Here is a 52,380-nt window from a genome sequence, read left to right on the forward strand (position 1 = left end):
AGATGGCTCAGCGGTGAAGAGTGCTTGCTGCTCAATGATAGGACCAGGGTTCAGATCCCAGCGCCCCTGTAGAGAAGCCGGGCAAGTGCATCTAACGTGGAGTTCTGAGGGACTGTGCATTCTTCTGACTGTGTGCCTTCAGGGGCATATACACATAGATGAGTGAATCAAGCCCTTCTTTAAAAACAACACACACACATACACACACACATTTTTTTCCCCTTTCCTTTCTTTTCTTTTTTGAGACGTGGGCCCCTATGCACCTCGGGTTGGCCTGGAACTCACAATCTCCTTGCCTCAGCCTCCCGTGCTCGGATTTTAGGAGTGTGCCACGCATCCTGTCTCAGAATCTGCATTTCTAACTACTTCGAAGGTGTCCTACGCATCCTGGACCACACTGCTAAGACACACTGCTGCAGTGTCAGCTGCCTCCCACAGACCCTCAGGTAACGGGAGGTCGGGGCTGAGGCTGGAGTTTGGCTTCTGCATGGGCGGGGAAGTTAATCTCTGCACATCCTCGGACACCTGGGACAGAGCCTCGGGGCTCGCCGCCCTCCCGTACGTCCTGCGCTGCTGCTCTGGGGCTCTGGGCGCCGCAGGCCTGCAGCCGTCCAGCCGGCACGCGGCACACCGTGCCCCGCTCCTCGCCTGGGGTGGCGCTGCCCTGCGACCCGGTCTGGCCGCGGACCCTGCACCGAGTAGACCCGAGTCTGGAGGGAGCCGCTGCGCGTCCCGAGACAGGAGCCAAGGCTCTGCACCTGCCGGAGCGGGGCGGGGCGCCAGCTGGGACGCGACCCGCCCTGCACCCGCCCTCCCGGACGCCCTGTCGGGAAACCCGCGGGCAGCTCGGTGGCGGCGGCGGCGGCGGCGGGCCACTGTGCCTCGGCGGATAGGTAAGTTGCCTCGGGGCGCGCGACCCCACGGTGCCCTCGGACCTCGCAGCAGCCCCGGGCTCCTCAGGGACTTGCTCCACTTGCGCTCACACCGAGTCCCGGGTACCCGCCCTCCCCCGGCTCCCAACCCTCCCCCGGCTCCCACCCCCTCCCCCCGCAGTAAATTGAAAGGGTCAGGTCAGACTCATTATGTAGCGCCTCCCTCGGTGGGACACCCTCCACCTTTGCGTTTCAGAAACCAGCGGGAACTCCGAAATCCCTCTTCCCCACGCTCGCCCTGGCGCCTACCCCACGCCTCCCCAGATTGGACCACCTCCTGTGCTCAAGCGCGGGAAGTCCGTCAAAGAGGGTCCTTCCTGCCAAATCACCCCTTGAACGGAAGGGACAAATCAGGAGAAGCCTCGTTGGTTGGGGGGCCCCTCAGAGCCAGTGCCTGATTTATCTCCCCTTGGATGCTCCGCTCTTTTGAGGGTGGCCAACAGAGTTCTTGTGGTAGTGTGTAGGGAGTGTGTGACAGTGACTGTCACCGACTTCCTCATTCTCCCCCACTTGTCCCATGACCCGTGATGACAGAAAGGAGAATCCTCTTGCTACTTGCCTAGTGGCCAGTCATCCCACACTCCAGACCACTGCACAGAGCGCTCTCCTGCTTGTGTGGGTCTGGCTGGTTGACAGCATGCCTTAGCAACGCTCAAAAGGGATCCCCTATCTTAAGCAGTAATCCCCACAGAGGTGCCGGGGAAGGCTTTAAGCTTGCACTCTGAGCTTGTCCTAGTCCTACAAAGGCTGAGAGCTTAATGACTCTAGACACACCAAAGAGCCTCCGGGGGCTATGTTCATTAAACACAGAGGTGTGCGCATTACCTAGGCCCTACACTCCTCCAGACGGGAGACCGGTTTCCCTGCTCCATCATCAGAGGAAAGCTAAGAAGGATGATGAAGGCAAGGTTGTGATGACTAGGTCAAGGTTTTGAAATATACTTCATTCAAGTTATCCAAGAGTACCCCGCACCATCATAGGCGTTTCCCGGCCACGCCATGTGCTTTAGGAACCTAGAAATGACAGGAGAGAGGGGTGGGCGGGGACCCCACGAGCAAGCCGGGACTGTCTGTCAAAAGGAAGTATAGAGCAAGTGAAACTGTGGAGAAGGTTGGCTGCCGAGTAACCACTGCCCACAGCACAGAGAAGAGTCCAGAAAAGGGGGTGGGGGAGGGCCTGGGGGTTAGGTGCTCTCTGAGGTTAGAATCTTCTTAGTCCACCTTTGACTGGGACAACCCCCTCCTCGCCATCCCCTACCCCGCCCCCCCCCACGATATGGTCATAGCCTGGATCAGGCTTGGGAGGGGCAGCTCAGTCCTCAGCTGAGATCTGTTCATAGGACGGGGCGGGGCTGGGTATAATGAAGGGCTGCAGGTGGCTGACTCAGCGCTGCCGTGCCTCTCACTGCCTGAGCTGTGGAGCAAAGGAGGAGATGCTTTTCTGGACAGACGTGAGCCTGGGTTCGAGGACAAACTGGGCTCTTTCCCAGCTGTGTGTGTCTCACAACTTCAGTTTCCTTCTGGGTAAAACAGAAGTTAGGAGTTGGGCGTTGTGGCTGAGTTGGCAGGGTGTCTGAGTCACCCGCGTAAGGCTCTGGGTCCCGTCCCCAGCACTGCATAGTCTGGGTCTGCCTGGTAGCACATGGTTGTGACCCCAACACTTAGGGGGGGGTTGCAAGCAGGTCATTCTTGGCTACACAGTGAGTTTGAGGCCAGTTTGGACTACATGAGACTGCCTCAAAGCAAAAACCAAACATGACAGAAAGTATAACTTGTGTTGGGGGGTTCTTGTCTGCTTTTTACTTTATTTTTTATTTTTGAGACAGGGTCTCTCTACACAGCCTTGGCTGGCCTGGAACTCACTGTGTAGACCAGGCTGGCCTCTGCCTCCCAAGTGCTGGGATGAAAGGAGCAAGCCGCCACTACGATCCCAGCTACTCAGGAGGATGAGACAGAGTTGTGCGAGCCTGGGCGAGCCTGGATGACATAGTACAGTGACCATAGGCTGCATCCTAGTAGCCAATACTCCTTTTTTCTGAAAAAGCAAAAGGAAGATGATGACAGTGTTGTCCTAAATGCCCCCCTCCGGTCTGTCAGACACTCTCCAGCGTGTCCAGTTCTGGAACACGCACACACACACACACACTCACCCCCCACCCTCCTCCACCGTTGGAAGTTTCGTGCCAGAAGGACCCGGTGAATGGCTGTGCCAGAGCTTAGACAGACTTGGCTCATCATATAGCCTCAGCCTTTCTTCTGGAAAAGCCCAAAATGTCCATTCTCCATGACGGGAGTGAGGGTTTGAATAACAAGAGGTCAAGTGCAGGGCAGTGCCTGTCTCTGCGATCTCAATGCTGTAATTGTGCTGGAGAAAAGGCTTGCCTGGTAAACAAGGATGGGCTCAGCCCGGGGAGGAAAGGGCTTTGAGAAAGGTTCTGTGGGCCCCTGAGAGCCCCATGGCGTCAGGCTGTTCTCCCGTACCCTGCCCAGCCTGGTCCTGAGTCCCAGGGAGAGATGTGCAGGGAAAAACTCCATACTCTGCACCTAATGGCAAACAAAGGACAGATAAGGAAGGAGGGGAACACACACACACACACACACACACACACACACACACACACACGTACACAAACACACACAAGCACACAAACACATAAACACAAGCACACACCACACACAGGCACCACACACTCACACACAGGCACACCACACATATATTTATACATAATCACACATACACACAAACCCCTCCCCCACCTCACACAGAGACACACCACACACACATATCCACATAAGCACACCACACGTGTATACATGCACACCTCCTCACACACAAACACACATACCACACACACACATACACACACACACCAGTGCAGAGGAGTGTATATCTTGAAGGTGGGAGGCTGGCCAGTCAGTCAGACAAGCACTCTGGATGCAGAAGCCTGGGAAACAGGCTGTAAGGGTGGAGGGAGACAGGAAGCAGGATCTAGGTGTCTGGGCTCGTCCTCCACACATCTAGTGGGAAAGTCCCACATGGAGAAAGCATGTGGAGTGAGTGGCTTTTGGAATGAGGTTGCGCACCCAGCTCCCAGGACAGTGACACACACCTTAGTATAGGAAACCTTCCTTTCCTTTTGTGTTTTAGAGACAAGGTTCCCTGTGGCCTTGGGTGGCCCCAAATTCCCTGTGGAACCTTGAACTCTTTTTTTTTTAATATCCATTTATTTTATCTTACATGTGAGAGTGTTTTTCTTGCCCGCCTTCTCGTGTGTGTGTGTGTGTGTGTGTGTGTGTGTGTGTGTGTGTGTGTGTGTGCATGCTTGGTGCCCACGGAGACCAGAAAAGGGATGGACCCCATGGGGCTGGAGTCACAGGAGCTCAGAGCCGCCTCGTTCCCTGCTCTCAGGCCCGGAGCCGTCTCTCCAGCCCCTGAACTTCTATCCTATCTACACTCTTGAAGAACTGAGGATACAGTGTGGGCCCCACGTCCTGCTACAAAGACCTCTTTTTATTTTATTTAATTTTATTACGTGTATGTGTGTGTGCCAGAGAGGAGCCGGATTCCCCTGAGGCTGGAGCTAAAGGGAGTGTGAACTGTCAGATGTGGGTGCTGGGAGCAGAACTTAGTTCCTCCTGAGAGAACAGTAGGCACTCTTTGGCCTCAGAAGGCTTGGGGGCGGGGGGGGGGGGGGGGGAGGGGCGGGGAAAGAGTCACAAGTAATGATTTACGCTGTCTATAGTGTTTTGCTTTGTTGAGACCTTCAGGGAAAGACAGCATCGGGTCAGGCCGGAAGCTAAGTGCACACAGGAAGCTGACTACTGTCTCACTCTGCCACAGTTAAATAGCCTGAGGCCAAAGGAACTTGACCAGAGCTTTGCTGATCACGAAACAGAGATGCCCAAAGCAAGAGTCTGGCAGGCACCATATCTCACCCTCCAGGGGCTGGGTGGGGCTGCAACAGTTTTGATGATAGTTGAGTGGAGAGGAAGGGCATGTGGGACACACACACAGAAAGAGAGAGGGAGAGAGAGAGAGAGAGAGAGAGAGAGAGAGAGAGAGAGAGAGAGAGAGAGAGAGAGAGAGAAGGCAGGGTGAGCTTGGTAACCTTGTTACTGAGAAGGGATTGAATGTAGCAGATCTTGGAGCAGAGGACCAGGAGCTGGGGGGGGGTGCTGGACTCCAATTGCTGTTGGGAGCAGTGGGGGGAAACTGCTCACCTTAGCTGGCTGCCTACTGAGTGCTGTGGCCATGGAAGTTTCAAGGTATCCTGAGTAGGACTCCTGCAGCCAAGGGCAGGCTGCCAGCCAGGAGAGAAGAGAGTGTGAAAGCTCAGCGTCCCCATCCGATGGAGCTAGCCCAGCCATTGTGTCTTCTCTACCCCGCCCCCACCTCCCACCCCTGCCCCCCAGGTTAAGTGAGTGAGGTCCTCCCCTCCATCCCTGGAGTCCTGTAGCAGGGACCCCCACACACACAGTGCTGCCTGTGGGCCATCTTGATCTGCAGTGACTGGGGTAAGATGACAAAGCTGTAACAGACACCGACCCTATTACCCCGTGGTGAGAAAACCCTGTTAGGTTTCCAGTAGAAAAGGTTTTTGTGGGGGGTGGTTTTTCGAGACAGGGTTTCTCTGTGTAGCCTTGGCTGTCCTGGACTCACTTTGTAGACCAGGCTGGCCTCGAACTCACAGAAACAGCAATCCACCTGCCTCTGCCTCCCGAGTGCTGGGATTAAAGGTGTGCACCGCCACGCATGTAGACCTAAAGTGAACACGTGTGCTGGGGCCTAGGGCATTTTGCCGGACTGGCTACAGAAATATCCACTGTGTCACCCTCCTGGGGGAATAAGCCAAATAGCTGTAAAGACAGTCTTCAGGAAGAGCCCCAGTGTCCATGCAGGTATACCTCAGGGGACAGGGAGTGGAAGTCCCCACCGTCCTGTGATCACAGAGACATCCAAGGGAGGGGGGAGGGGAGCTTTGTGACTACCGGAGAGGCGAAGGCTGCTGGGCTCAATGACAAGGAAGTGTCCCGGGGAAGAGGGGACAGACATTTGGCCAGGCAGTCCTGCAGTTCCTTTCTGCCTACAGCCTGTTCCCCGTCCACCACAATGTCCACCTCGGTACACTTGGTCAGAGGGGCTCCGCCCACGGCTTTTGAAGAGACCTCATAACTGAGCCAATTGACTTGAGCAAATATCCTGTGGTGGCGATGGCGTGGCAGCTCCCTTCCTGGACGGCCACGTCTCTACTCTCTCCCTGAGGTACACAGAAAGGAACTTTTACAAAGAGGCCACCCAGCCAGCAAGGGTGTGTTTTGAGTGGCTGACCCTGTCTTTCACAGGAGCCAAGACCTCATTTGGTACTTTGCAGTTTCAGCATCTTTAAGTTTGATCCCTGAGTCGGGGTAGAAGAGGATGGTGGGAGGGGATGGGGGGCTAGGAGTAGGGGTGGTGGTGCTCAGAAGAGCCCAGTCCCTCTAGTACGTCCCTGGGGGAGGTAAGAGTATCAGGGACATAACAATGGCGTGGGAATTGAAGACAGGACTCGCTCCTGGGAGCCACTACCTGTGTGTCAGTCACCAGTGAGGCCGCCCAGCCAGAGCTATCCTCGCCTATAAAACGGGCTGCTGGATACCCAGAGAGGAGTCCATGGAGCAGGCCAAGTGTGGCAGCAGAGTGCTACTTAACCCACACACATGCAGGAAGTGTTCCCTCCTCATGAGAGGGAGGCTTGGCCCCGTACTGTACACCGGCTGCCCTTTAGACCTTGCAGTGGAAACGGCGTGGTGCTTGGGATCCGGGGAGTCAGATCCCTGGCAGGGAATGGAGACGCAAGGCAGGCTGTGATGAGAGTCAAGGGCAAGTAAAGACAGGAGGCCTGAGTTGGAGGTGTGACTCACTGGTTTAAAAAAAAAAAAAAGCCCTTGCCTAGCATTTAACGAAGCCCTGGGTTAGATCCCCGGAACCGAGGGAGAGAAAGAAGGAGGGAAGAAACCAAACAGACAGGGAGATAAGGGGAGCCGGTTAATTTTGGTTTAGTTTTATGAATTTTGTCTAATCAGTTTCTCATATTACTTTACTGGAAGTGATATGAGACCAGAAGCTTCCAGGAAGAGGCCAGCGGCAGGGATCGGCTTGGTCACTGCCTTTGAAACCTGTAACTAGAGAGAAAGGCATTTTCCTAGACCCGAGAATGTGACCGTTTAAACATTGGTTACCCTTCACTTAGAAATGCACACTTTGAAGAACACATTTTTTACTTTTTTTTTGGGGGGGGGAGAGTTTTTGAGACAGGGTTTCTCTGTGTAGCCTTGACTGTCCTGGACTCACTTTGTCGTCCAGGCTGGCCTCGAACTCATAGCGATCCACCTGCCTCTGCCTCCCGAGTGCTGGGATTAAAGGTGTGCGCCACCACGCCCGGCTCCATTTTTTACTTTTTATTTTATGCCATTGCATTTCATTTTGGAGACAGGTCCTCACGTAGCCCAGGCTGGCTACAAACTCTGCATAGTCACATGACCTTGCACTTTTGTGCCTCCTGCCTCCACTCCTGAGAGCTCAGAATCTGGGGGACACTGTTCCCAACTTATGCAGAGCGGGGAGTGGAGCAGAAGGGCCTCGGGCGTGAATGGCGAGCACTTGGCCCACTGACCTCCATGCCCAGCCCACATGCTAATGTTAAACCAAGGAGTGTTTGTCATCTTCAGTAAGGTAAAAATAATATTAAAATCTGATTATTCAAAATTTGCAAACTAACAGCAAAAATAAGGTTTCCCAAAGATCCCCGTTAAATCTGTAACCTTTATGCGCTGGAAGCTATTGAGGCTAAGAGCTACCCGGAGCCTTTGCTATATCCTGTACCCAGAAATAATAACTGAGAGGAAAATTTAATAAAATAGTGCAATGTAGTTTGGGGTTTTGTTGTTTGTTTTGTTTTTGTAGTGCTGAAGATGTCCCCAGAATGTCCCCACATGGTTGTAGTTTGGTTCTCTAATGCTCTCCTTAGGCAGGGCCTCACTATACAGTCCTGGCCTGGATCTCACCGTGTAGACCAGCATGGTCTTCAACTCTTAGAGAGCCACTGGCCTTTGTCTCCTGGGTGCTGGGATTAAAGACATGCACCACCACAGATGTCTCTTTGCATTCTGGCCTTTTTTTTTTTTAATTAATTTTTATCTTATGTGTATGACTGTTTTGCCTGCATGCATGGCTGTTGCCCTTGAAGACCGGAAGAGGGTGTTGCGTCCCCTGAGCTGGACGTCTGAGCCACCATTGAGTGCTGGGAACAGAGCCTGTGTCCTCCACCGTCTCTCCTGCCTTCCGACCCCCACACTCTGGCCATTGAAAGACTCCTCCCGTGGTGGGTTCCACACCCTGTGGTGGGTTCCACACCCTGTGGCATCACCCATGGCAGGCTCCACACCCTGAGGCTTCTCCCGTGGCAGATTCCACACTCTGCAGCTGTCTATAGCGGCAGGTTGGAATCAGGAGCGGGTAGACCCCGGGCTGTCTGGCTAGGGCAGTGGGGAAAGGTGCATCCTCCCTGCCCACGAGTGCCCCCTCCACTTATTCACTCTGGGAAGGCCTCCTGAGCGAGGATGTGGGGCATCCTGGCTCTGACAGTCTGAAGAGTTACAGGCCCAGGAGAAGAAAAGGAGCTGGGCATGGTTGCTCACTGTCAGTAGGGAGGGCTGGTGGCCAGGAAGGCCAGGCTGCACAGGCCTGATCAGTAGGGACACACGCAGGACCAAGGCTGGTGGGGCTCAAGCTCCTGGCCCTGGCTAACCACCATCCTGGGCATTGCTAGGTGCATGGGGCAGGCGCCCTTAGCCCCATGCCCTACAGTGCCCGTGAAACTGTGTTTCTTAAGGGATGTCTTCCTGTTGCCTGCGTGCTGAGCCAACACTGTGGAGAACAAGTCCCTTCCTGCCAACTGTAATCACAGGTGTCTCATTTCGTTTCAGGATGTGGTTAGAACCTTGAGGAACTGCGGGTTCCAGAGAGAAAGTTTTAAGACGGCCAGGCTGGATCCAGAGGGCTGATGCTCAAGAGGACTTCAGTTTTCCAGGGAAAACAAAATGAACGAAGGTGTCCACCTCACCAGCGGACCACGGGCAGAGCCTCGATGAGGGCGCAGGAGTGACGGGTTACTCCAGGAGGCCTTCCTGGAGGAGGTGAGTCCTGGCGCTGTCTGTTACCTCTTCCTGTCATGAACTTAGGTAGGAGTCTGGTGCAGAGTCAAAGCGCCAGACAGCACTCAGTGCTCACTCTCCCTGAACAGGTACTGCTGGAATCAGCACTTCCACTTAATTTTATTTAAAAAAAAAAACAAACGTTGTTTTTATCTCAGCACTCGGGAGGCAGAGGCAGGTGGATCTCTATGAGTTCGAGGCCAGCCTGGTCTACAAAGCAAGTCCAGAACAGCCAAGGCTACACAGAGACACCCTGTCTCGAAAAAAAATTTTTTAAGTATTTTTATTTTATGCATATTAATGTTTTGCCTGCATGTATGTCTGTGTATCCTCTTGGGTATCGGGTGCCTGTGAGGGCAGAAGAGGGCATCAGGTCTCCTGCAGCTGGAGTTACAACACTTGTGAGATGTCATGTGGGTGCTGGGAATTGAACCCGGGTCCTCAGAGCAGCCACTGCTGTTAACCACTGAGTTCTTTCCCCGGAACCTCCCAGTTCTTGTTCCCTAAGACGTTTTAAACCCCTTGGGGAAAGGAGCTGAGTCACACACCCCACTGGGGGCCTTTGTTTTGTTGGTGACACCTCTGCCATCTACACGGCGCCTCCCCCCCATCCCCCCTCAGCCCCCCCACCCCTGTCAGATCTCCAGCTCCCTCTCACCTGACCATACCTGTACTGAGTGGCTCCTTGCTCACCTCAGCAGGGCCCGGCTTCCTGGAAAATCCTTTGTTGTTCCTCATTTCTCAAGGGCAAGCAGCACAGAGCTCCTGGCCTCACCACCCTGGGCCGCTGTTCTCTGATTGGCCATCTCAGCTCTGCCCTTGGGTGCCCAGCCCCTCCCCCCCCCACTCCCCACCCCACACCACCCCCACCCCCCGCGTGATATTTCCACCTTCCTTCACTTGCCATTTTCCACACACTCCTCCTCCTATCCAAAGCCATCCCGCTGACACTCCCGGCTTGCTGCGTCATCTATGGAAGCTGACTTCCCTGACTAACCGTGCCCTCCTTCAAGGGATGCCCCCCAACCCCCTTATCACTGCAGAGTCCCCGGCACATGGCGGGTCTCCCACACATATTGGCAGAATCAGTAAGTCCTTAATATAAAGTAGGAATTTTAAAAAATATTTATTTTGATTTCGTATATGGGTGTTTTGGTTTTGGTTGTGCGTATGCGTGTGTACCGACTGTGGGCACACAAGAGGCCAGAAGAGGGTTCAGGATCCCCAGGAACTGGAGTAACAGATGTTTGTCAGCCGCCATGTTTGTCTTGGGCATTGAACCCAGGTCCTCTGCAAGAGCAGACAGTGCTCCCAACCACTGAGCGTCTCCCCAGCCTCAAAACAAGAATTAAAGCTTCTGTCTCCCCAGCCCAGACTGAGCCTGCTGGCCACTGAGTCTGTGCTGGCCATGTGCCCCCAACACCAGGCTCTGCACAGGCAGGGCACTGTGGGGTGGACCAACACGGCTAAATATCTCAAGCAGAGTCACCTCAGGTTGTTGTTGTTGTTGTTGTTTCAGTGTAGACTTAACATGTTTACTGTGGCTGGGTGGTAACTATCCTGCCACCAGCCCAGAGCCACTTTTAAGCAGAACATGTAAGGTGTTGCTTTGGCCAAGGAACAAGTGCCTGGGGGTAATTTCTGGGAGGCTCCACTGGGGCCTTGTTCTTGTGGACCGTGCAGTTTACCTTTGCTCATTCAAATGCTGGTTTCTCTATCCCACTATCACATTGCTGTGATGTTTATCTTAAGTATTTCCTTAAGTTTGTGTCAACATGTCACCGTTTCTGTCTGCATTGCCAATAAAAGCCGACTAGCCAATGCTGAGCAGTAACAGGGAACAGAGTGGAACTTCCTGGTCCAGTGAGGGGAGGAGAAAGAGCTGGAAGCACAGGAGGGATTGTACGTAGAGAAGACCGGGAAGCACCAGGAGAAATGAGCCAGACCTGGGAGATGATTTTAAAGCAAGTTTAATGTGGGAAATCTGAATGGGAGGAAACTATACTGGCACAGAGGTATAGGATGACGTAATTATTGTGCAGCATTGAGCTCTAGGCTAATTAAATAGATCCTGGTCTCTCTGTGTGGTTATTTGGGTATAAAGCTGGTTAAGGAGTAACTGCTGATTATACTCGAATTGTAAATCAATATTACATAGTAATAATTATTTCAACAAATGGGAACCAGGCTAAGTTTATAGCCTTAGAAGTCCTAGGTGAAAGATGGTTACTTAGGCAAAGAGCGGGAACCAAGGACAAATGCATTTCACAAGCACTGCTCTCTGCTGCCGCCCATGGGCTCAGCTCTCACAGAGCAGTGGCGGCTGTGGAAACGTGGCAGGTCGGAGAGCTGAAACTGGGAGGCAGCCTTCTAGACAGAGCCAGGCCTAAGCTGTACGTAAACAAGAAAATGCAGTAGCAGAGGGTGTGCGGCAGAGGGCACGTGGCAGAGGGCATGTGGCAGAGGGCACATGGCAGAGGGCATGTGGCAGAGGGCATGTGGCAGAGGGCGCATGGCAGAGGGCACGTGGCAGAGGGTGTGTGGCAGAGGGTGTGTGGCAGAGGGCACGTGGCAGAGGGAACGTGGCAGAGGGCACGTGGCAGAGGGCGCGTGGCAGAGGGTGTGTGGCAGAGGGCGCGTGGACCTTTTCTGGCTTTGTTTTGGCTGTTGTTGTCATAGAACTGGTTGCAGTCTGTCTAATGGTGGTCACAGTTTTCCGTGCTGTCTCTACAAAACTTCAGGGAGAGAGTGGGGAGAAAGCCAAGGCATGGGAATGCTAGGTTACAGGCAGAAGAAGGGAGGAAGGAACAGGACTTTTCTCGGTAGTGTCGATGGCTGCTAGAGCTCAGAGCTTTGTAGCTGCAGGTCCTTGTGAAGTCTTTTGGGAAGGACCCGCCAATACACTTTTTAAAAAAGATTTATTTATTTATTACATATACAGTGCTCTGCCTGCATGTACACCTGCAGGCCAGAAGAGGGCATCAGATCTCATTATAGAAGGTTGTGAGCTACCATGTGGTTGCTGGGAATTGAACTCAGGACTTTTGGAAGAGGAGTCAGTGCTCTTAACCCCTGAGCCATCTCTCCAGCCCCCCACCCCCACCAATACACTTTAACAACACCAGATTCCAAGGAATGACAGACAGGGGTCCACCACTGCAGCCTGAGATGGCACAACTGGCCCAAAACTTAAATTTTTCATGTCTCTTTGCTTGAAACGTTTTGGTTTTCCCTATAGTTGAAATAGAAAGGGTATTTTGTTGTTGTTGTTGTTGTTGTTTGACATTGCTAAAACATGAGAATTTTAAAGACGTTGACTGTATTTGAGATTAAAAAAAAATGTTCTGGGTGTGGTGGCACACACCTGTAATCCCAGCACTCTGGGAGGTAGAGGCCCTGGTCTACAATGTGAGCTCAGGACAGCCAAGGCTACACACAGAGACCCTGTCTCAAAAAAACAAAACAAACAAAACAAACATACAAAAAGGCATAACCACCCATTCCATATGGAAAAAAAGGACAAGACAACCCGGGTACTTAAACTCTAGAAAGAAAGGAATTTACGTAAAGTTTGGCTGTAAAGACACGACTACCTATTGCATATAGAGAAAGGGGCAGGACAAAAGTAGCCACAACAAATATAAAAATCCAAGCCCAAACCTCTAAACAGGTACAAGATGCCTATGGAATGTTTGAAGACTAAAAGTAAAAGGGAGTTTACATAAAGTTTATTTAAAAATGTAATGCCTTTTCTATTGCTCTGGGCAACTGGCTTATCTCTTTAAACGGGAGGCCTTCTCGCAGGAGGCAGGTAGCCGCTCAGACTAACAGGGCAGGTGCCAAGGAGTCTGGAGGAAGGCATTTTTATTTATCCAATCTTGTTTTAATTTCGATGAGGTAGTGATTGTGTGTTCTTTGGTAACGGTAATATTATGCATCTTCTTTGAGAAGGGTCAAAGTAAAACAGCCCTAAATACAAATTTTCCTTTTCCTGCTCATTCAAAAAGCAGAAAACCATCCTCACTTGATCTGTGCATCCTGCACATCTCATGCATTTATACTCTGAGCACTGAATAATGCTCTTGAGAAGTTATATATTTTCTGAACAGAAGAACCAGACACTGAGGACTCCGGATCAGACCTGACAGGACTCACCCTCCAGCGTGCTGAGACACTGTCTGTTCCAGCCCCACTGCGGCTCATCAGAGCCTGCTCCCAGGAGAGCTCTGCAAAAGCCGCTGATTTCAATTGGTCCAGCATTTCAGACTGTCCCAAAGAGGACTTCTGTTTAAGCCTAGGATTTCTCAACATTTAGAGACTGGACCACAGATGCTTTTTCTAGCTTTCTTAGCTATTTCTTCCACTTATATGTGGACTCCCAAAAAGGCATTCTTCATCCAAAATCAGCAAGAAGCAGTCATTAAAAAAAAAGGACAGCACCTGAAGGCTAGAATTTCAAAACCTACTTTATTTAGGGTTCTTAAACACTTCAACTTCACTTCTAATCCACCAGCCAGAGGAAGGGGAGAAAGAATGCTAATAGGAAAAAGAGTTTGTGGACCTGTGTGGATGTAGTTCATTGGGCCAGTTCCACCCTGCGTTGTCAGGACACCAGCAGTCCAGTCCAATAGCAAACACCAAACAGCAACACAAATCCATAGCGGTGACACGGTACAGCAGAAACAGCTAGGCTCTGCTGACTCAGCACAAGTCAGCGGAAGCAGCCAGAATCATCCGGAGAACCACAGGAAGTTCTCTGGAACATTTCTCTCTGTGAATCGAAGACCAGCATAGCAATGCAGAAAGCCTCATCCCACTGTCTTGGGTCTATTCACACTCCTTCCCATCACGTGCCCTCTCACGTGTCCGCCCCCAGAAAAACATCACGTGCCCTCTCACACGACATCTTCCAGAAAAACACCACGTGACACATCTGAGTCTTCAAAGAAACTAGAAACTTCCACCTTCGTTGTCCCATTTCCCTTAAGGGGCATTGAATAGGTTCTTGGTTGTTTTCTTGGGCTATGGATGTTTATTGCCATTGGGAGTTGGTTACAAATTGTTAATGGCCTTATTCAGAGAGAAAAAGACGTTGACTCAGGGATTTCTCCATTTTCTTTTTCTTTTCTCTTATTTAGGTATGGAGATAGGGGTTGAAAAGAAAGAAAGGGGAATATAGAAATATATAGAGACAATAGGACAAAAGTAGATTATTGAATCTTCTCAATTTAAGGTCTTAATAATTGTCACTCTCAAGTAAGGCTATTTTTAATTCATTGATATAGAATTTCGTATATTAGGGCAAAAATAATTTTATTTTTGAAACATTATTCAAACTTAAAAGTTATTTTTGGCACACATATATATTTCTACTCTGGTATGAGGTGTTGTACTCACACAACTCATTTATAATACAAGGTTTACTTCCAATACTTTTAAAACTGCTATTGCAGACTGTTTAGGATAATTAGGTGACACAAGTTAATGGACAGTCAGATTCATGGTCATGTCAAACACTATCTAATTTAGCACAAAAATATACATCCTACATTTAACAGATAGATAGGATTCAGAATGGCAGGTAGGTAGGTTGTTGGCAGGTAGCTAGATAGACAGAGTCTTCAAAAACCACAGAGACTGGGCTGGAGAGATGGCTCAGCGGTTAAGAGCACTGTCTGCTCTTCCAGAGGTCCTGAGTTCAATTCCCAGCAACCTCATGGTGGTTCACAACCATCTATAATGTGATCTGACTCCCTCTTCTGGCCTACAGGTGTACATGCAGGCAGAACACTGTATACACAATAAATAAATTAAAAAAAAACAAAAACAAAAAAGACCCCAGAGACCTACAGAATATAGCATTTAAGAATGGTTTTATTATTTTAAAGATTCTTTGGCAACAAAACAAGTTAACTCCTGGCAATACCCAGCCTACCTCAAAGAAGATGATGAGCATCAAAAACCTCCTTTTAGAGATGGCTTCAAATGTGGCAAACAAGCCACTGGGCAAAAATGCCCTCATTTCTTCCACAGACAGAATTCTGCCTGAAACGGGCAAGCTTGGATGCAGGTTGAGTCGACGGCCAAACTCTGCCGAGACAGAGTAAGCGAGTCCTCAACAGTTCCTGCCTCACAAATACGTCTGTCGGATGTACTGGGCCAGAAGGCTGAAGATGATGCTCCAGCATTATAGAGAGTTTAGGGTGGCTGTCCAGGCACCAAACTGTCTCCGTCATTGTTTTATTTTGGAAGCTGCTAACCTGCACTTCCTGTGTACCGAGGTAATTAATTTATTCCTTCTCAAGTCTCTGATGGGGTTGGAGACTAGATTATGCTTATATTATTATTGTTGCTGTTGTCGTCCGATAGTAAATACAGAGGAATCCACTTAGCCTGGCTAATTCATGCGCTTTTTTCTTTCTTCAGAAACTGGCTTTACTGTTCTTAGCCTCTTTGGAGCTTTACCACATGCTTGTATGCACAAATGTCATCTTTTTTGTTGTTGTTGTTGTTGGAGACAGGGTTTCTCTGTGTAGCGTTGGCTGTCCTGGACTCACTCTGTAGACCAGGCTGGCCTCGAACTCACAGAAACAGCAATCCACCTGCCTCTGCCTCCCGGGTGCTGAGATTAAAGGCATTTGCCACCACACCCGGCCCACAAACATCATCTTTAACATGGTCATGCTTTATAATTTTTTGGCAAATGGGAACACTGTATCTCTCTGCATCTTGCCCTTTTACCCACTGGCATGTGGTTCATTCCTTTCGCTGCTGCAGAGAGAGAGCTTCCCAGCTGCTGTTCCACGCGTCCCGCCCTTCAGCCGACTGCGGTTCGCTGCCCTGTAGACCAGCGCTAGTACAAGCCTGCAGGGTCACACAAACCAGTTTATCTAACACACAGCGTGGCCCAAGCCTGGTGGTGCATACCCATAATCCCAGGATGCAGGAGGCTGGCGATCAGGAGCTGAAGGCTAGCCTAGGCTAATTAGCAAAATCCTGTCTCAAAACCCAAAATAGACTAGGAACCAAAGTGCAGGTTTTCGTGGAGTTGCCGTCGGGCCCCGCCCTCTGAAGCACGGCGCTGAGCAGTGTGTGCCCACTAAACTTTGAGTGGCAAGCTGCTTCTCAAAGCCGTTTCCTCTGGGCAGGAAAGACCCAGACCTGGTTTTCTCAGTTCGCAGCAAAAGGAAATTGAGGCACCAGGATGCTGCGAGCGGGCGAAGGTGGTCCCACCGTTCGAGCCGCGCTCAGACCCGCATCCCTAGCGCCTGCCCATCTCTGCTGTGGCTCATTTCCCTCCTGTGCTCTGTTTTCTCAGGCTGAGGACCCAGGCGTGGCCACCCCGGCGCATCCAGCTGCTTCTACAGTGAGCTCCAGGACTTGGTGCTGACCCTGCTGGGGCGCCAGTTGGGAAGATGAGGCTCCTGCGCCGGCGCCACATGCCCCTGCGCCTAGCCATGCTGGGCAGCGCCTTCATGCTCTTCCTCTTCATCCGGCAGAAGGACGTAAGCAACCGCGAGGAGGCCGTGGAGAAACCGTGGCTGAAGTCCCTGGTGGGCCAGAAGGACCATGTCCTGGACCTCATGTTAGGTGCGGTGAACAACATCAGAGGTGCTGTGCCCAAGCTGCAGATCAGGGCTCCGGAACCGCAAGAGCCGCTGCTCTCCACAAACCACTCCTGCCTCCCAGGCTTCTACACCCCTGCTGAGCTGAAGCCGTTCTGGGAACGGCCACCTCAGGACCCCAACAGCCCCGGGGCAGATGGAAAAGCATTTCAGAAGAGAGAGTGGACCCCTCTAGAGACCCAGGAAAGGGAAGAGGGCTATAAGAAGCATTGTTTCAACGCCTTTGCCAGTGACCGCATCTCCCTGCAGAGGTCCCTGGGGCCTGACACGCGGCCTCCTGAGTAAGTAGCACCTAGAACTCTCAGCGGAGACCAGAGCTCTCCCAGAAGTGTGGCAGGAGGGCTGTGGTCGCTGGCCAGTTGTCAGGAAGAAAGCTGATGGGGATTTGAGATAAGACAGGGATTTCCTTTCTGCCTGCTTTTCTTCTGCTAGCCCATTGCTCTGATCCCAGGGGGCTGGAGTTCAGGAGCACCGTGGTCCAGCAGAGGCCCAGACGGACCCGTGAGACTAAGACGCAGTTTATGGAGGGAACAGGACACAGAAGAAGGAAGTCAGGGCTGCAGACCAGGATCTGGCATGGAACTCTGGGAGGGGCTGGGACAAAGCTGTGGTTTCTGCAGCCCTGCCCCCAAGATACTGAGCCTGCCATCTGGGCCTCTGATGGGAAAGAGCACAGTTCCTGACTGCTACCGTGGTAATAGGGAAGACCACCCACTGTGCTCATGTGTGTCCTGATGAAAGTTTCTTTGTTTTGTTATTTGTTTTGGTTTTTATTTGTTTCTTCCACACTTAGCTGTTGTCCTTTTCAACTAAATAGTTAGTTGAAGAGAAAAAAATACTCTGATCTAGAAGTCATGACCCTTTAGGGCTTCGAGCCTGGTGCCCCTCAGGCAGGAACTTCCGGGAGAAAAAGGCCGTTGCCACGGGGGCAGCCACTTCAGGGAGCTGAGGAAGCTCCCTGGCAGGCCCGGAGACCCATCTCCCTGTCAAGCAGGAAGGAATCAGGGTGTCACCGAGACTGGGTCTGACGTGGCAAATCTATAATGCCAGCAGTTCAGGGGCTGAGGCAGGAGGATTGCAGGCGTGACACCAGCCCGGTTTACAGTGGGAGACCCTGTCTCCACAAAACAAAAATGGTGTGCACTTGTGTGGTCCTTGAGATCCAGGGCCCCGCTCCTTACAGTGTCCAGATGACAGGATAGCCAGTCGTCACGCGATGGTTGCCAGAGAAGACGATGAGGGACCGGTCCCTAGAAATTGCCAGTGTTGGTGGAGTCAGATCACAGGGTTCCGGGAAGTGCTTAGAGGGGGAAGTGTGAATTAGAACTCTCAGGGAAGGCCTTCCCCTCACACTGTCCTCAAATGAACATTTGCCCTTAATGACTCAGCCCTCTGGGACCTCTGGACCAGATCACACCTGACACAGTGTCCAAGGTGCCGAGTGAGTCAGCCACGGGAACACCTAGAGATCGAAGTACAAAACTTGGGGGGAGGGGTGGGGGTATCTGAGCATTGCCTTAGGACACTGAGCTAGCTCAGGGTGTGGCTTTAGTAGGGGGCTTTAGTGGGGGCTTTAGCTCCAGGGTGGGGTGGGGTGGTGGTTAGGGAGCTTCAGCCAGATCTCTTTCCCCTCCTGGAGCTCCTCCCCTCCCCCCCAGGACTTAGAGAGCTGTGTCCATCCTTCCGTCCTTCCAGGTGCGTTGACCAGAAGTTCCGGCGTTGTCCACCACTGCCCAGCACCAGTGTGATTATTGTGTTCCACAACGAAGCCTGGTCCACTCTGCTGCGCACAGTGTACAGCGTCCTGCACACCAGCCCTGCCATCTTGCTGAAGGAAATCATCCTGGTGGATGATGCCAGTACGGATGGTGAGGCTGCTGGGTCTGAGGAGGGGTGGGGCTGGCGGGTCGGAGGAGGGGTGGGCCTCAGGGCACGCTGAGGAAGGCAGGCCCTCTCCAGGGATCTGGCCTGCTGTCACAAAAGGCAGGAGCAGGAAGAAGGCAGGTAGGGACAGAACGTACAGGCCACAGTCCCAGAGCCTGGAACCCATCCACAGTACACAGAGCAGCGTGGGCCTCCTGGTGTTCTGTCCCCTACTGCTGTCACACACAAATTCAGAAGGGAAGGGAGGGAGCCAGCAAGGTGGCTTGACAGGTAAATGTGCTGGCTGCCAAGCCTGGCTCCCTGAATCTGAACCCCGAGACCCACACTCTGCCAACTGTGTCTGAGGGCTGTGGTGTGAGTGTGTACGTAGATAGGCACGTGTGTGCGTGCACACACACACACACACACACACACACACATACACACTACATAAGGAAAGATAGGAAGAAGGAAAGGAAAGGCAGGGCAGGGCAGGCAGCAGCTGGGAGGGCCTTCCTCCAGATTCTCTGACAACTTGCCCTTGGAAATCCTTTCTACCCTAGTCATTAACAGGGCAGGTTGCTCACCATCTTTTACCCTCCATAGTATCCTGCACCTGGCTCTGACCTGGGCATGGGTCAGAGAAACAAAAACAAAAGCAAGCAAACAAACAAACAAGAACAGTGGTTCCCTGACAAGACTAATGAACGTTTTAGAGCACATGAGAGCAGGGCCGTAACACTCCTTTAGCAGATCTAAGTGACACAGACTTGAAAGTTCAACTCAAATTCCAGCTCTGGCTCTGCGCTGGGCCTCGCTCAGCTCCTTTCTCTGCGCTGGGCCTCGCTCACTTCAGTTTCCTTTTCTACAAATGGGCACGCTTGACTGCTTCCTATGGTAGATGCTGGGTGTGAAATAGGTAGGAGATACAGTTCAAGATTGGCATCTCTTGAGAGCTCCGTTTGTTTGAGTTTGTTTTACTCATTGTGAGGAGAGAGTGCATCATGGGAGTGTGCGGCCAGGAGATGCTCTCTGCCTGGGGGTGCTAGCTGGGCCGTGAGGGCTGTGTGTGAGGAAGGAACAGCCCATGGAGGCCATTCCTGCGAGGGAGACGGTGGCAAGCAGAGTGCTAGAGATGTGAGGGACCCAGGGTGTGGCTAGAGTTTAGGTTTGTCCTAGGAAGTCAGATAGAAAGGAGGCTGGCGTTCGGGTTTTGTTTGTTGAGGTGCTGTGATCAAACTGAGGACTTTGCGCTGAAAACAGGTTCTCTCCCCTGGCGTGGCTTCTTTTCCTCTTGCTGTGATAAAATACCCTGACAAGAGTCTGGATAGCTGGCTCGGCTGTTAAGAGCCCTGGCTGCTCTTCCCGAGGACACAGGTTTGACTCCCAGACAACCTTCTGGAACTCCAGTTCTAAGGGATCTGATGCCTCTTCTGAACTTCATTGTACATGGTTCACGGGCATACAAGCAGGCAGAACACCGAGATACATGGGGAAAAAACAAGTCTTTAAAAAAAAACTCCAACTATAGTAATTCAGGAAGAGACGGTTAGTTTGCTTTCAGTTCACCGTTACAGTTCTCTGTGGTGGGGAACTCACGGCAGCTGGTGCCAGGGGCAGCCAGGCACACACACTCAAGGAGCCGCTTTGCTCAGCTCCTGTCCTCCTCCTCCTCCACCTCCTCCTCCACCTCCTCCTCCTCTTCCTCCTCCTCTTCCTCCTCCTCCTCCTCCTCCAGTACAGGCCAAGGAAAATGTCACCCCTGGTGGGCGACTCTTCTTGCTTTGGTTAACTTGCTTGAGTAATTCCTCGTTGGCGTACACGCCGGCACCCCAGGCCGGCACCCCCAGCCAGCACCCCTGGCCGGCACCCCAGGCCGGCACCCCAGGCCGGCACCCCCGGCCGGCACCCCAGGCCTGCACCCCTGGCCGGCACCCCAGGCCGGCACCCCAGGCCTGCACCCCCGGCCGGCACCCCCGGCCGGCACCCCAGGCCTGCACCCCAGGCCGGCACCCCAGGCCGGCACCCCAGGCCTGCACCCCCGGCCGGCACCCCAGGCCTGCACCCCCGGCCGGCACCCCAGGCCTGCACCCCAGGCCTGCACCCCTGGCCGGCACCCCCGGCCGGCACCCCCGGCCGGCACCCCAGGCCTGCACCCCCGGCCGGCACTCCAGGCCTGCACCCCAGGCCAGCACGCCCAGAGACCCATCCCTGGTGGTTCTAGAACCATCCCATGTTCGGAAGTGACGTTGTTGCCAGGGTCGTGCTTCATGCCACTGCCAGAGCCTCGGGCTCTCCAACTCCCTCCCCCTTCTGCCCCCTCCCCGCCCTCCCCCCCCCCCCCCACTCCTGGGCTAGGAAGGATGATGCCAGAGGATGAGGAAGGGCGGTGAAAGAGGGGCCCAGGATGAGCACGTTGAGCCCTCCCGTCCGGGAGCTCTCTTTTTCCCAGGGAAGACAGGCTCTTGGCCACCCAAGCATTGGGGTTGCAGCCAGTCTGGTAGGCACCTCAGGCTTCCGGAAGGGGAGGGGCTTGCTACCAACAACGTTCATAATGGTGGGCTCCTGGAAAATCAAAACCAAACACTTTGTTTTTTCCCAGTGTCCACGCTCAGAGTTGGCCCACACCTTTAGTGCCAGCACTTGGCAGGCAGAGGCGGGCCTGGCCCCGCCCCCCTTAATCACAGCCAATCGTTTAGCCCCAGCTGAGCAAGCGCCCCATTGTGCTAGCAAGCAGAGGTCTCGCCTGGATGGCTCTGGCCTCCCGTCCATCACAGGAAGCCTTCAGCGCTTGACCCAGAACCACAGATTCTCAAAACACGGAAGGGCCCCAGTGTCATCCGTAAGGGAGCCTCAGACTTCCCTCTGGCTTCACAAGCCAGGCGCCCACCATCAGCGCTGCTCTCACACTGTCCTCTATGGTCCCACAACAGCTCATGATGCTCTCAGTGGCTTTTCTAGCCAAGGCTCCGGAGTTCCTTCCACACTCCTCCTAAAACACACAGTCAGGTCTGTCACCCCAACAGCCCACTCCTGACACCAGTCTTTGCCTTAGTTGGGATTTCTATTGCTGCGATAAAACACCCTGACCCAAAGCATCTTGATAAGGAGAGGGTTTATTTCAGACTATAGTTGCCTGTAGTGAAAGGAACCCAGAGGAGGGAACTGAAGTCCAGGCCACGGGGGACACCACTTACTGGTTTGCCTTGCGCAGCTTGCTCACCCTGCTGATAGAGGCCAGGACCGCCTGACCAGGGGTGGCACCACCCACAGTGGATCACTGATTAAGAAAATGTCCCGTAGGCTTCCATCTGCAGCCACTATTATGGAGGCATCTTCTCAATTGTGGATCCTTCTCAGACAACTCTAAGTTTGTGTCAAGTGGAGAAAAAAAAGGAAAATAAAGAAAGGAAGGGGCCAGGCGGTGGTGGCACACGCTTTTAATCCCAGCACTTGGGAGGCAGATGCAGGCGGATCCCTGTGAGTTTGAGGCCAGCGTGGTCTACAAAGAGAGTCCAGGGCAGCCAAGGCTCTGTTATACAGAGAAACCCTGTCTTGGAAAAAGAAAAGAAAAGAAAGGAAGGAAGGAAGAGAAAGACCAATCAGGACATTACTTTGTCATAGCAGTCAGCAGGCCTGTGTCTGTGTGTGTGTGTGTGCGTGTGCGTGCGTGCGTGCCTGCATGCGTGTGTGTGTGTGTGTGTGTGTGTGTGTGCGTGTGCGTGTGCGTGCGTGCGTGCCTGCATGCGTGTGTGTGTGTGTGTCTGTGTGTGTGTGTGTGTGTGTGTGTGTGTGTGTGTGTAATTTTTTTTTTCTTTTTGGTTTTTCGAGACAGGGGTTCTCTGTGTAGCCTTGGCTGTCCTTGACTTTGTAAACCAGGCTGGCCTCAAACTCACAGAGATCCACCTGCCTCTGCCTCCCGAGTGCTGGGATCACAGGCATGCACCACTGTGCCCGGCTATAATTTTTTTATTATACGTATTGTACGTATGTGCGCCAGTGTGGGGGTATGTGCGTGTGAGTGCAGGTGCCCTAGGAAGCCAGAGGATCCCCTGGACGTAGAATTAGAGATGGTTTGGGCAACATCAGACGTGGGCGTTGGGATCCAGACTTAGGACCTCAAGAAGTGCAGAACATGCTTGTACACACGGAGCCATCTCCAGACCCCAGACCTGGGCTCTCTCTGGTCCCCTCCTACGTTTGCCCTGGACTCATTCTTCTTCTTCTTCTTCTTCTTCTTCTTCTTCTTCTTCTTCTTCTTCTTCTTCTTTTTTCCTTCTGTATATGTGTCTCGCCTTTATCTCTGTCTGTGCACCATGTGTGCACCTAGCACCCTTGGAGGCCAGAGGATCCCCTAGAACTGGCGTTACAGGTGATTGTGAGTCTCCTTGTGGGTGCTGGGAATCAGAGCTCGGTCCTCTGCAGAGCATCCGGAGCTCTTAACCCCTGAGCATGCCTCCAGCCTTGCACACTCATCCTTTTGTTTGGTTGGTTGGTTGGTTGTTGGTTTTGGTTTTTCAAGACAGGGTTTCTCTGTGTAGCCTTGGCTGTCCTGGACTCGCTTTGTAGACCAGGCTGGCCTCACACACTCATTCTTAAGGCTGCTTCTATCATCTCTAAATTCCCACCGGGGAACTCTGGGTCCTGCTTTGAGAATGTGTGCTGTCCTCGCTGGCTGGAGAGATGCCTTTGCCCACAGTGACGTCCACTGCCACCGCATCTCTGCATGTAATCCTAGGGACGCTGTTCGTGCTATGAGAAGCATCCCTCCCTGGGGCCCCTCAGACTCCAGGAAGACTCTTCGTCCTGTGCACAGAACAGAAAAGCCGTGGGGGCAGCAACCCCTGCCTGTCCATCCACACAGGATACAGTTTCCCACACCTTTGACTGTTAGATCAGATTAGCTGGCTCTTGTTACACACACGAAAAAAGGGCGGTGTGTGTCTCTGAAGGACATTGTGCCTGCCCTCTGTCCTTCTGCCCAGGTGCCCCACAGCAGCCCTGTAACCAGGATTATATGGATACTTGATACTTGGGGAAGGAGCCGTTATGCCAGCCTCGGGGCTTTTTTATTCCCTGCCACAAATCAGAACCGGAGCCCAGACTTCACCCCTGACTGCTCGATCTTCTTGGAGCTCAATTTTTTTTTTAGTTGAAAACACAGACATTTGCCGGGCGTGGTGGCGCACGACTTTAATCCCAGCACTCGGGAGGCAGAGGCAGGCGGATCGCTGGGAGTTCGAAGCCATCCTGGTCTACAAAGTGAGTCCAGGACAGCCAAGGCTACACAGAGAAACCCTGTCTCGAAAAACCAAAAGAAAAAAGAAAAAAAAGAAAAAAAAGAAAAAAAGAAAAAAAAACACAGACATTTATTGTATTTTATATTTTTAGATTTTATGTGTGTATGAGTGTCTTGCCTGCGTGTATGTAAGTGTACATACCTTGTACATACCTGGTACCCATGAAGGCCAGAAAAGGACATTGGATCCCCTAGGACAGGAGTTAAGGATGGTTGTGAGCCACCATGTAGTGCTGGAAACCAAACCCAGGTCCTCTGCAAGAGCAGCAAGTTTTTTTTTTGTTTTTTGTTTTTTTTAAAAGATCTTGGCCTGGCGGTGGTGGCACACGCCTTTAATTCCAGCACTCGGGAGGCAGAGGCAGGTGAATCCCTGTGAGTTCAAGGCCAGCCTGGTCTACAAAGTGAGTCCAGGACAGTCAGGGCTACACAGAGAAACCCTGTCTCGAAAAACAAAACAAAACAAAATCTTATCTTTATTTATGTAAGTGTGAATTTGTTTGTGTGTGGATATGTGCATGAGACTGTAGTGCCCATAGAGGCAGAAAGAGGGTTGGAGGTCAGGCTGCAGGCAGTTGTTAGCCACCTGAAGTGGCTTCTGGGAACCAGAGTAGCCAGGGCTCTAACCACTGCGCCATCTCTCCAGCTCCCAGAAGATTTTACACAGTGGTGAGTCAGGGCAGATCTTCAGCAAAGACACCAGGGAAGGCCACTCAGGAGTCCCACAGAAAAAAACAGCAGCCAGTGCAAGGCCCCTCAGGCGTGGTATATGGTGAGAGAGCAGGCTGATACGGCAGAAAGGAAGTGGGCACGGCAGCCAAAACCAAGAACACAAAAGCTTAGGGAAGAGCAAGCGTGAATCACAGGACAGTGTAAAGAACGGCGAGTGAGTGTGCTGCTCTTGTGGGTGAGTGTGCTGCTCTTGTGGGTAAGTGTGCTGCTCTTGTGGGTAAGTGTGCTGCTCTTGTGAACTGAGCACAATGTAAGAGGTGACAGTGCCATTTCTTGTTTACGTGTGTGTGTGTGTGTGTGTGTGTGTGTGTGTGTGTGTGTGTGTGTGGTTATTCAAGATAGTTTTACTATGTAGCCCTGGCATAATGTAAGAGGGGCCAACATCATTTTTGTTTTACTTCTTTGATGTTGTTGTTGTTGTTGTTGTCTTTTCAAGACACCGTTTCTCTATGTTAGCTTGGCAGTCCCCTAGGCTCACTTTGTAGACCAGGCTGGCCTCGAACTCACAGAGATCTGCCTGCCTCTGCCTCCCCAGTGCTGAGATTAAAGGCGTGCACCACCATGCCCAGTGCCCTCTGTTTTACTTTTATCTATCTATCTATCTATCTATCTATCTATCTATCTATCTATTATGTGGTTTCTCAAGACAGAGTTTCACTGGCTGTCCTGGAACTCACTCTGTAGACCAGGCTCAACCTGAACTCAGAGATCTGACTGCCTCTGCCTCCAGAGTGCTGAGATTAAAGGCACACACCACCACACCTGGCTTTACTTTTATTTTTAATATATAAATTTAATATATTTGTCTTAAAGATATGAGCAGCTCCTTTTTGTGTACGTGATGCTGATAATCGAACCCAGGACCCTACTTCTCCATCTGCGCCACATGTTTCTCTCTCTTCTTAAAAATTATTTCATTTAGCCAGATGTGCTGGCGCAGGCTCTTACTCCTCACTCAGGAGGCTGAGGACGGCAGGTCTCAGTGACGAAGGGACAGCCAGGGCTATTTAGCTACTGAGTTCTAAGGCTAAGTAGAGAAACTGTCTCAAATAAATTTTTTTTCTGCACTGGTATGTGTGTGTGCATGCACACAGGCCTGTGTTTGAGTACAGGTACACATGGCATGGTGCCTGTATGGAGGTCAGAGGTCAACTTTCGGGTACTTTTGTCCTCCTCTGGCTCCTGCCTCTGCTTCCCATCTCTCTGCATTAGTTCTGGCAGTACAGATGCGTGCCGCCACACCTGCCCCCGCACCTGCTGCCACACCTGCCGCCACACCTGCCGCCACACCTGCCCCCGCACCTGCTGCCACACCTGCCGCCACACCTGGTGCTTTTCCACATGAGAGCTGAGGATTGAATTCCTGTCATCAGCACTGTGCTTTCCCTCTCTGAACCATCCCACTGGCCACATCTTTACCATTTTTAGTGAACAGCCCTGTGAGCATTCAAACCACAGCGTCGCCTGCCGCAGCACCTGCCTGCCACCTTTCTCCCTTCTGCCTGTGAGTTTGGCCTCTCTAGCACCTCATCAAACTGAAACCTTACGGCATTTGTCTTTGGGGCCTGGCTTCTTCCACATTCCACAGGATCTTCAAGATCTGTCTGTGGGGCAGACATCACAGTTGAGTTTTTTTCCAGGCTGAGTAATATTCCCCTGTGTAGGGAGATTTACACCATCCTGCTTGTGTAACTACACACCATCCTGCTTGTGTAACTACACCCCATCCTGCTTGTGTAACTACACCCCATCCTGCTTGTGTAACTACACACCATCCTGCTTGTGTAACTACACCCCATCCTGCTTGTGTAACTACACACCATCCTGTTGGTGTAACTACACACCATCCTGCTTGTGTAACTACACCCCATCCTGCTTGTGTAACTACACCCCATCCTGCTTGTGTAACTACACACCATCCTGCTTGTGTAACTACACACCATCCTGCTTGTGTAACTACACACCATCCTGCTTGTGTAACTACACACCATCCTGCTTGTGTAACTACACACCATCCTCTTGTGTAACTATGCACTTTCCTGCTTGTGCATTCATATGTTGGTGACATTTAGAAGGCTTCACCAGTGCCTTATGAATACCCCCGCTATGAACAGGTGTGCAAATATCTGTTTCAGTCCCTGTTTTGACTTCTTTTTTATCAGTACCCGGAAGAAAATGCTAGATTATATTTGATAATTCTGCAGTGGGTTGTTGTTGTTGCTTTTTTTAAGACAGGGTTTCTCTGTGTAGCCTGGCTGTCCTGGATTCTCTTTGTAAACCAGGCTGGCCTGAAACTCAGAGAGATCCTCCTGCCTCTGCCTCCCAAGTGCTGGAATTAAAGGCGTGGGCCACCACACCTGGTCTGGGGTGGGTTTTTTGTTTTGTTTTGTTTTTTGATTTATTTTTTCTTCAGTTTTTGGTTTTGGTTTTTCGTGACAATGTTTCTCTGTGTAGCCTTAGCTGTCCTGGACTTGCTTTGTATACCAAGCTGGCCTTGAACTAACAGATCTGCCTGCCTCTGCCTCCTGAGTGCTTGGATTACAGGTGTGCTGGGCCAGTGTCCGGTGTTTGCTTTTTTTTTTTAATTCCTTTTTGTTGTTGGTTGGATTTTTTCAAGTGCTGGCAACCGAACCTACAACTTTGCATTTTCTAGACAAATGTTCTACTACTGAGTTAAAACCTTCACTCTGTTTTTTGTTTGGGGATTTCTTTCTTTCTTTCTTTCTCTCTTTTTTTTTGTTTTGTTTTGTTTTGTTGTTGTTGTTTTTCAAGACAGGGTCTCTCTGTGTTAGCCTTAGCTGCCCTGGTCTCACTTTGTAGGCCAGGCTGGCCTCGAATTCACAGTGATCTGCCTGCCTCTGCCTCCCAAGTGCTTTTCTTGTTTATTTATGTTTTTTCAAGATAGGGTTTCTCTGTGTAACCCTGGCTGTCCTGGGCTCACTCTGTAGACAAAGCTGGCCTGGAACCTCAAGATCCCTGCCTGCCTCTGCCTTAGGAGGACTGGGATTACATATGTATGTTGCCATTCCCAGGTAAGGAAACTGCAGTTTAAGGTGGCTTCCCTATCTAGAACATTCTGAGAGACAATGTGGAGTAGAGGCTGGGAGAGCAGTTGCCTGTTAGCTGGGGTGACAGTAGGAATGGGCTAAGAACTCACACCCAGCACGGGAGGACAGGGGAAAGCCAAGGCAGAGCAGCTGAGGGGAAGCTGGTGCCAGGTCGCCGGGGGAGACTGGGTGGTTCTCTTAGGGCCGTGTTAGGTCAGCTGTCTGTCAGACATCCAAGCAAAGACTGCAAGGCTGGGAGAGAAGCCCCGGAGCTGTCACTTACAGAAAGCTCTGTGAACCGTGGGCTGCGTGGGGCAGGGGTGGGGGGATCTTTACCTCTGTGGAATCTCATCCTGAGGAGCGAGGTTGGGTGGTAGTGGCAGACGACAGAACCTAAGTCACAGACTGTCATCTGAGGGACATGAGACCATATGCTGGCCTGTCTATCTGTCTGTCTGTCTGTCTTCTTTGCTCAGCTATGTTTTTTTGGTTGGTTGGTTGGTTGGTTTTTTTGTTTTGTTTTGTTTTGTTTTTTTTGATTATTCGAGACAGGGTTTCTCTGTGTAGCCTTGGCTGTCCTGGACTCACTTTGTATGTAGACCAGGCTGTCCTCGAACTCACAGCCATCCGCCTGCCTCTGCCTCCCGAGTGCTGGGATTAAAGGCGTGTGCCACCACCACACCAGGCCCTCAGCTATGTTATATATTCTGTCCTGGGTCCTGATTCCAGTAAAGCCAGAAGGGGAGCAGACAGACATCGGACTGTTGTGGGGAGTTGTGTCCGGGGGGCCTGAGGCCCAGAACCAGCAGCCTCCCTCCCCGTGTGACTGGAAGGCGTGGGAGAGCTCTGGAACACAGGCCCAAAGCTGCTCAGTGTCTTACCACACAACCCACTTCCCGCGATGTTTGCCCGAGGGTTATCTCCAGCTCGGGCTTCCTGTGAGCAGAGCTAAGTGGGGGTGGCCGCTGAGCTGCAGAGAGGATGCTGGATTCCTCCTTCCTGTCAGCAGCACCAGGGTGGCCAGGCTGTGCCTCACAAGTCCCATGGTGGCAGGCTCTCCCTAGGAAGGCCAGTGTCCGGCCTCTGAACAGTGCCCTGCAAACACTTGCTCAGTCACAGCTGGGTTGAAGTCACCGTGCGAGGCTAAATTGGAACAGCTAGGTCTTGGCACCAGAGACAAGTGGCTCTGTTTCTAGCAAGACAAGCTCCCTTTCTCAGGTGACAGCCTGCAGTGTTTCATTTGCGAGGCCAGTGGGTCAGGACCGCTTGCCTACCAGAAGGGCTAAAGAGGGAAAAAAAAAAAAAACCCACAAAAGCTCAAATGTCACATTATGCTTTCTTTCCCTGGGGCTCTGCTCTCCCAGGCTGTAGCCAAAGAGCAGCCTGACCAAGTCCCTTCCTCCCCTCTCCCCTTCCACCTGCCGGCCCTGGGGTAGGTGTGGCCTGTTCCAGTGCTGAGATTCATAGAGAGATGCAGACAGGATGCCACCACGAAAGCACCTGCTGTAGTGACTTGACACATAGTAGGTGTTCAAGGTGTGTGTGTGTGTGTGTGTGTGTGTGTGTGTGTGTTTAGTGACAACTCCCTGAACTGTTTCAGGACCTGTGATTTACAAAGCACTCTATACAAAGCGAGGCCCAGTTGTGAGCCCACAACTGGAAGGGAGAGGACACTCACGTGTGCACAGCCATCTGACCCTGCTAACACTCCATGCAACCCCGATTTACACAGTTAAGAACGGGAGAGGGCAGGAGAGCCGGCTCAGGAGTTACGAGCACCCGCTGCTCTTTCAGATGACCCAAGATGGGCACAGTGGGCACCTCACACCTGCCTCTAACTTCAGCTCCAGGGGACCCAACATCCTCTGGGTTCTGCAACATCGCACTCACGCTCACAGACGTACACACATACGCATAATTTAAAAATAAAATCTTTCTTAAAAACAGAATAGTAGCCGGGCATGGTGGCTCATGCCTTTAATCCCAGCATCTGGGAGGCAGAGGCAGGCAGATTTCTGTGAATTTGAGGCCAGCCTGGTCTACAAAGTGAGTCCAGGACAGCCAAGGCTACACAGGGAAACCCTGTCTCAAAACCAAAAACACAGAACAAAACAACACGCCTTTAATCCCAGCACTCGAGAGGCAGAGGCAGGGGAATCTCTGTGAGTTCAAGGCCAGCCTGGTCTACAGAACAAGTTCCAGGACAAACTCATCAACAAAAATAGCAATTAAGGGGGCCGGAGCTCAGTGGTTAAGAGCACTGCCTGCCCTTCCAAGGACCCGGGTTCCATTCCCAGCACCCACATGGCAGCTCACAAGTGTCTGTAACTCCAAGATCTGACACCTTCACACCAATGCACATAAACTAAAATGAAAATAGTTTTTAAAAAATAGCAATTAAGACATAAAGATAGGTGATGCATCAAGACAGAGTCCTTCAAAATAAAACTACATTCAGTGTCCTGAGGATTTCAGATGGAATCCCTTGGTCCTCAGGGAACTCTACCCACTGTGGCCAGGAAAGCCTCCCCCGGGATCCCCACAAAGGGAAGAGCCGCCAGAAGGCAGAGGCTTGGCCTGTGCAGGGAGCACAAAGAGGGGCAGCATGCTCTCTCAGGAGGGACCTCAGCAGGGGGACCCCCCCTTCTGCAGGCGCCTGTTCCCTCAGCTGATCACTGGCCATCTGCTGTGTGGTCGCCACGTTCAACCTCAGTCCCAGGCAGCGAGTGGTGGTTCCTTAAGACAGTCACGCCTGCCATGCTGTCCGCTGTCCTTGGGTCCCTCGCATTATGCGAGCCCGTGGGCACTCGGTGCTAGGTTTTCTCTATATGTTTTGTTCTTTATGAATGACATATATTCCTCCTGGGCATGTCCAGTACTTGGGGGGAGAGGGAGGGAAGATGAGCAAGAGAGCAAGGCTAGCCTGGGCTACATTTGACCCTAGCTCTAAAACAGGAAATTATTCTCTGTGTCACAGTTCTGAGGAGGAAGCCATCTAGGCAGGTGCCCTCCCACTGAGCTAGACCCACAGCGCCCGCCCTTTCTTTCTTTCTTTCTTTCTTTCTTCTTTTCTTTCTTTTCTTTTTTTTTTTTTTTTTTTTTTTTTTTTTTTTTTGAGACAGGGTTTCTCTGTGTAGCCTTGGCTGTCCTGGACTCACTTTGTAGACCAGGCTAGCCTTGAACTCACAGAGATCCACCTGCCTCTGCCTCCGGAGTGCTGGGATTAAAGGTGTGCACCACCATACCCGGCCCCACAGCCTCCTTTTAATAATTTAAGTCTGCCTGGCTTGTCTTACTCTCCTTAAAGAGTTCCATACAGAGGAGAAAGTGAAAACACAGGCTAGCATGGGTCAGGTAGCTTAGTGGTAGGTCACTCGTCTGGTACTCATAAGGACCCGAGGTTCAGTCCCCATCACCACCGGGCAGGGAGCTGGCTACAGGCACAGGACCGCGCTGGCAGCCCTGGGGGGCAGGGCTGGCACTTGGTGCCCACAGGGGATCGGAGAGGAGCTGGTAACGGCGGCCTTGTGCCTTGCAGAGCACCTGAAGGCGAGGCTGGAGCGGTACATAGAGCAGCTGCAGATCGTGCGGGTGGTGCGGCAGCCGGAGCGGAAGGGGCTCATTACAGCCCGCCTGCTGGGGGCCAGCGTGGCGCAGGCCGAGGTGCTCACGTTCCTGGACGCACACTGTGAGTAACAGACGCCCGGCGGGTGCCAGGGCGCCTACCTGCTCTTCACCGCTGGCAGCTGAGGAAGGGCTGAAACCATCGTGTTGTAGGAGTAAAGAGGCGGCTTCTGCCCCTCCCCCACGCGGTACAGCCGCGAGGCTTGGTGACGATGCAGAACAGCTATGCACTCTATGATCACCATTTACCCTTCCCCTTGGGTGTTCCCTGGAGAGGGACCCCGTCCCCACCCCCCACCCCACTGGAAACAGCTTTTCTATAGGGCCACGTGGAGTTAAAAAGGCCTCCCCCTTGGCTGAAACCAAAAGCACTCCCCTGCATAAACTTTTCTGGAAGAACCATCAGTTCAGACGACCCTAGACTTGTAGCAGGACCCCGGCTCCTTCCAAATCTGCCACTAACGGAGCCTCAGTCTCCTTACTTGCTTAAAACACTAAAGTCAAATAGGGGCTCAGAAGACGCCTCTGAGAGGAAAAACGTTCGTTTTTTGCAGAGGACCAGGGTTTGATTCCCAGAACCCGCCTGGTGGCTCAGGACCACCCACAGCTCCTGCTCCGGGGACCCAGTGTCCTCTTCTGACCTCTGGAGGTACAAGGCACATGCGCGGCACACGGATACACAGGCGCATAATGCAAAATAAATAAGCTAAAACAGTAAGGTCCGTTATCAGCCCCAGCACTGTCTAGGCATGGTAGCCAGCGTCTGCTATCTCAGCATTTGGTGGCAGAGGCAGGAGGATCGCTGCAAGCTTGAGGCTGCTCAGGATAGTGACTTCTAGCCAGCAGAGACCATGTAACAAAGCCGGGAAGGAAAGACAGGAGAGGGAAAAAAAAAAGATCCCGAAAGGCTGGCTTGAGTGCCATGACGGTGATTCTACCGGGGCTTGACACACACTTGTTCTGAGGGAGAGCCCTGGTTGGAAGCCCACGCTCAGGTGCGGGCTGGAAATTGGTGCTGAGCAAGCAGGCTGCTCCCCAAAAGCCTGCTGCCCGCTTTCAAAGCCACCCCCACCTTCCAGGAGATGCTCTGTGCCCACTACAGCTGTGGAGCTCGCTCCCCCCACCCCCACCCGCCCACCCCATGCTCCTGGGTCTCCACTGAGGGTAGGGGGTCCAGCTGTGGCTAGGCCCTTGACCTTTACCTCCTGGCGTGCGTCTGCAGGTGAGTGCTTCCACGGCTGGCTGGAGCCCCTCCTGGCCCGAATAGCCGAGGATAAGACGGTGGTGGTGAGCCCAGACATCGTCACCATCGACCTCAACAGTTTCCAGTTCTTCAGACCTGTCCAGAGGGGCAAAGTCCACAGCCGCGGCAACTTTGACTGGAGCCTGACCTTCGGCTGGGAGACGCTCCCCGAACACGAGAAGCAACGGCGCAAGGATGAGACCTACCCCATCAAGTAAGGGCTGAATCCCGGTGCGCCCCCACCCTGGCCTCCGCCCACCCAGCTCCGTGCTTTGTCAAACCACACTGCCTATGAGGTGGGTGCTCTGGTTAGCCAGTTTTTACAATCGAGAGCACGGAAGGCCACGGCAGCAAGCACGTTCCCTCAGATCCTGCAGCGAGCACAGGCAGGCAAGGACCCATCCGTGTGTGTGACACACTTGAACCAGCTCGCCACTGGCTGGCTGGCACGCTTTCTGTCTTTACCTAGGAGGCCAGGACCTCTGCGTGCAGAGCAGGTGAGAGAAGCCGGGTGGAGGTCGGTCAGTGTTGAATAACCATTGTAACAGGCAGGCTCCTGGGTCGTTCACTGTTTCTGAAAAGACTCAGAGAAAGAAAACAGGTGCTGGGCCTGGTGGTACAGCCTTGTAATCTGCCTTAGTCAGGGTTGCTATCGCCGTGATGAAACACCATGTGACCAAAAGCAAATTGGGGAGGAAAGCGTTTATTTTGCTTAAACTTCTACAACGTAGTTCATTGCTGAAGGAAGCCAGGATGAGGACTCACCTGAGGCAGGAACCTGGAGGCAGGAGCTGATGCAGAGGCCGCGGAGGGCGCCGCTCAGTGCCTTGCTCCCCATGGCTTGCTCAGCCTGTCTTCTTGTAGAACCCAGGCCCACCGGCCCCGGGGATGGCCCCACCCACAGGGAGCCGGGTCCCCCGCCCCCGCATCAATCACTAAGTAAGAAAATGCCTCACAGGCTCACTACAGCCTGGTCTTCTGGAGACGTTTTTCTCAATTGAGGTTCCCTCCTCTCAGAAAACTTGACTTGTGTCAAAACAAAAGCCATTCCAGCACGTGACTTAGCCCCTCGGGAGGCTGAGAGAAGAGGATCACAAATTCAAGGCCTGTTGGGCCGCCGTGACAGAGTTCGGTCTCTTTTTTTTTTTTTTTTTTAACTTTTAATTTATGTGCATTGGTGTGAGGGTGTCAGATCTTGGAGTTACAGACCGTTGTGAGCTGTCGTGTGGGCGCTGGGAATTGAACCCGGGACCTTTGGAAGAGCAGACAGTGCTCTTAACCACTGAGCCAACTCTCCAGCCCAGAGACCGGGTCTCAACATGAAAGTGTTTAAGGTGCTGAGACGCACTCAGTGACCAGGGGTAGAGCCTTGCCCGGCATCAGGCTGGGGCAGGGCCGAGGGACAAAGAACAGCTCGGGTTGGAGCTCGTTACAGCTGCTGTGTACTCTTCACTGAAGGGCCACAGCGTAATGAAGAAGGGTTTTCACCCATGTTTTTCACCTACTCCCTTGTTCCCAGAAATAATGGCTCTTAGACATAAATAGATTTAGAAAAGCTTAGGCCGCCATAGCTAGGTGTGGCCCCTGACTTGCTCATGACTGCCATCCCGTTTATTCTAAGTTCTGCCATGTGGCTGGTTACCTCTGCTCAGGTTTCATATGTCTGTCCTCCTTAGTGTCCTCTCTCCTGTTTCCGGCCTCAGCTATCTGCCAATCAGATGTTTATTGGCAGGTGAAGAATTCATACAGCACACAAGAGATTATACCCACGTCTCCTCCTTTTAGTCCAATAAAAGGCTCTTCCTCTTAAATAATAAGCTGTATACAATAACAACAATTAAGGACCAGTCAGGTAAGGTTTACATTTACAATGTCCAGGCCATGTGCATTTTGCCACTTTGGAAAAAGTACGCTGTTACTCATCTAGTCTTGGTGTCTTCAGAGTTCAGTACCTAAAAAAAAAAATTTTTTTTTTGAGACAGGGTTTCTCAGTGTAGCCCTGGCAGCCCTGAACTCACTTTGTAGACCAGACTGGTCTTAACTCACAGAGATCTGCCTGCCTCTACCTCCCTGAGTGCTGGGATTAAAGGCATGTGCCTTTAAATATTTTTGTGTGTGTGTGTGTGTGTGTGGCTGGAGAGATAGCCGTGGGTGCTGGAAACCGAACTCCTATATTTATGGTTGTGAGCATAGCCTTTAACGGCTGAGCCATCTCTCCAGCCCTCAATTTTTTTTTATCCTAACTTGCATTACCAATCTAAAAACATCTTCTTAGACCTGAAAATATCTTAAGCTTAATTGTGAGTTTATAACTACCTAGTCTTCAACCCCATCAGAGACTTGAGAAGGGATAAACCTTACCTGAGTAGACAGGAAGTGCATAGCAAGCAGCTTCCAAAACTATGAAATTGACAGAGAAGGTCTGCTGCCTGGCCAGTCCCCCAGAATTCCTCTGTAGCACTGGAGCATCAGTTTTCCACCTTCTGGCCCAGTGTATCTGACAGACCTCTTTGTGAAGCAGGAATTATGAAGGACTTCTGTTGATGTTATTTTAAAAGTATGACCTAATAAATGTTTATTGTTAGGCTTATAAGTATTATGGTCGTATTATCTGACCTGATTTTTACAATCAATAAAGACACAGACACCTGAGGCATCTTAGAAACGCCTTAATTCACCGACTAAGCTGCCTCCCATTATCTCCCGGCCTCCATCCCACGCCATCAGCTTTAGTCATGTCTGTCTGGGCTGCCTCATCCGTAGCTCCGCAGACACTTGCTTACTCTCGGCTGGTTTCCTCCATGTCTCCTCTCCACCCCTAACCCACCGCTGCTCCCGTCTGCTTCCTCCCAAGATCCTCCTCTCCCAAAGCCCTTGAATGTTGGCCACACCCACCCCATTCTGCCCTGTCCAGGGTTGGGCTTTAATCAGCCAATCAGGAATAATTTCCCAGGCAAGGTTACAAACATCATTTTGATGTGCTTGTGAAAAGCAGACCTGGGGTGGGGGTGTGTGTGTGGGGGGGGGTAATTAGCAATCAAATACAAAGCATCGGACCAGGCCCCAACAGACTAGCCTACCTGTTTTTGCAAAGCTTGGCAGTCGACTTCCCCGAGTCCAAGTTTGTCCCTTTTGGACAGCACACCACCGGCAGTTGAAGCAAGGGCAGCTTCTCGCTCGGTGGCAGCCTGCCGCGTTGAAGCAAACTCCATAAGGAGATTCTCTGATGCTCATCATGTTCTTTGAAGTAAAAATGAGGTGATTCCAGGAGCTGACATGTCTCATTGTCAAATAATCCTTAAATAATAACATCTTTACATGCCATATTCTGTAGGTCTCTGAGGTTTTTGAAGACTGTCTATCTACAGCATATCTGAATAGGCAAAAACTGCTTGTTTCTAGCTAGGAAGCATATTTCTGAAATAAACTAGGCTAGTATCTGACATGTCCATGGCTTTGATTTACTAAATATTAACTTGCATTATTTCACTATCCTAAACAGTTTGTAACAGTAGCTTTTTAAAGAATTAGACCATTGCGTCCTTAAGAATCATCCAGGTACAATTATCTCAACAAGAGCTAATACACTGGACAGCCAAGGCTACACAGAGAAACCCTGTCTCGAAAAACAAAACAAAAAGAGTTAATACATAGTATGATGTAAACAAAATATAACCTTAACTCTGTATCAGTATCCAAAGATCTATACCAAGATAAGACTTTTTTTTTTTTGCTTATTAATGCTCTATAGTTTAAGAGTAGATTCAGTAAAAAAAAAAAAAAGAGTAGATTCAGTAATCTACACTTTATCCCTGTCATTCCTACATACCATCCCCATCTTCCTTCTAACCCTCATATCCCGTATAAGAAAGAAGAATATAGAAAAAAACAGGGAGGGGGTTGGGAGATGGCTCAGAGGTTAAGAGCACTGTCTGATCTTCCAGAGGTCCTGAGTTCAATTCCCAGGAACCACATGGTGGCTCACAACCATCTGTAATGTGATCTGGTGCCCTCTTCTGGCCTGCAGGTGTACATGCAGGCAGAGCACTGTATACATAATTAATAAATCTTGGTGTGTGTGTGTGTGGGGTCCTCTTATACCTCATTTTCTCCCTGCAACTTGTAACCAACCCCTAAACAATAACAAACATTCATAACCCACCAAACGACAAAAAAAAAACCACTCACCCTACAGTCTGGGAAATGGGGTGTTGATCTCTTAAAATTGTTTCCTGCTGATTTGGGATGTAGTTTTTCTTTTTGGGAGCCAAAGAAAATGGGGGAAAATGATCAAGTCTTAAGAAAACTACCTGTAAAATGCTGTCCAGTCTGTAACTGCTGTGAGAACTCAGGCTTAAATGAAGTCCTGCCTGGAACAGTGGGAAAGGCCAGGCCCAGGCAGGATCAGCAGCTTCCTCTGAAGCTGTCTTGGGAGCAGGATGTGATGACACACCTGCCACGCACCCTGGGATCGGATCGAGCAGGATGCTGGAATAGACATGTCAGCGTCTCAGCATCCTTCTGGATGAATCCTGTCAGGGGTGATCCAACTGCATCGGTGTCCGGTCCTTTTGTCCTGTAAACATATAAACTTTCACAGGCAGTATACACTTTTATATAAACACATGTATGGGAACATGCAGTGTGCACAAGTTAGCTGAAAACGATTCTCTGCTCTTTGTTCGAGCAGGTGAAAGGCATCTGTCTTTCTTTCTAAGCCAGTGTGGACTGTATATGAGAGGATGGCATGACAGGTCCTGAGGACTCTGTAGCCAACAAGATTTGTTGACTAATAATTAAAGTCCTGATGGGAGACATTTTCACGTCTCCGCCAAGCTCGGAGCTGCTCCTGTGTACAGAGGTCAGCGCACACTCAGCCTGATCTGAAGAGTCAGATCCTGCTTTCCGCGGTTCTGGAACTGTGTTTGTGGCTTCTCAATGGGGGCTTGATTTCCAGCAGGCTGGTGTGTGTGTGTGTGAGTGTGTGTGCATGCATGTGAGTGTGTGTATGTGAGTATGTGAGTGTGTGTGTATGAGTGTGTGTTCTTTCTCTTGATTTTCTACTTTCTCTCAGCAGCCAAGATCTTAAGGGGGGTGTCTCCCAAGGCCAAATCGGATTTCCAATGATTTAGATGGAATTCACAGCTTTTCTTCTCCTGTGGAAAGAAATGTAAAATCTCCTCCCTAATGCAGCACATCTCCTTTCTTCCGTTCTGAGGTTACCACATATATGTGCTGATCTAACTCACCTCCTTTCTGAACCCCATGTGTCTCAGCAGCTGGTCTTCTTGTCTCGCCAATGTTTTAAAAAGTTGAAGTGAACAAGACCCATTTAATCTACCCCTGGGGTATTCCTTAACCCCCTTCTGTCCTATGAGCAGTCTCTTTAAAGTGCTATTAGATTTCTCTATAATTTCCTGTCATGTAAGATTGTAAGACATATCTACAACATTTAATGCATAATGTCCCCCAAACGTTGTATTCTAATGGATACATGCGCTGAAGCATCATCAGCGTCACCCTGTGAAGGTATCTCCAAGATGGCCACTGTCTCCAGCAAGTATGTGACCTCAGAGTCCTCCTCTTCCTCAGAACCCTCCTCCTCCTCCTCAGAAGCCCAGGGGAATCCGGGATGTGAACCTATGGCCTGGTGCACATAGTTCAGTTCTTTGCTCTGCAAACTCAAACATGATCTACTGTGTGCCACTGCTCTGAGGTAAAGGAGACTCTGCATCCTTACCTCAGCGCTGTTGCATCTCTGTGCGATGCTAGTCTAATTCCTCAAGCTTTTGTGGGGTTTTCTCATCTGGAGCTATCTTTTTTGATGTTGTTGTAAGTTCCAGATTGGACTCCAGTAGCTGGAGAGATAGGTGTAGGTGCTGGGAACTGGACTCTTATATTTATGGTTGTGAGCCTAGCCTGTAAGGGATGAGCCATATCTCTAGCCCAAAATTAGATTTTTAAAAAATTCTGTATTCTGATTTTTAAAATCCTCTAATCTCTGTTTTATGCCCTTTAATCTGGTACTCCATTTTTCAGTACTTTTTTTGGTTGTTGTTAATGGTTTTTCGAGACAGAGTTTCTCTGTGGAGCCTTGACTATCCTGGACTCACTTTTGTAGACCAGGCTGGCCTTGAACTCACAGAGGTCCACCTGCCTCTGCCTCCCTAGTGCTGGGATTAAAGGCGTGTGCCACCACACCCAGCTTCCCCCCCCCCCCCCCACCTTACGTCTGCCTTAACCTGATCTCTCCTAAAGAGGATATACAAAACTAATCATTATTGGGGGGGAAATGTGTATGCTGACAATCGAAACAAAATCATATGGGATTTAGATGCATTACGTCACTGTGTTTTTCTCCATTTTTTTCCTCTGTGTGTAGTTTCAGTCTGTGTGTCAGGCTTCTAAGTCCTGGGGTGTGACTAGCCCCTGTGTTTGCCTGGCAGCTAACTCCGCCCCTCACTCAGTCCAGAAGGCTGGCTCACTGGCTCCACCTTCTGCCCGCCTTGCCCAGGCCTCTCTACCCACCTCCTTTCTGGCTTTCCATGCAGGCGTCATCTGGGAGCCCTGCCTACCCGCCCCAGCTCTGGGTAGAAGTCACTGGGCCATGGCGTGTGGCTACGTTCTCTCCAGCAAGAGCTTTTCTATTAGCAGAGGGTTTTTCCAGAAGAAAGAAAAAGAAAAGAAAGAAAGAAAGGGAAGAGAAAGAGGAAAAGAAAAAGGAAAAATGCAAGCCAGGCAGTGATGGTGTGTGTCTTTAATCCCAGCACTTGGTAGGCACAGGCAGCAGAGCAAGTCCAGTACAGCCAAGGGTACACAGAGAAACCCTATCTCAAAAAAACAAAAAATGTATTCTGTACTGCCTCTCTGCACTCTTCTGTTCCTTTCCTGCTCTTTGGCTAGAAAACTACCTCCCAGGCTGATTTCTTGGGCCTGTTTTGTGCAGTTCTGGGAAGCCCCGTGTCTAGAGGGCGCGCCTGAGGCTCTGGTCCCTTTTCCCCCTCAAGGAGACCAGGCCTCCTCCGCTGCCTGCTGCCTGGCTTTTCCCCACTTCCCACCCGGGGCCCTCTCAGGATGGGCGCTTGGGTAGCGTGCCTGCCACGTTGGATGCCGTTTGTGGAAGGAGGGTTTTCTGCAGCCTGTGTTTTTCACTCATGTCTTTGTTGCCATAAATAATGACTGTTAGACTTAAATGCATTTACAACAGCCTAGGCCACTATAGCCAGACGTGTTCGCTGACCTGCTCGGGACCGATTTCCTGCCTTTTCTACCCTAAGTTCTGCCACGTGGCTGGTTACCTCTGCTCAGGTTTCATGTGTCTGTCCTCCTCAGTGTCCCAGGGCAAATTCCTGTGCACATCACTCTATCCCAGCATTGTAATAGTCTTTAACTTTCCAGCCACCTACATGTAGTCCACTGATGGTCTTTGTATGGGGGGTGGGGTGGGGGGTGGTTTTATATTTTTTCAATTGTTTCAAACTGTGAATACCAAACTGGGCCTGGCAGTGCATATCTGTGGCCCCACCTTTGGAAGGGAAGACAACGTCAGAAGTTCAAGGCTATCCTCGGCTACCAGCTCAAAGCCGGCCTTCAGAGACCCTGTCTCAAAATAAACAAAACAAAACAACAAAAAAACCTAAAACAATTCAATTCTTTACTGTAGAGCAGTTGTTCTAAAAACTCCTCTAATGCTGCAGCCCTTTAATACAGCTCCTCACGTTGGGGTGACCGCTAAAATTATTTTGTTGCTGCTTCATAACTGTAATTATGCTACTGTTATGAATCATAATGTAAATATGTGATATGCAGGATGCCTGATACGTCTCACACACACACACACATACACACACACACACACACACACACACACACACAGGAAGGGGGGCGGGGTTGAGATCCACAGGTTAAGTCTGCCATAAAGTTCTTGAAAACAAGTAGCCAGGCTACATAGCTGAAAGCTGGCGTGCTGCTCAAAGCTGTGGAGACTTGCCTCCCTTGTTCCCGGCCTCCCCAAACCCCTACAGATTGACTTTTTTTTCTACAGATTTCCTCGTGTGTGTGTGTGTGTGTGTGTGTGTTGTGAATGCCCACATGTTTTGCAGTGTATGTGTGTGTGTGTATGTGTGGTCCACATGTTTTGCAGTGTATGGGCACATGTCTATGTCAGGACCAAGACCCGCCTGAGGTTCTACAACGACACAGATGTCTAATAAAGTTCACTAGCTCATCTCCCGGCCTGTCCCCGGCACCTAGCTCTTCACTTCCCCGCTTCGCTCCAGACTCTCTGCTCCGAAGCTCTGCCCTCCTGCTTCCTGCCCTCTGCCCTCCTATTTCCTGCCCCAGCTATTGGCTGTCAGATCTTTATTACAGCCAATCAGCAGTGAGACAACACCTGATCCCTGTCTTATATTTTTTTAATTTATTATGTATACAGTATTCTGCCTGCTTGTACACCTGCAGAGAAGGGCATCAGATCACATTATACATGGTTGTGAGCCACCTTGTGGTTGCTGGGAATTGAACTCAGGACCTCTGTCTCTCCAGCCCTCCTGATCACTGTCTTAAGTTGCCTTGAGGCAGGTGAGGAAGGACAAATACTTAGAAAATAGAAAACCCCTGTGATAGGCTATAGAAATGACAATACCAAACCCCTGCCAGCACGTAGGTCTCGGCTGGTACAGAATTAACAGTTGGAAACACAGAGAAACTCATTCATACAGTGTAAGGAAGATCACCCCGACACGTGTTGGGGTGTTTCTGCCGTGTGTTCAGAAGCCCAAGGGTGATGTTGGGAGTCATTTTTAATTGGTCTTCCCACCTTGTTCACTGAGGCGGTGTCTCCTGATTAAACCCAAAACTCAGCAGCATAGCTGGCGTTGCTACCTGCTCACTCTGGGGACCCAGCCGCTGGCTCTGAGGCCTGAGTAACGGGCAGGCTGCCGAGCCCTCCTGGAGCTTCCCTGCAGTTCCGGTATCTGAACACAGGTCCGCACACTTGCACGGCAAGCCCTTCAGCAGCTGGGCAGTCTCTGCAGCCCCCATGTTGCTGTTAACCTTCACCTCCAACTACAGGGTTGGGGGGGCTGACTTTGTGGGTGCCCTGTGGGTTTGAATTCTGTGTATCTTTGTCCTCCTGTCCTGATCATGGGTTTTAGGCCAGCCTGAGCTACAAATACAAGGTTCCAGGAAAGCCTGCACTATGGTTAGCCCCCCATCTTGAAAGGAAGAGGGGAAAGAAGGGGGGAGAGTCAGCACCCGCCTGCATGTCTGGGAGCCTCTATTTGGAGTGCATAGCAACGAACCGTTACCCCACCCAGGCCGGAGCCAGGCACACAGTAGCACGGGTAAGGGCAGGGCACCTGGTCCCCACCCATCACCAATATCCTGGCCTCTGCAAGGACCGTCCAACTGGAGGACAAGGCTCTAGTGTCTGAGATGCCCTTGGTTCCGGTGCCCTGGCCGCACGTGGCTGGCTGGGAATGCCTCCTACAGCGGCCCTCCTGCAGCACTGTTGGTGGCACCTCACAAGCTCAGTCTCAGAATCATGGGTGGCTGAGATGAGAGCCAAGGCACACACGGTCTCAGAAGTAGGCCGGGATGTACAGGGTGAGCCTTCGGTGACGTTTCTGAGTGACATTCATCCTCATGGCGAATCTGTCAGTGACCCCCTCAGTCTGGGAGGCCTCTCAGACACTCTCAAGAGCAGATTAGCTCAGCTGGAGTTTTAGGGCTCAGAGAGCTTTCCTGGGGCAACTTGGGCTGGCCTGGGATCCCTGGAAGAAGAAGTGATGACAGGAAGCCAGCCAAGCATGAGGGTTTCCCAACTGAAGTCCTTCTAGAAAACGGCTGTAGAAGCAACATCGATGAGACAAGAGCAGGTGCAGGGACTCCCCGTGGCTGAACTCGGTGACTTGGGTCTGTGCCCCCTCCCTGCATCTGAAAGTCAGACCCCTCAGCAGTCTCCCCACACCAAACTGAGTTCGCCCTCCCTGTCCACTCACCCAGTGCCAGGAGCACCTCCTCTAACCAATGTCCCTGTTCAAACCAACGGGCAGCTCTCGCTGCAGCTTCTGTGTCTCCGGCAGTCTAAAGCACACTAGTAGGCTAGGCCGCAGCTAATACCATGGACATATAATCCCTGAAGAGGTGAGGACCCTGGCACAGAATGGGGCCAGCCTGTTGGGTAGCATGCATTCATTAAATCCTTCCTGCTTGCAGAATGTCTCTCTTGGGGCTTCTGATGGTGGTAGAGCGGCCCATGGACACACAAAATGAGAGCCGGAGTTTCCCCCTCTCTCTAGACTGCACTCCCAGGTTGCTTTAGGCAGCTTCAGATGCAGCCGTGCGCTCAGGCCCTGCTGGGCCGTGTTTTCTATATGCCCAGTTGAAAGGATGAAGGCGTCCGTCTAAGAGTGTTTTCTGATTACCTTTCTCCTGGGCCCAGTTCCAGAAGGGGAAGTGGGCACAGTGAAGGTTAGCGGAGGGGCTGGAAGGACATGAGCAGGGGGCCTCTGAGGGGAGCCTGCTCTCCAGGCACCTGCTGCCTCCCTACCCATGATGTCTGTGGTCTCCTTTTTCCCCTCCAGGTCCCCGACGTTTGCCGGAGGCCTCTTCGCCATCTCCAAGGCCTACTTTGAGCACATCGGTACCTATGACAACCAGATGGAGATCTGGGGAGGGGAGAACGTGGAAATGTCCTTCCGGGTGAGGATGAGAAGGCTTCCAGAGGGAAGGGCAACTTGGCGTGGCCAGTTGTTGGTAGTTTCAAGGGGATCACTCATGTCTGCTCTCTGCCATGGCTCTACTCTGCCTGTGGGGAGGAGACTAAGGGCTCAAACCAAACTCCAGGAGAGAACTTCTAAGAGGGAGGGATAACGGGAACAGCAAGGGTCCAACTTGGGTAAGGGACACTTTGTGTGTGTGTGTGTGTGTGTGTGTGTGTGTGTGTGTGTGTGTGTGTGTGTTTTAAGTATTTATTTATTTATTACGAATACAGTGTTCTGCCTGCACACCAGAAGAGGGCACCAGATCTCATTATAGATGGTTGTGAGCCACCATGTGGTTGCTGGGAATTGAACTCAGGACCTCAGGAAGAACAACCAGTGCTCTTAACCGCTGAGCCATCTCTCCAGCTCCTTTTTATTTGTTTGTTTGTTTGGGGTTTTTTGGTTTGGTTTGGTTTTTCGAGACAGGGTTTCTCTGTGTAGCCTTGACTGTCCTGGACTCACTTTGTAGACCAGGCTGGCCTTGAACTCACAGCGATCCGCCTGCCTCTGCCTCCTGAGTGCTGGGATTAAAGGGGTGCACCACCACCGCCCACCTTGGGTAAGGGACAGTTTTATAAAGTCTGTGGGAAACGATTGAGGTGAAGATGCAAACAGGCCCCACTCCAAGTCAAAGGGCTCCTGCCTGGTTAGCTATAGGTTTCCCCGTGTGCGTTCACCGAGTTCTTCCTAACTGAGAGATAAGTGATGGAACCTGATCTGATGGATGCAGAAATCTGAGGAATTCTGAGAAAGAGGCAAATCAAGATAGGTCAGGAGCCAGTGGTGGTAGCACACACCTGTAATCCCAGCACTCGGGAGGCAGAGGCAGGTGGATCGCTGTGAGTTCAAGGCCAGTCTGGTCTACAAAATGAGTCCAGGACAGGCAGGCCTACACAGAGAAACCCTGTCTCGAAAAATAAATAAATAAACAAATAAATAAAGGAACAAAGAAAGAAAAGAAAAGTGGCATGCTCAAAGCCCAGTAACCGCAGGCCTCTGGCAGAGGCTGGTCTGGGGGAGGTCAGGTTTTCTGTGATTCCCAAGTAAGCTATCACGTCTCCAAGACCAGAGACTTGAGTGGCCAGAGCTGAGAGCAAGTCCATAGCAGAACTAGGCAGCTGTCTCATCTCTGCCATGAACCTTGGTAACATGAGGACTCTGTGCACGCCGCAATCACCCTCTCAGAGTGAGCCAGCACAGGCAGAGGGCCTGGAGATGGGTAGCCGTGCCTGCCGGCGTCTCCTCGGGGCTGGAAAGGGTAACGTCGTTTGCTTATATCTTAGGACCTGGGGTCTGGTGTCCTGGGAACTGAACAGACCTAGCTGGAGGAGCTCGTCCCATTGTCAACCTTCTGAAGGCCCCACCCTGTCTCCTTTTGTGTCAGGTATGGCAGTGTGGGGGCCAGCTGGAGATCATCCCCTGCTCCGTGGTAGGCCACGTGTTCCGGACCAAGAGTCCCCACACCTTCCCCAAGGGCACCAGTGTCATTGCACGCAATCAGGTGCGCCTGGCTGAGGTCTGGATGGACAACTACAAGAAGATTTTCTACAGGAGAAATCTGCAGGCAGCTAAGATGGTCCAGGAGGTAAGACACCGGGCATCTGGAGAGAGGAGCGAGGAATCCAGGCCCCTGGGAAGCTGCCCAGTGGCAGGGCCGTCCCATCTCCGCCTTCCTGCCTCAGAACTCTGTACGCTAGCCTCATGAACACCAGGCCCTTAGGCCAGAGGAGAAGGAGAGGAGGAGGTACCTCTGTTGCCCCTTCCTGGAGAGACCCCGCACCACTCATAGGGGAAGGAGAGAGAACCTGTCACCTGGAGGGTTGACTGGGGAGTCGCAGGAGATGGAGGCGCGACGTGAGGGAGTGAGGTCTCCACACTTATCAAGGGGGGGGTCAGATATTGCATGCCCAAGGCTGAGCCAACGGGCACAGTGAGCAGGAATGCTCAGGAGAGCAGCCGCAATGCCCCATGGCTTTGACCCAGACAGAAAGAGCTGGGCCGCTGTGGCACTAATCCGTTAGGGGACTGGCTTGGTTGACAGAATAACTTCGGTGACATTTCCGAGCGACTGAAACTGAGGGAACAGCTACGCTGCCACAACTTTTCCTGGTACCTGCACAATGTCTACCCAGAGATGTTTGTCCCTGATCTGAACCCTACCTTCTATGGAGCCGTAAGTTAGCTGCCCATCACCATGGCAACCCCCCACCCCCAAAGAAGGCAAGACCATGCAGCCCAGAAACAGACAAGACAAGCCAGGAGGATGGAGGAGACAAGTTGGGGGGGGGGTCCCTTTAATAGTTAATACCTGAGAAAGGGGGAAATCTATGAGTAGTGGTGCTTTTTGTTGTTGTTTTTTGTTTTGTTTTGTTTTGTTTTTTGAGACAGGGTTTCTCTGTGTAGCCTTGGCTGTCCTGCACTCACTTTGTAGACCAGGCTGGCCTCGAACTCACAGCGATCCGCCTGCCTTTGCCTCTCGAGTGCTGGGAGTGGTGGTTCTTAAGTGTTGAGTCCATGGGCTTCCCCAGGGAGGCCTTGTTATACACACTGCGAGGCCCCGTGCCCACTGTTTCTCAAATCTGCCTTTCGACAAGTCCGGGGTGATGCTGAGGATCAGCTCCCGTGTGTCGAAGACCTCTTAGGACCGGGCATCCTAAGAGGCTGCCCATCTTTCCCCACAGAGGGCACCCAGCCCCACCCTGCCCCTCCTCCCCGGTTCTTGAGCCACACCTTGCTCTGAGCGCCAGGCATCTGGGTTCGAGCATCGAGCCGGAAGCCGGTCCAGCTGGGCCCCACACGCAGCTGAGCTACCCTGGCTCCCACTTTACCTCCGTGCAGATCAAGAACCTTGGCACCAATCAGTGTTTGGACGTGGGCGAGGGCAACCGTGGAGGAGGGAAACCTCTCATCATGTACGTCTGCCACAACCTCGGCGGCAATCAGGTAGAGAAAACACGCTTGGCCCCGGGAAGCCTCACAGACGCCTGGTCTCCCAGGTGCCGCCTCTTGCCACCTCCTGCAGGAAGCTCCTAGGCTGAGTGGGAAAGTGTGAGGCACACAGGCAGGGTCTGCAGGCTGAGCCAGGGACACGGAGCTGGTGTCATGCTGGACACCAGAGGATGAGGGACACTGCCAACAGGAGGGCTGTCGGTGAAGCCAGCTGCTGGGGCCTGTCGAGAACTGTTGAGCGCTTTCTCTCTCACCTACAGCTGTATATACTCAGCTTTTATCCTTAATCCCCACCCTGGCCAGAAGCTACCACTCCAACCAGGCTGTAGACCAGGCTGGCCTAAAGCTCAGAGAGAGCCACCTGCCTCTGTCTCCTGAGTGCTGGGTTGAGGCTGTGTGCCACCACACCCACCTGCTGGTTTGTTTTCTGTTACATTTCTACAACGCAGAGGGAAGGCAGGACAGGAACCTAAAGGGGGGAAGTGAAGCAGAGGCCACGGTGAGCTAGTGCTTCCTGGAACGCTCAGCAGGATCCTGTTCAGCTTGCTTCCTGCCCACTGAGGTCCCCTGTCCAGGATCGCCCCCTCCTGCAGTGGCCTGGGCCCCCTCACTTCAAACATTAACCAAGAAAACACCCCACACAGCCTTGCCCACAGGCCAATCTAACAGGGACGTTTTCTCAATTGAGACTCTTCCTCCTCCAGATGAGCCCAGTTTGTGTGAAGGTAGCAAAAGTAACAGTGTCTCCCCATCCACTGCCCCTCAGCCGTCCAGTGCCAGGATCTGGGAAATAAACAGTATTTAAAAACAGAGCTGAGGGGCTGGAGAGATGGCTCAGAGGTTAAGAGCACTGTCTGCTCTTCCAGAGGTCCTGAGTTCAATTCCCAGCAACCACATGGTGGCTCACAACCATCTATAGCGAGAACTGGTGCCCTCTTCTGGCTGGTGGGCACACATACAGGCAGAACATTGTATACATAATAAATCTTTAAAAAACAAAAAACAAAACAAAAAAAAAAAGAGCTGAGCAGGAGGGTGGTGGTGCATGCCTTTAATCCCAGCACTCACTCGGGAGCAGGCAGAGGCAAGCAGATTGCTGTGAGTTCAAGGCCAGCCTGGTCTACAAAGCGAGTCCAGGACAGCCAAGGCTACACAGATAAACCCTATTCGAAAATTAAATAAATTAATTAATAAATAAAATTTTAAAAGAGCTGAAGCTGGGCAGTGGTGGCGCACACCTTTAATCCCAGCACTTGAGAGGCAGAGGCAGGTGGATCAATGTGAATTTGAGGCCAACCTGGTCTACAAAGCGAGTCCAAGACAGCCAAGGCTACACATAAAAACCCTGTCTTTAAAAAACAAACAAACTAACAAAAACAGAGCTGAAACAAGATAAAGGGTTAGCCTGGGACACTAAACCAACTGCTGAAATGTACAAATAAAAGCAAAGCCATTTGGAAGCAGACTCAGGTACCACTAGCTCGGAAGATGCTTTCAGATGGTTCGTTGACGAGTATCTTTGATTTCAATGGTCACCTATTAGCAAGCCCAGAGCTAACTGCTGACTGTGACGATGCATGCCCTGGCCTGGGTGGCGCAACATTCTGTTAGCTGGAAGGCTGATGCAGAAGAATCATGAGTTTAGGGCCAGCCTGGTCTACAGGTCTAAACTATGAGCTACAAAGCAAGACTCCGTGTCACACACCAAACAGCAGAGCTAGCATATGACTTCATAGTTCATAGCTTAAAATAAGGCTAAGGAAATTTTTAATTTAGAGTTCAAGTTCTATGCACTATTAAAACCAGTATAACACGATGTGGCAACAGTCAAGACAGTGACACAAATCACCAAGTCTCAAGTGTCAGTATAAACCCTCTCCCTGCCTGCCCAGGACGCCAGCGGGTGGAGTGGGCAAGCTCCCTCTGCTCCACACGGCACCTCTGTCTTGACTTCTAGTACTTTGAGTACACGTCGCAGAGGGACCTTCGTCACAACATCGGGAAGCAGCTGTGTCTACATGCCAGCCCTAGCACGCTGGGCCTGAGGAGCTGTCATTTCACTGGCAAAAACAGCCAAGTGCCCAAGGACGAGGAGTGGGAATTGACCCAGGTGAGTTGGCGGCCCAGGAGTCCAGGGTACCACACCTGCCCCTGCTTCTTCTTCTTCTCCTCCTCCTCCACTTCTTCCTCCTCCTCCTCCTCCTCCTTCTGTCTCTTCATCTTCATCTCCGTCTACTGCCTGAGCACCATGGGATCGGAGCAGGCTAGAATGGTGCGGTCATGTCTGGTCCTGGCTGATTAAAAAAAAAAAAAAATGAGGCAGAGATGATGGTGAGCCGTGGGCATTGCTGCTGTGGCACATTTTAAGGCTGAACCCAAATAGAAGAAAGTGAAGAGTCCACTCCTGGCTCTCACCTGCCTCCGTGTGCCAGGTGTGAGCAGTGCACAGGCATGCGTGTTCTCTCTCTGGATCGTGTAGGGCCTTTGTCCTGAAGGACAATAGCCTCATCTCTACAAAGTAGCCAGATGAAGTTCAACAAGTTTGTATGGCCCAGGCCCTCCTGCTGGCGAATGGCAGGCCTGGACTGAGACCTCCGTAAATCTGACTGGAGAGTCAGGCTCTCTCCCTGCACCACGGCGCTTTTTTTTTTTTTTTTTTTTTTTGTGAGGCGGGTGAGGCCCCGTCAGTAAGACAGAGCTCCCTCTCTCATCACCTGCGCAGAAAGAGTGGCCTAACCATGAGGCTACCGGACAGGACACAGCCGAAGTTTAGCCAGAAGCAAAGAAGAGGGGCAGCAGATGTGGCCCCAAGTTTTTGAGCCTGGCCAACCTGGGGAAAGAGAGGCTCTTGAAAGGGCTTTTCTATCAGTCACGGTCTTGCAGTCTTCTGTGACACTCTCAGGCTAAGGGCTAGGCCTGGGCCCAGCATCTCCATGGTGTTGGCAAGGCCAGGAAGGAGTCGGAAGCACCCTCTTTGCACCTCACTGCATTTCCTTTGCCTTTTACCACCCGCCCTTGTCCCGTTGTCCTTGGGCTGACCGGTTGCTGTGTTGCCTTTTAGGATCAACTCATCAGAAACTCAGGGTCTGGCACCTGCCTGACATCCCAGGACAAAAAGCCAGCCATGGCCCCCTGCAACCCCCGAGACCCCCACCAGCTCTGGCTGTTTGTCTAGGCCTGGGGTCATCCCCAGGGCAAGCCCAACAAGCCTCTCAGGAAGTGAGGTCACCATGCATTTGGGAGTCTTCTGCTCCTCTGGAGGCCTGAGAGTTGGATCTCGAAGCCCAGCGACCATCAAAGAAGGACCTTCTTCTCGCAACAGCACTGGTCCCATTTTCTCTCGTGTGTGCCAGTGGAAGAGACCAGGAGGTCATGTGCCACTTGGCCTTCAGCTTTTTTCCTCTCCTGGGGAGAGCAGCCTACAGAGAGCCGGCCAGTGTGTGCTACAGAGACCCTCACGGCAGACCATCATGACGTCCAGAGTGCCTTTCTCCTACGTCACTTGCACGGTTATCCGTGGAAGAGGCAGGCAGGAGCACTGCCCGTTGTACCAGGGAGAAGGCTGAGACTGAGCTGGGATGTAGTTTAGGAAAAGGGGCCCTGGGTTTGACCCCCTAGCTCTGCGGAAAACAGAAAGGAAGAGGGAGCCAGGAGAGGAGAACAACCAGAGAGAGGCCAGGGCTTTCCCGCTGGCAGGTGGCTCGAGCATCTTTGGTGCTGAAGCAGAGCCCCTTCCAGCTTTGGCATTTCTTGAGATCCCTCTCCGATCCTTCTGGCTGGCTGGCCTCCCTTAAGCCAGGGAGTGAGGCAGGAGACCACACTGCAGCTCCTAGGCTGTTGGTATTGAAAGCTGTTCGTGGACTCAATCAGCTCCCTTTGTTCTAAGCCACATATAAAGAGATTTAAAAAAGCGACGCAGGCGGGAACTGGGCTTGTGGTCTCAGTACTCAGAGACTAACCCAGGTAGGTCTTAAGTCTACCACCAGCCTGAGCTACGGAGTCAGACCTTGTCTCAAAAGCAATAAAAATTAGTGTGGGGGAATGCAGAGGGCACCGCCTGGCAGCCCTGAACTAAGGTAGCCCACTTCTGAAGTATATTCTTTGGACGCAGCTAAATGGCTGTTTTGTCCAAGGTTACCTGGCAAGATGTTTGGCAGCTTGGAGCCCAGATCACAGATAAGGCTAATCAGTGTCCTAGCAAGCCTGAGGGGTCAGGGACAGTGTGCAGATGGCTGCAGGACTGACCCCATCTGCACGAGCACCCTGCCCTTCGTGGAGTTGCACCAAGGATGCCAACCCTTCCAGGGTCAACCTGGACCCCACTGCTGCTCTGCCTGGGGGGAAAAATCCTGGAAGGCTTTGGGGGACTTCAGTGGCATGCTGCCACCATATGAGTGAGGGTGCCATGGGACCACAACCTCCTCCCGCTCCGTGCACATTGCAGGAAGTCTCCTATGTCCCCCGGGAGGCAAGCAGGGGTGGTCCCGCCAAAGGGAAGAGACTGGTCAAGCTGTGATCCAGGGTGGGGTGTCGAAGGGGAGACTGATCTGGGGACCTGGTGGAAATAAAGGTTTTATGGGATTGGTAGAGGATGGTTGCATTGCGTCCCGCGCCCCCTGCTTTGGCCCATAGCTGAAAGGTTGGACTGGCGCGAATCACAGTGTTCTGTTACAGCCACTGTCATCCTCCAGCCCGGGTATTGGGTGTGAAATGCACGTAGGTGTGAGATGGCCTGTGGAACTCCCACTCTAAATGTAAGTGGGTGAGCACCAGAATGTGCTAGGAGTGGAATTAGGAGGAGGCGGGAAAGGCTTCACATGGTGGCCTCACATGGTGGCCTCACACGGTGGCCTCACACGGTGGCCTCACACGGTGGCCTCACATGGTGGCCTCACACGGAGTCCATCAGAGGAAGTGGGGGGAAGGACTCATTTGCACACAAGCAGTCCTTCTGCATGAACCAAACCACAGGCAAAGGCAGGAGCCTGGAAAATGACAGGCGGATGAAGGGCTGATGGGAAGTCAACTTCGGTGAGTCCTGAGACAGAAGCAGGCCAGTATCAGTTTGAGGTCAGCCTGGTCTACATAGACAGTTCAAGATCAGCCAGGACTATACAGTGAGACCCTGTCCCCCGAAAAAGAGGTGGTGGTGCTGGAGAGCTGGCTCAGATCTCTTTCTGCTCTTCTAGAGAACCTGAGTTCAATTCCCAACAGCCACACAGTGAGTCACAACCATCTGTCTCGAGTTCTGGAAGGTCCATGTCCTCTTCGGGCCTCTGAGCACACTAGGAACATGAGTGGCACACAGACATGCATGCAGCAAAACACTCAAACCCATAAGTTATTTAAATATTTTATTATGTATACAGTGCTCTGCCCCCATGTGTGCCTGCAGGCCAGAAGAGGGCACCAGATCTCATTATAGATGGTTGTGAGCCACCATGTGGTTGCTGGGAATTGAACTCAGGGTCTTTGGAAGATCAGACAGTGCTCTTAACCTCTGAGCCATCTCTCCAGACCCTCATAAATTTTATACAAATATTTTTATTTAAAAAATAGGGGGCTTAGAGGTTAAGAGCATTGACTGCTCTTCCAAAGGTCCTGAGTTCAATTCCCAGCAACCACGTGGTGGCTCACAACCATCTACAATGAGGTCGGTGCCCTCTTCCAGCAGGCAGGCATGCATACAGGCAGAACATTGTATACTAAATAAATAAAACGATTGTTTTTAAATAAATAAATCTTTTTTAAAAAAATAAAAAAAAATGAAGTTTAAGAGCTGGGAGAGGGGGCTGGAGAGATGGCTTAGCGGTTAAGAGCACTGACTACTCTTCCAGAGGAGCCAGGTTCAAATCCCAGCACCCACATGGCAGCCCACACCTGTCTGTAACTACATGATCTGATACCGTCACACAGACACACATGCAGGCAAGACACCAGTGCAAAGAAAATAAAAATAAATGTTAAAAAAAAAAATACACACAAGCCAGGCGTGGTGGCGCACGCCTTTAATCCCAGCACTCGGGAGGCAGAGGCAGGTGGATTGCTGTGAGTTTGAGGCCAGCCTGGTCTACAAAGGAGCCCAGAATACCCAGGGCTACACAGAGAAA

General features: G+C 51.6%; 1 protein-coding gene across 2 annotated transcripts; it reads left to right on the forward strand.

The window, feature by feature from the left end:
* The first annotated feature begins 701 nt into the window (after positions 1 to 701).
* GALNT6 (polypeptide N-acetylgalactosaminyltransferase 6) lies at positions 702 to 50,857 on the forward strand. 2 transcript variants are annotated; one of them, XM_084749734.1, is made up of 12 exons: positions 707 to 893; positions 8,898 to 9,107; positions 16,444 to 17,031; positions 18,446 to 18,618; positions 31,227 to 31,376; positions 32,535 to 32,769; positions 43,142 to 43,259; positions 44,706 to 44,906; positions 45,363 to 45,494; positions 46,160 to 46,264; positions 48,228 to 48,380; positions 49,332 to 50,857. In XM_084749734.1, the coding sequence occupies exons 3-12, from the start codon at positions 16,541 to 16,543 to the stop codon at positions 49,443 to 49,445; spliced, it is 1,872 nt and encodes a 623-aa protein (XP_084605860.1). In that variant the 5' UTR covers positions 707 to 893; positions 8,898 to 9,107; positions 16,444 to 16,540; the 3' UTR covers positions 49,446 to 50,857. The 2 variants fall into 2 exon arrangements, with proteins under 2 accessions (XP_084605861.1, XP_084605860.1); XM_084749735.1 differs by lacking the exons at positions 46,160 to 46,264; positions 48,228 to 48,380; positions 49,332 to 50,857 and adding an exon at positions 46,003 to 46,149 and having other exon boundaries at positions 702 to 893.
* The last annotated feature ends 1,523 nt before the right edge of the window (positions 50,858 to 52,380 follow it).

This window comes from Acomys minous (genome assembly GCF_964271855.1).
Source record: "Acomys minous genome assembly, chromosome: 12".
Lineage (NCBI taxonomy): Eukaryota > Metazoa > Chordata > Mammalia > Rodentia > Muridae > Acomys > Acomys minous.

What these genes read in the sequence shown, in the direction of transcription:
- GALNT6 (XM_084749734.1), top strand. Translation starts at nt 16,541, where the DNA reads ATGAGGCTCCTGCGCCGGCGCCACATGCCCCTGCGCCTAGCCATGCTG. An exon ending in GATGAGACCTACCCCATCAA is followed by an intron (nt 32,770 to 43,141) that starts GTAAGGGCTGAA and finishes TTTCCCCTCCAG; the next exon opens with GTCCCCGACGTTTGCCGGAG. An exon ending in ACAACCTCGGCGGCAATCAG is followed by an intron (nt 46,265 to 48,227) that starts GTAGAGAAAACA and finishes CTTGACTTCTAG; the next exon opens with TACTTTGAGTACACGTCGCA.